Source organism: Acipenser ruthenus, chromosome 2 (assembly GCF_902713425.1).
Source record: "Acipenser ruthenus chromosome 2, fAciRut3.2 maternal haplotype, whole genome shotgun sequence".
NCBI classification, from domain to species: Eukaryota; Metazoa; Chordata; class Actinopteri; order Acipenseriformes; family Acipenseridae; genus Acipenser; species Acipenser ruthenus.
This window is the reverse complement of record NC_081190.1, coordinates 8116660-8188748: the sequence shown is the minus strand read 5'-3', so window position 1 is coordinate 8188748 and position 72089 is coordinate 8116660. Positions and strand designations below refer to the sequence as shown.

The 72089-nt window shown below is 39.0% G+C and overlaps 3 protein-coding genes across 5 annotated transcripts in view; 2 read left to right on the top strand and 1 right to left on the bottom strand.

Annotated features, from left to right (window-relative positions):
* Positions 1 to 73, top strand: part of LOC117403735 (ectoderm-neural cortex protein 1) — a 9172-nt gene extending 9099 nt beyond the window's left edge. The window contains exon 3 of the mRNA XM_034006098.3: positions 1 to 73. This exon is cut by the window's left edge and continues 1841 nt beyond it. The gene's annotated coding sequence lies outside the window, so the exon portion shown is untranslated.
* A 13646-nt stretch (positions 74 to 13719) lies between these two features.
* On the bottom strand, positions 13720 to 17983 carry LOC117421953 (uncharacterized). Of its 3 annotated transcripts, XR_009307421.1 has the most exons (7): positions 17776 to 17913; positions 17208 to 17347; positions 16983 to 17050; positions 16691 to 16859; positions 16104 to 16294; positions 15043 to 15262; positions 13720 to 14403 (listed from the first exon to the last, which is right to left on the bottom strand). XR_009307421.1 is itself a non-coding variant. In XM_034918515.2 (6 exons), exons 1-6 carry the CDS (start codon positions 17981 to 17983, stop codon positions 14267 to 14269), a joined length of 1065 nt encoding a protein of 354 aa, XP_034774406.2. In that variant the 3' UTR covers positions 13720 to 14266. The 3 variants fall into 3 exon arrangements, 1 of the variants encoding a protein (XP_034774406.2); XR_009307420.1 differs by having other exon boundaries at positions 16691 to 17050; XM_034918515.2 differs by lacking the exon at positions 16983 to 17050 and having other exon boundaries at positions 17776 to 17983.
* A 400-nt stretch (positions 17984 to 18383) lies between these two features.
* Positions 18384 to 20785, top strand: LOC117421954 (uncharacterized). Its single transcript, XM_034036487.3, has 5 exons — positions 18384 to 18499; positions 18589 to 18622; positions 18910 to 19080; positions 19610 to 19687; positions 20054 to 20785. The coding sequence occupies exons 1-5, from the start codon at positions 18387 to 18389 to the stop codon at positions 20303 to 20305; spliced, it is 648 nt and encodes a 215-aa protein (XP_033892378.3). The 5' UTR covers positions 18384 to 18386; the 3' UTR covers positions 20306 to 20785.
* Positions 20786 to 72089: the final 51304 nt, after the last annotated feature.

Here is a 72089-nt window from a genome sequence, read left to right as displayed (position 1 = left end):
TCTCAATTGCTGTGAGAATTCTGGCTTGCTGCTCTGCTATTCCAAATGTGCAACACCCCCCCACTTTTAACCCCCAAAACAATTCACAGCACACTGCACTCCAAAACCAGCAGACAAGGAGGTTCTTCCCATTTTCTCTGCAAGTTGCCATAGAAACGTATTACAAAGCCTTCTATTTCTAGTGTATTTGTGTGTGTCCTTTTCACTGAGCCTGACACCTGTCTGAATAAGAGATGCATAGTTTCCCTGCCCTGACTCAATTAGATGTGTGCATTCAGCAATATGCTGGTGTACAAATAATAATGTGCTGATGGTTGGTTGTTTTTTTTTTTTCATTGTTGTTGTTGCATTTATAATTTTACATTTTGGACTACCTGCAATTTAATATTATTTTGTACAAGTGGTTTTTTTTTTCACAATGTGAAATTCCTGATTTAATAAAATTCAAGAGTTGTTCTCTTTTGTTCTAAATATCTGGTTGTGCTTTTGAATTAATTTATTAATGACAGTTTGATTGCTCCTTTTACATTTATGAACTTAGAAAGATGGTATCTGTGGCTACAGTCTGACGTTTAAACAAACAAGTTATTTAGATAACGACTTATTTAACTGTTCTAGGTTGCTGTTAAAAATAATAATACACAATTTAATAAGTGATGAGATAAAGATTTGAATAATGTTCTATTAATTACTATCATTTCCATGTTTTCATAAAAGACAGAGGGGAAGACTTATTTACAGCTGTTTACACAAAGAAAGACCCTGTCTACCAACAGCAGTGATGTTCACATCAATACCATACAGCATTTCTTTAGATTTTAAACCACTGAAAGCAGTGTAACTATGGATCCACAAAATAGCATTAAGAACTGAATGTATTCTTATATATTTCAGTTCAGAAGGGAAGAGTGAATGTCTCTGATAATAAGCATTCCTTGTGAAATTACCTGACAGATGCTTTTTTCCTCTTTATTGCCATGCAGACTGAACATTTCCCATGACTTGTTTTACCTTTCTTTAAAATGCAGCACACAGACAGGGCATTGCTAAGCAATTGGAGATGTCTAAATAATCTTATCTACATACCCTCCAACTGTACCGAAGTGGCCAGTACAATACAGACTGTCTTACTTTGGTACCAGACCCTCACAGCTTGAAAGTGTGCACCGAATTGTGAAATTCACTCTGTCTGGAGTACAGTAACTATGCACTGTTGTGATATAACATACAGAAAAACATACAGATTTTAACACAAACCTCTATGAAATTTCATTAGAATTTAAAACATATAGTACTGCAAAAAAAATAAAAAAAACTTACTAAATCAAGGTAAATATAGCTATTGTCTTGATAAACTAACTGAGTTGAGTGGGATGAGAGACTATGGAATACTTGGATGCCCCTTATTTCGCTGTTGAAAGTTACATAAGCATCCATCAGCATTTTCTTTTTCAGTAGCAGTTTTTGGTCTTTTATTGGTCTGTTTTTATTTATTAAACAAGTATCACAACATTTAACCATTTTTACACTTTATTTATTTATTCATTCATTCACATGTTTCATGAATTTAAAACTTTATTTAATTAAACAGTTCTATATGGGGCTTACTATCCCTGAACTGATAAAAAAAAATAGGATAAAAAGAAAAAGAAAAAATCGAAGCCATTGAAAAAGAATTCAAGTGTTTGTCATTGAATCTAAGGTTATTTTAGTGTTTCTAAATTCACCATTGAACTGAAAAGGGACAACATGAATCCTGAATATACATTTCCTGTTTTTTTTTTTTTTTGGAGAAATTCAAACTTCCAGCTTTCTGCTTGCTGCATGTTGTACCACAGTAAACCTTCTGAAAATCATAAAACATATGACAGGAGATATTCATTTGATAGGGCTAAACCATCAAGCTTGAAATGAAAAGCAAGTAGATCTGACACTTACAATAAAAAGGCAGCTTCTGTCCCATTCACTCGTGAAAATGATACCATTGTCAGCAAAGTGTAATTTACAGCTCACATCTTTCTATTATTAGGTTGGAAGACATGTCTAAGGCTTGTGTAAATTGCTGTACAGTTTCTCCAACCAACCAGCAATGGCTGCACACAATGTCTGCTCATCATCTTTTTACTTGTATTGCCTCTCAATTCTTCAATAGGGACACTGAGATGATGGTTTAATCTAATGCAACAGCACTACTTATTACTACTTATCAGGGATGTGCTGCTACTCATACTCAAACGCGGAATTGCCTTTAAGAAGCATTTATCAGCAGGTATTACATCAATCCATTCATTAATGTGTTGATCTCAAAATGAGAAAAGCTGTCCTTCCCTCACCTTTACGACTGAGTACCAATCAAGGGCAATTCACTTCCGCACGGAGTGTTTTAAAAGCTGCTTGGAAGCGAATTTTCCTCTCAGTCCGGGGCACTGGCATTTTTAGTACCCTACTGCTACACAGGATGTAAACTGACAATTAAAAATGAATTGCCATTGATTGGTACTCAATTGTAAAGGTGAGGGAAGGATAGCGTTTCTTGTTTTGAAATCAACAAATGAATGAATTGATTTATTGAATACCTGCCAATATATACATCTTAAAGGCAATTACGAGTAGAAGTACAAGTACCAGAATCACCACACCCTACTATTTGTATCTCTTTAGACAAAATCAAACGGTTGGTGTTTATCGTTCAGCATAACCAGTCAGCAGCTTTAACCAAAACAAACTGTCAGTGTGACTAAAATGAAAATGGAAGATTATCAAAAAAAATTACAAATTTAAATATGTACACTACCATCCAGCAAGTATTGGGGCACCCTATGTTAATCATTAGTCTACTTGAAGGAAGACACAATTAAAATGAACCGTTTTCATCTGCAATGTAGTTAATATCTGCCTAAGATATTCCTAAAACAGGAATACGTCAGGTTGAAAAAACATTTATTTACTATGGAATGCCCCAGCAGAGTAAACAAGTTCTGGTGTTTAAAATCCAGCTCCCAGTCACCAGGCAAAGAAAAAACAAAACAAAACATTGCAAAAACTGGTGCTGGAAAAACAAGCAAACAAAAAAAGAAACAAAAAGCAATTGACTCTGATTGATGAGATTTGAACGCTACCCCCATCGGTGTCCCAATACTTGTTGAAGGATTGTCTACATAGGAGTCGATGATCACGAACCGTCTGCCAAGTTTGTCTTCTAAAATCAATGACCCTTGTGCTTTATTCCCATTCTCTGCATAGCACTTTGAGATGCTCCATTCACTTGAAAGGAAACCACAACACAAATGTCATTCATTTACTGTTAAAATTGGCCTCGATGTGACGAAATGTTGACTGAAATTTTCACGCACTGCATGACTTTCGTTATGTGTCTGGTGCCTCTACCTGACATTCTCAAACATTTCCAATGGGGTGAATGGGGTGGGCGTGTCTCTGAATGTGTGGATTCCAGGGAACTGACCGAGCGGGTGGGTTAAATGGGCTGCATTCTTGGCCACATGGTTCAAAGTGCTTGGGTTGTGCCTGTATACCCCCCACTACCCCCAATTCTCCATCAGCTACCTGCTGGGAATGCTTTTTAGCCAGTGTGTTCTGACAAGACTGAAAAGAATTTCCCAGGACCACCTGCTGGCTCTGCAGAAGGCACCTGAAAAAGCTTGGTAAACAGTGCCTGATAAGGGAGAAGACCCTGCCAGAGGTTTATAATCCAGCCCTTAACAAGGCTTTCATTCACAGCCTGCTTCCTGAACATGAGGGGGTTCGGTTTCCATTAATTCTTTCTGCTGGAAACAAGGCCTGCTGGCTTTCCAAAAGGTCAAGATATGATTACAGCCGAGCAGAATGTATAGGTGGCCTTGGTCCCTGACTCTAGACCTGTGTTCAAGATTAGACAACTACAAAAGGGAACACGCTTCGAATTCATGCTATTCACAGAGCATCTTCTGAATAGCCTGCCTCTCTCCTTTCACATTCACACGACCATGCAGAGAAACGAGATGACGGAGAAGCTCCCTCACAAAGCTAAAGGACTTGAATGTCAGCCGTCATTCACGGCAGCTGGACTCATTAGGCACCGGCCTCACAGCTTATTGTGTTACTGTGAATGTAGCTAATCAAAGATTTCTTTTTCCATTTACAGGTAAGAGTGTTATCAACATTTGAAAGGATTTAATAATACAAAACACATATTTTATAGATTCTGTGGACCCTATTCACAAAAATGTAAGTACCTTCAGATTTCATTGTCTTAGTTTTTTTAATGTCCCCTTAGCTTTTTTTGATGTTTGCAATCCTATTGCAACACTGTCCATTTCAATTCTACAGTATTGGCAGTATTGTCTCTGGAGGGTCTTTGTACAGTACATTGCTTTTGTATGAAATACAGAGCCCTGTTTACAAGACTTGATAAATCAAAAAGGGTGTTAAAAAACAGTCCTTAAGCAAACATTCCTTAAACTAGTCCTTAAAGTAAACATGGCCCTCAGTCGACTGTGTCCCTCGTATATCACTAGCAGCAATTTACCCAACAGCATCCAACAGGCAGTGCAGTGCAGGTGTGCAGATCATCAGCACTTAATAAATCATAGACATGCACTAGATCAGCACACTACATTAATGATTTAGATTCTGGTATTGTAAGCAAACTTGTTAAATTTGCAGACGACACAAAAATAGGAGAAGTGGCAAACACTGTTGCAGCAGCAAAGATCATTCAAAATGATCTAGACAACATTCAAAACTGGGCAAACACATGGCAAATGACATTTAATAGACAAAAGTGTAAGGTACTGCACGCAGGCAATAAAAATGTGCATTATAAATATCATATGGGAGATACTGAAATTGAAGAAGGAATCTATGAAAAAGACCTAGGAGTTTATGTTGACTCAGAAATGTCTTCATCTAGACAATGTGGGGAAGCTATAAAAAAGGCCAACAAAATGCACGGATATATTGTGAAAAGTGTTGAATTTAAATGAAGGGAAGTAATGTTAAAACTTTACAATGCATTAGTAAGACCTCAGCTAGAATATTGTGTTCAGTTCTGGACACCTCGTTACAAAAAGGATATTGCTGCTCTAGAAAGAGTGCAAAGAAGAACGACCATAATTATCCCGGGTTTAAAAGGCATGTCGTATGCAGACAGGCTAAAACAATTGAATCTATTCAGTCTCGAACAAAAAAGACTATTCGGTGATCTGATTCAAGCATTCAAAATTCTAAAAAGTATTGACAATGTCGACCCAGGGGACTTTTTTCGACCTGAAAAAAGAAACAAGGACCAGGGGTCACAAATGGAGATTAGATTAAGGGATATTCAGAACAGAAAATAGAAGGCACTTTTTTACACAGAGAATTGTGAGGGTCTGGAACCAACTCCCCAGTAATGTTATTGAAACTGACACCCTGGGATCCTTCAAGAAGCTGCTTGATGAGATTCTGGGATCAATAAGCTACTATCAACCAAACAAGCAAGATGGGCTGAATGGCCTCCTCTCGTTTGTAAACTTTCTTATGTTCTTATGCTCTTATGACATGTGGCAGCAAAAATAATTCGCTACATTGCCAAGTTTAAGAAAAAATATAGAGTAATTTATGTCACAAATGACCAAAGTTTTAATTGTGTATTTTTTACACTGTTTTAATTATTTATTATAAACCTGTCAGATGAATGGAACGGGAATGCTGTCTTCTGATTGGTTGCTCTAGAGGGCATTAATGGCCAGGAAATGCCCTCAGAATGTCCATACAACCATCACTGATAAAGTACAGTAAGGTATCAACCTGACAAAAAGAACATCTAGCATAACAGTCAACTGTCAGAACCACAACAAACCCATGAAATAATGGCTATAACAGATCACAAAAACCAATTCTCTATCCAACAAATGAGAATGGTCTTCACATCTTTCCAATGTTTTAACCTGCAATTATTGATGTCCACCAGCCGTCAATAGTTGAAAATCAGACGCGAACCTTCCAACAAACTGCAAACCTGCAAAAGCACATTCAGAAACCGAAGCCCAATGCTTTGCTCCACCCTCAGAAATCTCAGCCACGAACATACCCGCTATGTTTCAAAACTGCACTTTCACAGGAAACCTGCGATTCAACTTGAAATAAATACACTTAAAAAATACAACAAAAAAAACCCAATAAACTTTCCAAAGTAAATAACTAATTTAATTCCTTTATTTTAAAAATAAATTTTAAAAATAAATTAATTAGTTTAATAATACTGTTAGTTATATTCACCTATTTAAAACTGTAACTTTTCGAAAAAGCAGACGAAACTCAACGGTCTTAAATGTTTTCCCTGTCTTAAATAAATTAAAAACAAAACGGTATTTTGATTTTTTAATGTCTGGTTCCCTGTGCTGTTCACAGGACACATAGAAAACAATAAATAAAAGGTTATACATCTTAATGTTATTGCTGTTAAAACCATAAACCTAGTTTATAATAGCAATCAGGACCTCCAGGCAGGGCATTCCTGGCTGTTAATGCCCCGGCTGGGTTAAAGTCCCTCGGCTTAGCAGGGGCATTGACAGCCAGGAAATGCCCTGCCTGGAGGTCATTATTGCTTAATTATACCCAAAGGGAGGCCCCAATAAGGGGTTAAATGATGTGTTTTATGTACCCAAAGGGAGACCTCAATAAGGAGTTTTATATATGTGTTTTTATCCTTTTAATTATTTTATCACGGTCACGGACACAAGTGATTGGGACCTTCATTGTAGTCAGCGGCGGAGCAACGATCACTTGGGCCCTGGTGCAAGTTTTCATTTTGAGCCCCCCACCCCCAACACACACACACAGACACACACCCATACACACTCACATTCATAAACTAGACCCATCTACTTTAAAATGTAATGTAAATGTATCTGGCACTGGAAACATACACAGCACTTCAAAAACGAATATGTAAAATATAATACAAAATAACTCTACTCACTCATTTGAATTGCATTCTGCGTGCCTTTCGTTCAGCAAAGTCGTCGATAATGTGCTGGAGGTTCATTTTTCTGGCGCGCTTGTTTTCAATGGATAGCAGCCCCAATTCACAGAGCCTGTCCTGTCCCATAGAACTCCTCAGGTAGTTCTTTATGAGTTTTAGTTTTGAGAATTACCTTTCCGCAGTTGCCACAGTCACAGGTATGGTAAGAATCATAAAAAGCGCAGTGCACACCTCTGGAAAACTGGCAGTGATGGCATTGTTTTCAACAATCAGCATTTTTGCCAGATCTTTCACTGATGATTGTTTTGATATGTCCCTTTTCAAACACGACTTGAATAACAACAGTTGTCCAGGGAAATTAGGGGAGATGTCTTTGCTGTGCTGCGTAGCAAGTCTTCCGTCTCCCTCATACAGGTCATCATCACCTGCAGAAATAAGCGTGTTCAGCTGGATCACTTTGAACAGCTCCACAACTGCCTGTAAGCTCTGAAATCTATCTGAGAGCTGTGCAATCACTATATCGAGGCACCCGTAAAAAACATTCACTCTAAAATAACTTTCAGAGTCAGCAAGTTGCTCGTCGTCTCGTATTTCGTCAAAATGGGTTTTACTTTTCTCCTTTGTGTTCCCTCAGACTTTGAACCCCCCCCCCCCCCCCCCCACCATTTGTCTGATAATGTTATTGCAGTGTTTTTGGCCTCCTCAAAGTCATTTCGAAATGCAACTAAATCATCAGTGGCACTATTGAGTAAATCTGCTGCTTTGTGGAGGTCTGTGTCTGGATTGTAGCATCTTTGACATGACATTGATCCTTTCCAATATCTTCGTTTGGAGATCAACAAGAAAAACAAAGCTTGACTTCTCCATTAATTTATGTAGTGCTGCAGCTTCACTGTGTTCCTTGGCATTTTTACTTAAAAGCACTATTTTAACGAGACACTCTGTGGCCATTGAAGGTCAAGTAACATTATAATGGTATTGTCGACACATTTAATCTACCTTCTAAACAGTGTGGGACTGAACTATACTGTTTACTGACCTGAATACTTATTGTGTGAATATTCAATTATAGTATCCCTGGGAAAACTATTGTCTTAGGAGGTATAAGTGTTCTTGTTGTTTATTCTATACAACAGTGCAGGAGTGAAAGTGCAAACGTTTCTGTCCATTCAGAGCATCCTCAGGGCTAACAGGTGAAGAAGACCCAGGTATTTAACCCATCCGCTTGATTAGAACAAGACTAAACACGGGCAAAAGCAGCACGATTGTCAGTGTTCAGTTGTATCAAAAGTGTGCTTTATGTAATGTGGTCTCTTATGCCATCAGCTATGAGGTTACAGGAACATGCAAGTATTTCAACACCTTTAACCCTTTCAGGCCTGAATTTTTTTTTTTTGTCGAGCTGAAGAAACTCCTTTTTTGAGTATACATGAAAACAGGACAACACTAAAAAAAAAAAAAAAATGTTACATATATTTATGCACTACCTAGGAGTCCTGTGAGGTTCCAAGGTGGTTTCTGATGGCATTTGTTTATGTACGGCTCTATGATAAGGACTGAAAGGATTAAGAAACAAGATGATCAGAACCCTCATCCATCACAGTGTATGCATTCCCAGCACATACCTTTGCAAACACCACCCTTCCCTTGGTGGTAGGGTTACTGGAGTCCTTTACGTACAGAGTCTGAATTTCCACTCAGTATGATGGTTTATGATGAGGTTAAAATCACACTGTTTGCTACTTACTTCCCAAAAGGATCTTTCTTATCTTTTCTGCTCAGAGCCTCAAGGTTATTTTAGTGGAAGCTGATTTAGACATTTAAAACAAAAACAACCCCCCCCCCCCCCCAAAAAAAAAAAACGACACATGTTTAATACAGTAAACCACATCCAGTCTTGGGAAAAAAGATTTACTGAGTGTGGTGTCCCAGTGATATGCCAAAAATGATTCATAGTTGCTTTAATTGAAAATAAATTGGCCCAATACTTTCATGACTGTAAAATACCATTGTTTTTATCAACAACAGCAACAGTGGAAAAAAACTGGAAACTTTGTAATTATTTCCAAAAGCTGTTTATCTTAATTTCACCAATTCCTGGGATTCAGAATTACAATAGCTGAGCTGGAGACAAACTATTTTCCCCGACCCGCACACACATAGATTTGATCAGCTTAAAAAACTTACTATTTTGACTAGCTTTACAAATCCATTTAGTCAATCTTGCATGAAAAGGTGATTAAGTGAATTATTTTAATTGCAGCGACTGCTGGTTTAGTTGCCTGTGAAATTTCATGTTACATACTTCCTTTAAAAAGGTCTCAATTGAACCGTGGAAGGTGCCGCTTAAAATGCCACGCAGCTGTTTAATTTCCACTCAACACCTCCCTGTCACAACACCTTCCACAGCATTCTATCAGAATTCACTCTGTGGTTGATCCTCTGGGTCACAGTCAGATTAGATTATCTGTAGGTAACAATGGCATGGTTTAGGGCTCCAGCCACTTCTGAAGTTCCAGTAGATGTTAAGTCCCACTTTCGTTTGCATAAATCGATGCTGAAGGTCAGTTCGAATTTTCAGCATGCAGGTTTCATTAACCCCAGCCCCCTCTTGGCTAATGCAAACATGCCTACAGCAAGCACACATACAGTACGTCTCCGATTCAGATTCAGAAACATGTACCACATACTGTGTGTTCCCTATAACTATACTCAGTTGGCTTTTTTCCATTCTGTGCTGATTTAGGAGGGAATTGGTTCCATTGGAATATAAAGCAAAGCTTTAAAAGGAATTGTGTTTAATCTTTGTTTATACAGACTAACCGGATCCAAAGGATATCATTCATGGAAAGGTTTTTGACCCGAGTGAGGCTTTAATAGTTCAGCGAAGAAAAAAAATCTGAAAACCCTGTGTATGTCGAGATTAGGACTCAGTAACGGAAAACAAACTGACGATTGTGGAACTTCTGTTTCCAATGGAAAAGTCCAATTTGTTCAATTCTCCAAAAAATTGTAACAGAATAAACTGTGAATTACTTATTAATTGGAGCTGAACAGTTTGTAAATAACAGGGTTTTTTGTGTTAAACATAAATTACTTAGTTAGTGATGGACAGCCCATCCTTAACACCATTGACCTGTTTATTAACCCTAAACACATGACTTCAGATTACAGGGCATGAACTGGTAATAATAGGCTAATTGGTTAGAAATTATATGCTTAATAATTAATTATGCAATAAACCAACTTCCCTATAGTCATTGATGAGCTATTCATGATTAGTCAACCCTGGTTAGTAATCCATACCTAATACATGTCTAAATGTGGGTCCTTAAAATAAAGTACGGATATTTATCATATGATTCTTTTAAATAAAGTCTAACCAGAAATGTGAACAAGAGCATGGATAGCAAGGCTGTTTTTTTTTTCTCAAGGTGGTTTATAAAAACAAAGCTCTATATAGAACAACTAGATCAACTGTACCTATTACAAGAAAAAGACAGCCTTAGTTTGTATTATCTACCTCATCATGCGGAGAGATCTCAAGGCATTGTACAGACAGGTAGCAGATGACCGTAGTTTTAGAGGGGCATTATATTTACTGTTTCTATCCTGAATAACCAGCTGATCTATAGGTTGAACAACCCCTCGAAATACCAGCTGAACTGCACAAACTGGTTACTCCAGCATCTGGGCATTGGTGCAGTGTTTTCATTCAGGACCCAGCTGGACACACCTTGGTTTCTTGTTTTACCAGATCTCAGGAACAAACAAACACTGAGTGTGGTCAAAAATAGAGCCCAGCAGAAAAGCTAAATGAATGAGGTACTGGCTCCTGGAGAACAAAGGCCAGCCCTGTAGGTATCCGCATGAGCTTACAGGGCGCCTGGCCAGTAGGGGTCACTGTAGCGTGGTGATGTGACTCAGTCGCTAGCGATTTTGCTTCCCTACACAATGGAAGCACCACAAGTTTGGCAACTTCACACCACTGACTGACCCTGCAACTCATGTGACTTACAACTAAAAAGCAGCCAGATATCTGTCTATCTATCAGTAAAGTGTGTATTAAATTATACACCTAGTAATGCTTGGATAATTTAACAGTTATATACGCTAACATTCTCATTTACTTCATTACTTTCTGAACAAATAAGAGTGTATGTCTGCAGGACATCTCAAAATAAACTTCACAACATCGAACAGTAATATTTTATAATAGAGATTGTAATGTAATACAATTTACTGGCCAGAATTTGAATGAAAAGTGAATGGAATATGAACACAAAGCGTTAACAGTAGGAGCTAGGGTTAAGATGTCCGTCACAATTTAACGTATTCATTATAACAGAATATGACACAAACAGTACAATATTCAGATTTGTCTAGAGAATTTTGGTCCTCATTTACTGTCGTTACATTGTAGATAGTTCGACCTAGTCCTGTGGAAGCAGAGTGATGTCTCATTTCAGTTAGCTCATGAATTACACACACGGGGATGAGTCTGTCTTTTTGTCTGTGTTTCTTTGCTCCTCTACCTCTAAAATGGTGTTTTCCCTCCAGGGGTCTGTGATTCTCTCAGGCACTGAAGACGGCTTCCCACTGGGGCCGAGAAGGACCCCTAGGCCTAAATTAAACTCTCTCTAACTCCCTCTAATTACATAAACAGAAGCCTTTGACCTCCCTGCTGTGCAGATAGACTGCTGAGCTTAAGTGAAAGAAATGAATCTCATATAGAGGAGCACACAGGTCAGATGAAGATTGAGTCCAATGGGGAGGTCCATGTCAAGCTGTTTATCAACAATACCGACTGCAAAACATTCTACCAAGCATGTTCTCATTTCCAGGGCTTCATTTCTAATCAAAAATTACCTTAGAATTAAGAAAGGGGGGTAGCGTTTTTGTTTTTAGATCTAATGTACTGTCCTTGATTTACAGTAGCTCCCGTATATACTTCAAATTCTCATCTGCTTGTGGTTCGGGGTTTCGTGCCTTATTGTTTGAACAATACCAGCGGCGGGCAGACTAATCTGAGGAATACAGAAGGCTTGTCATTTCTTGTCTTTACTAAATGTGTGAAGCAAGGTGCTAAAGCGCTGCTTTCCCAATTGAAAGGCTATACCCCTGATCCAACCAGACAGGTGGCAGAAAATATACAGATTGCCATGAAACAGAAGGCCCAAGCAGGCAACACAAGAGACACCACAGCAGGTCCTTACACAGACGACTATCAGGGTCACACAGTAATCTGCCATCACTTGCCCTGTTGTCTACAGACACCTCACCAACTGGAACACATGATATTTTTCCAGGCAGTCTGTGTCATCGGCTTTCCTTCTGAAACATGACTCTTGGTTGCATCTGTCCCTTTCCCCTAAAGACGTGCCAACCCATCTTCATTATGTTAATTGTATTATGTTAGTTTGATTAAGGATCATATGCATGTCCCTAAACTTTAAAATATTTACTCTTCTGTAGTGGGGTTTGGCAGTACTAGTTGCTGTCTATTGTTGCACTAGTTTCCAGTGTAAACGAATTTTGGTTCCCACCAAATATTTATACCCCAGGGGAACGGATATTTGTTCACACCAGTGAACATTAGTTCCCCCCGACATGTTTGTTATTTCTCCTGTGTTTATGTAAATGATGCATGTATAATGCTAGTAAATGTGAGCAATGCTTGCATGCTGTTATAATTGTGTATTGCAGTACGAGTGCTATATTGGGTTGTGCCTCTTGAATCCTTAGGTTTGGCTTGTTATTGAGTTAAACACTAGTGAAGAACACATGGGAATTGAGCACTACAGGGAGCTGGAACTGGGGCATGAATCAAGGGGAAGTGTAGGCTGGGATTTATACCAGATTTATTCAACTCAGGATCCCTTCCCTCACAGACTTCTATACTACTGCAAGACGAACAAGCAGGTCTCGTTCTCCTTCTGTACCTAACACATTTTAGTCCCAATTCACAAACCTGGTGAGTTTTGTTGATTTATTTGTTACACAAGAAAAGCAACTTAAGTGTAACACACATGCATTGCATCTTGTCCTAATGTTCATCTGAAATGCCTAAAGCTTACAAGCAATCAGCTAACAGATCACCAAACCACAGCTGAAAATAACAAACAAATATATGAATTATCTCAGTTCTTTTGCAATGTTTTCCTTTTTCAATTCAATTCAATTCAATTCAAACCTTTATTTAACCAGGTAAAGACATTCCCATACGGAAGAAAAATATATGTTTAATATATTATTTAAAATATATTGAATGACAAAATAATATATTCAAATGTTAAGTGGATAATATATGTAAAAAAATATTAAATACATTTTTAATATATAGAAATTGGCCGGATTTCATATATGTAACAATACAATAACAATATATGAAAAATATGTAGTTTAATTATAGTTTTCATACTTTTATAATATATTAATCACATATGAAACATACATTTAAAATGTATGTATTATATAGTATGAATACATGGTATCATGTCAAAAATATATGTTTAATACATGTTATTATATATATATACACACATTAATAACATATATAGAAATATATATTTCAATAAATGTATGATATCATAATTAAAATGTTGTGTTGGTAATGTATTTACTCATATATGGAAAAATGTGAATTTACATATGTAAACGTGTGATGCAGGAAAAGAGTAATACAAATTGATCACTTCACATGCAATAAAAGTTTTGTGGACTGCTACAGTAGTACGATAAATAAAATGCACCCATTTTATAAATTTATAAAACTTTATTGAACAGTTATCAGTTTGAGCCCTCATCTGAGCGACTGCAAAATCTTGTTTACAATCTTGTTATAAACAGAGTTGGAGTTTCACTGAATTACTTAAAAACAAAAACATTACTTTCATCCCCTAATATTTCTCGGATATACACATGTACATTATCACTATAGATACAATAACGCTACTGTAAATTAACACTATTTCTTACGGCAAGCCGAATCATCATTTAGAGATACCTTCAAATATTTGAAGGTATCTCTAACTGGCAGTTTGGCCCTGTAGCTCGCCAAACAGACATATTGAAATATTTGAAGATATCTTAAAATAATTGAAAACCGTAGGAAACCATGGTAAAAGTAAGGTAAATCAATGGTAAAAGTGCAAAAACATTACAATAAAGTCAACAGGGAAAACTTCAATAAGGGATGTTTCATTTGTTTTCGAAATTAAACATCTAAATAAAATACAGGGGAAACCTAAAACAGAACAAGAACTACCACACAGTTTATGACTTCTAAGCCCAGTACCAGTATCAGTTAGTATCATTAAAGCCTTGTGTATTTTTGTGTGCGTTTTTCTTTATTCCATACCTAAGTTCAGCTATTTTCCCATTAATTACAGAACCAATCTGTGATTTGGTGGCAAGTGGAAATTTCATCAGAGTTGCAGCTGAAAAGGAAAATAAAGTTTTTAAAAAATACATACTTGAGATATAACATTCAAAAGCACTATATGAATCACCATTTTTTGCAAGTTAAAAAAAAAACTAACAATTGTACACTCTTACTACTGACCAGCTCAGTTTGTTTCGATGTTTGAATGCTAAGAAACCCATTTTTATTGAGAACTAAATGCAATTCTTTAGTGTTTACCTATCCATATTCAATTGTCAACCAGTACAGTAGTGAGTGCAGGACAAAGCCTGTTCATAGCACCATACATTTATTTACAGACGGTCGTGGATTCAATCTCAGGTGGGGGACCCTTCTGTTGTACCTTTGAACAAGGTGCTATACCTAGATTGCTACAGTAATTATAGTATATATATATATATATATATATATATATATATATATATATATATATATATATATATGGGTAATTGCATGTAAAAATAATGTGATATAATTGTAACAATTGTAAGTTGCCCTGGGTAAGGATGTCTGCTAAGAAATACATACATAATAACAAACATATTGAATTCAAAACTATTTTTAAGTGAAAATAGGCTCTATGGAAGAAAAATTATGGACATCTACAAAAAGAAGGTTTAAAAGCATTTAATTAATAACTCTTAAAAACACTCACCGTATATGGCATTCACTTTGTTGGGATCCAAGGCCTCTCTTCTTTCCCCATGTTTCTGTCGTTTGCCACTTCCACCACGTAAATTACTTTTTACTAAAGTTTCAATGTCAAACACAGAGAGCATAGCATTTCTCACAAATGAAGTGTAGGAAGTAGCCTTATTTGTTATTGTCCAAGCCAGCTGGTCTATATACACTCCACTTCCTGGATGAATTTCCACCTGTTTAAAGAAGAAATAAGTTTTATTTTTATAACAAATAAACCAAGAAAAAAACATAAATATGTGGCATTTTCTCAAAACCAGGATTCGGGTAATCCTCTAGCTTGTTCTTGATTCTAGGAAATTGTGTCCTTGCAAATATCATGACTTTATAAGCCTTGATTTAAAATTAATGCTATCTATGGCTCCTTTAAAAGTCTGTGCTTGTCAATAAGGTAAAATACACCACTGAGAATTGACCTTGAAGAGTCTGGTTTTGGGTGAGCATGTATGACCTCTATAGCATCAAGAACCCAGTTACAATAAAGCCGCTTTCACACTGTCACTGACACGGTGTCAAGCGGGTCGGCCGAGAGGTTTCAGACTGCAGTTTATCGACCCGGGTCAGGAGCGGCAACAACGCAATGTGCAGACTAAAAAAAAAAACGTCATTTCGCCTCGCTCGACCCGGACCTCCTGAAGTGGGTCGCCTCCTACCCGGGTAAGTGCTTTCACACTAGCAAAAAAATTACCCGGGTCACCAATAAGCGTGTCATGACCCGGGTCGGAGTGCCAGTGTCAAAAGGGCTTAAGCCTATGATGCAGTCCTCACAAACGCAATAATGATCTACTTGTCTGTTGTGGATGACATGTACAAGCCAAAACAAAAAGTCATTAATTGTTAAAGAACTGCAGAAGTGTCATGGTAAAGTATAATAAAACTAATTAAATTACTGCTCTACAAATTCATATTAAGTTTTCAATTAAATTGGGTTAAATTTGCAAGCTATAAAAAGGATAATGATTCACTGACATATATAAAAGACTGGTTACCACTGCCTGTAATACAACACACTGTTACCTTGTCAAGTTGTCTTCCATTTCCTTGTGATTGAGGAATTGAGGATATGGACACAGTTGATCCTGCAGACGACGCAGCATGCCGTGGACTTCCACAAAGACAATTTGCCTCACTGTCAATAGAGTGGTCAGTAGGACCAGCTTTGTCCCTCTTTCCTAGCTCCTCAATTTTGTCCAATATCACAGGGATAGCTGCAATTATACAATATTCGGCTTTATGAAAACCTTTGCAATTCTCTGTTCTACTTCGTCTTTTCTTTTTCAAAATTTGGAAATCGGCAAGCTTTTTTTATACCCCCCCCCACCCAATTAGAAATCACCAATTGTATGGACTAATCAAGTAAAGGCAGGTTCACAACGCAGTTGATGTTGATACCAATACCATTGTCTTAACCCATAGGGGCAGTGCCCTAATCAATCATCAATTAATTAATCTCATAATTTGCCAGTTTTACGTATGGTTCCAGAATAAACAGGAGTTTGGTTTTTTCCACAAATATGTGCATTTCTTAACTTATTTATTAGTCTTTATTAATATAATGCTCCTGACGCTATACTATTTATTCTGCTTGAAACAATAATGCTTACCTCCAACTACCATTTCCTTGAGCTTCTTATTCTCCTGTTCTAGTTCTTGAATTTTACTTTTAAGTTGTTGTACCTCTCCATCCTCTTTATTAGTTTGCGGTTTCTTAGTCAGCTGATTCAGAATTTCAGTAGACCTTTGTTGCTTTGCAGATGCTTTAGTCTTTGAGTTCTAAATAAACAAACCAAAAACATTTTTTTTTACTGCTGTCTAAAATAACTTTGCGGAACTGAATAATACTGTACCATCAACAGCGTCCACTTGTAGCCTTCTGTGACAGATACTGCTTCCTACCTAGGGCCTAATCGCAAATTAAAACCCAGTATTAATGGCAGATTCCCTCAGGCGTAGAAGACTGTAACCTTGTGACAAACAAAAAAAGATACCATCAGCACCAGATTTGTAACTTATGATTAGTGGGTCAAAGTTTTGATTTGGTCCTTGCATCACACCTTAAAATAAATGTAGTATGTTGTTCAGTCTTAAAATTTAACAGAAATGTTAAATAGCAATGTTTACCTGGCACACTTGAGTGTCTTTGGTGTCACTGCTGGATTCATCAGCATATCTGCTATTTTGAAATTTCTTTCTTTTCAAAGCTGGAGTCTCTTCTGCTCTTGTCATTGCATCACGCATTTGAACAAGTTCCAACTGTCTTTCTTAAAAATGAAACAGAAAGGATCATAATTAATCAATACTCAACAAGTTGTTTTCTTGTATTTCAAAAGTATTACATGTTAAAGTAACTAGGAAGATATTGGTTGTTTAAAATTTAACATGACAATGAAAAAATAATAATAACTTTACTACATTTATAATTATGTAGTGTGCTTATTTTTTTCTAATTACTTCCAAATGAGTAATTTATACAGAGAATCAACAGCAGTCACCTAAAATTCGGGATGCAGTACTACTACTAGGCCATAGCTATTGTTGCTGGCCTTTCTTGACTTCATGTGATACAGTAATTAACTTTTTTTTTCAACCTACGATTAAAATATGTATTTCCATTTTTTACTACTTACAAAGATCGTAATTGCTAATGCATCTCTATATCTCAAAGTTGTGGTAAATATGGTATACTAACCTCCCACTTTCTCCACTTCACAATCGAAAGCTTGCCATCCTTCACGTGGTCGTTTACTCCCTCTTCTCCACTCTGCGACATAATGGCGCTCATCTTCGTCGCCTTCTTCTTCAAAATCCTCTATATTAAATCCTTTAATCCACTCAGTAGGAATTACACTCAATTTACCGTCATCGTCGCCATTTACCCACTTTACTAGTGCGAACATGCTTGCTCCGTCTCTCTGTGCACCTTCCCAACTGAAAGTCAGCACGAAACGTGTGATGATTTCACTTCCTGTCGGCCAAAAAATACGACGTCCAGATAAATACAAATAAATCGAATAAAAAAGAAATATGAAAACCACGATCCCTTTTATGTTTCTAATTAATAATTTGGCTAGATAAATATATATTATTTTGTTTCCTTTAGTGTTTTGAAAGCGAATTTGTCAGACAACGGAACTGAAAGTAGGAGGAGCTGTGTGCGACGTCAAACACAGCAGCCATAACGCACATGAGCTGCTGTAGTGTTAACATAATGTCTTTCTCATTGTTGGCTGCTTGTGATTTAAGTAATCCATGCAATGTACTTTTACACAGTTTTTTAGGCTGGCACGTGGGCTGTAAATTATGAGTGATTATAATAAAAACGATATCACCACAGCACAGCGTGGCTACAAACGCTACCTGGCTGACCAAATGGCTGTTCCAGGAAGAACACTTAGACGATGGAAAAGGATAAGGCAAGTAGCTTCACTAGTGTTTAATTTATTAAAGCTGTTCAGTCATAATACGATAGTATATATTCTAAACCTTTATTTTTATTTTATAGGAACAAGGAACAATCAAGTCAAGCAGAAACAACGGTGAGTAAAGTATTTCAACCTAGGCTGTACATAATATAGGCACAGTTAAAACCTGTTAAAATGATAGTAAAACAAGTGAAATAACGAGATCTACTATTTGTTTTGTAGAATAAATAGAAAGCGCTACAAATGATTTAGGATTAATTCTGAAGGAAGTAGTTCATTTTCAAACGGCCGTGTTTGGTAGTTGATTGCACATTACTGTGTGGCTTATTCTGTGTATAATATTTTTTGTACTTTGTTAAATGCAATTGATTTACTGTTTATGTGTGGGTGTGCGTCTGTAGGGTTCTTTAACACATGACGAGATTCGTACTGTAAGCAACACTGAAGATGATGACAGTCTAGAAACTGATGAAGACGTTGATGTACCAGAATCCAGTAATCTATCAGAAGAACGGGAACCTGAAATAACCCCAAGTGAACAGGAGAATGCAGATCTTGAGTCAATTACCACGGTAAAGTGCTAGTAATTTTTGTTATTATGTGCTAATGTAGTATAATGTGTAATGCTATACAAAGTAATATATCTAATAGAAACTTTTTTTTAAAATTTAAATTTTACCTTTTTGCTGTTTCTGTTAAAATAAATGTGACCATTTAAAGCTATAAACGTCTGTATACAGGCACAAATGCAGGAATATGTTAATCTAATAGTTGCTCATGAATTGTAATAATTTATCTGTTCAATAATATCATGTTTATTTTAGAGCTTTTACAAAACACTAAATAGAAACAATATAATTGCAGTACATGTATATTTGTAATACTATAAATGTAGATTTCATTATAGCCTTACCAAACGTTTAATTGTTAAAATACATAAATATGTTAATGAAAAAATAGGAATCAATCATGATAGCTTTGAAAATGAGTGTGATGGTGCTATGATATGAGACGAGTATGATGGCATAGTGTAATTTTCCCATTGCTTGGGGAGAGCCACAAACTGTATAGGATGTAAATGTGCATATTTTTCAATTACAGGAACAGGACATTGAGAATCCTGGCAGTGAACCTTTTCATTCTCTTGATGAATCTACACAAGAAAAGTACCTGCAAGAGGTTTGTGTATATTATTGTGTCTTACCCTATAGTACCCACTGCATAGTGTGTTTTAAATCAGCATTCTTTTTAGTGGCAATGAAGGACACTTTCCTCTTTCTTCAAAAGAAAAGGATCATAGAAAGTTGGCTAAGGGTAAATTTGTTTTGGGTGTAATGTAGATTTAAAGATGTGGACTTGTATAAAAACACTGTACTGTAATCTCATTATAATAATGTAGCCTTACAGAACTGCACACAAATCCAAGATTGTAATGTGACTTTTTGTATTTCAGTACTGTGGATATAATTATAGGATGAATATGTGCATGATATAAAATACATTTCCTAAAATATATAATAAATAATAACACTTTCCCTGTTTCAGGATGACAAAGTGTATTCGTCTCAACAACAGAATGGCCTGCTGCTCATGGCTTTGAAAATGAAGCACAAGCTTACCAAGGAAGCAGTCTCTGACATGCTGGACATTATTAATCTATTGGCTGGTAAAGACACTGTACCACAATCTTGGTACCACTTAGAAAAACCGTTTGAAGGTTTAAAATATTTTGTAGAAATACATCATGTTTGCAATGTCTGTGAATCTTACTTAGGTAAAGAAACGCACTTACTGTGAGAAAGAATGGATAGAGCAAAGGAGTCTGAAAGAAGGAAACTTTTTCTTTCATTTGCCTTTACATGCACAGATCAAAGCATTTTTAGAGGACCCTGAATTGTCACAAAAGGTAGTAAGAAATAGACATGGCTTCCAGTCACAGACATTCTGTGACATAACATTGTTTATGCCAGCTGGTACACAGATAGTGACCAGGCATCCTGCATTCCTTTTGCTATGAAAATGTTCTTTCAGATCTTACACTGTATAGATAGGAACTCCCGTTCTCTCACCACGGCTAACTTGGTTCGAGGAACTACCGTTCCTTTCGATTTATGAAAAACGCCACAGGTACAATTGTAATAATGTTGTATATAAAAGGCAGTTGTTAAAATTCTTGTTAAATTTTAGCCTCTGCTTATACATGTTTCAAACTACCATGTGTTTTTTCTGTGCAATGTATTTGACCAAAAATGTACAATAAACAGTAAGAAAGTCTAATGTTTTTCATGTTGTTTTTTTAAAGCTATTATTTGCTTTTTTATTTTAATTTTTAAGTGATATGCAGTTAAAATTCTAGCTCTGGCCCACATGCAGTATAGTATGTAGTTTTTAACTGGCTACTAAGGTTTTTTAATTATTACTTTGTAATGTATAATGAAAATCCCATATTGCTTGGAAGATGCCATCACTACATAAGTTATTTTGAAGATGTGATTTACATCAGACTTTAATCGCAAAAGAACTTGACCAAACTCTTTGTTTCAGGGTGAGGTACAGTATTCCACTGAGAATTTTTAGAATTGATGTATTACACAGTACAACATGCATGTTGTTTCTCATACCCAGCATAACCAGTCAGCACAAAAGCATGCATACAAATCAATGTATTTGACCATATATTTTGTAAAAGGTATTTTGTCATATATGATGAATGCGTATGACAAATATATGGACATTAAAGCAATATATTTTAAATATATGAACCAGTACTTCAATATACATTTCCATGTATTATAAATATATGGTTCTTCCGTATGGGTTGAGAACAAGTTCTCTTTTAAAATGCCGACCTGGCCAAGAGGCAACATAAAAACAACAAACAACAATACATAGACAGTTAGAAACATTACAGCAATACAGAAAAAAAAGTGACTTTTTAATTAGCTTATAAACAACTACATCACCTTTATTTAGGAATTACCTGCAAAAAGCACTCATTTGAAAGGTTATATAAATGGTATCACATGAATAAAAAACACAGTGCATTTTTTGAAGAGATCTCTAAGCCTTAAGCTCCCTGATATGCATTTTTTCTTTCTCTGATTTGGTCAAAGAAGCTTGCCAGGGCTACTGTTCAGCAGTTGTCAGTTGTTACGAAAGAAATGCTTGAGATGTGGCTTCTTTGCTTCGGAAAGCTGACACAGCTGTCTGACTTTTTTAATGCGATTTGCGTGATGTCTCATGGCATGGTATTACTGATTCACCTACCTTTGTTGGTAACACTTGAAGTGCCTCTAATTACTGTGTATTTACCTAGTAGCTACTTCGTAAATGCATGTGTACTTATACATAATTACAATGTTATTATGCATAGTTACAATGTACTTAATGTATACATCTTTTTCCTACCCCTCACCCTAACCCTTTTCTGATACAATTGTTTACTTACATATATCGTACAAAAAGACTTACTGTACTGCTTTGAATTTAAGACGCACTTTTCTAACAATTTTTTGCTTTTAAAAATAACCTGCATCTTAAATTTGATTGCAATATACTTGTATTAAAATCATCAACAGAAGATGTGACTACCTGAGTACACAAACAGCAATGTGACTGACTGCTGAGAAAAGACAACAAAGACATCACTGCCCAAATACACAAGCAGCAACGTGACTGACTGCTGAGAAAAGACAACAAAGACGTCACTGCCCGAATACACAAGCAGCAACGTGTCTTACTGCTGAGAAAAGATGAACAAAGACGCCACTGCCCGAATACACAAGCAGCAACGTGACTTACTGCTGAGAAAAGACAACAAAGACATCACAGCCCAAATCACAAGCAGCAACGTGACTGACTGCTGAGAAAAGACAACAAAGACATCACAGCCCAAATCACAAGCAGCAACGTGACTGACTGCTGAGAAAAGACAACAAAGACATCACAGCCCAAATCACAAGCAGCAACGTGACTGACTGCTGAGAAAAGACAACAAAGACATCACAGCCCAAATCACAAGCAGCAACGTGACTGACTGCTGAGAAAAGACAACAAAGACATCACAGCCCAAATCACAAGCAGCAACGTGACTGACTGCTGAGAAAAGACAACAAAGACATCACAGCCCAAATCACAAGCAGCAACGTGACTGACTGCTGAGAAAAGACAACAAAGACATCACAGCCCAAATCACAAGCAGCAACGTGACTGACTGCTGAGAAAAGACAACAAAGACATCACAGCCCAAATCACAAGCAGCAACGTGACTGACTGCTGAGAAAAGACAACAAAGACATCACAGCCCAAATCACAAGCAGCAACGTGACTGACTGCTGAGAAAAGACAACAAAGACATCACAGCCCAAATCACAAGCAGCAACGTGACTGACTGCTGAGAAAAGACAACAAAGACATCACAGCCCAAATCACAAGCAGCAACGTGACTGACTGCTGAGAAAAGACAACAAAGACATCACAGCCCAAATCACAAGCAGCAACGTGACTGACTGCTGAGAAAAGACAACAAAGACATCACAGCCCAAATCACAAGCAGCAACGTGACTGACTGCTGAGAAAAGACAACAAAGACATCACAGCCCAAATCACAAGCAGCAACGTGACTGACTGCTGAGAAAAGACAACAAAGACATCACAGCCCAAATCACAAGCAGCAACGTGACTGACTGCTGAGAAAAGACAACAAAGACATCACAGCCCAAATCACAAGCAGCAACGTGACTGACTGCTGAGAAAAGACAACAAAGACATCACAGCCCAAATCACAAGCAGCAACGTGACTGACTGCTGAGAAAAGACGAACAATCGAGCGTCCGTCTGTAAACAATAATTTAGTCACACAAATCAACTCCAAAAAGACACACAATAAACCCACTTCCACATACAAATTATACCAACACTAATTCCCACCTGTGCAGGGCAATCGACCTACCACAGGAGGTCATGCAGGCTGACTTTTTATGTTGTAATTTATTTTTACTAATTTACCTTGATAATAGAATGGTCTTGATTTTCCAGAATCTGATTATATGAAACTCAAATAACCTTGTATACAGTAAATGTATGCAGTATTCAATGCAACCTCCATTATCCAAATTAACTGCATAATTTGAAATGTTCTATAGAATTTGCGCATTAAATATTAATGTACTGCATCACCTGTGCTATTATTAAGCATGCATGATGCCTCTTGAAGAATTGAATAACCAGACGTGTACAGAAACACAGTCACACAGTGATGTACACGCTGCTCAGTCGACACCCTGCAAGCATGCTTTCTCCGTATCAGTGGCAATCACATTTGCATGTTCTGGTATCTGTAAAGTAACCTCAAGAAAAAATAATGAGCAGAGTTTAATAAAAAGTACATTCCCTTTACAAGTATAAGAATCTTGCGCACTGTACCCACACTTACTTAAAATGTAATTCAAATGAATGAAATCTTAGGGGTCCCCGAGTGGCTCATCTGGTAAAAACACAGCTGCATGATGTGCAGGGGGAGTCATACAGTCAAGGAAGCCCAGGTTCACATCCTGGCTGTGCGAAGTCACCGGTCTTCACTGGGGACAAAACCGGCAGGGACTGTTTCATCTCATCGTGCTACAGCAAACCCTACTGGCCAGGCGCCTTGTGAGCTCAGACGCACACCTGCATGGCTGGCCTTTGTCCTCCAGAGGCCAGCAGCTATCTGACATCCGCTCTCGAGTTCCTGGGTGTAAAAGAGGAAACTGGATTGCTCATGGGACTGGAGGACGCCCACTGAACCTTCACTTCTCCTCAGCTGTGTGGGAATTGCTGCGGTGAAGAATCTTGCACACCATACCCACATTTGCTTAAAATGTAATTGAAATGAATGAAGTCCTGTGTGTGTGTGTTTTCCACTCGCTCTGTGGCTCTGAAGTGCCCTGAGGCTGATGACCTGTAGAGCTCTCTGTGATCCATGAGGACTGAGCCGTGGGGTTTAGGCCACCACGTCCTTTCAGCCCCACACCACACTAGAGGTCACTAACCTTTTCTTTCCACCCATTTATCTAGTTCTAGTGGCCCATGAAAACCATAAGAACGTTCTATTCACACTCCTGGGAAGCTGGAGACGACTCGAATCTGATTATCATTGACAAAGAAGTCTTGTTCTTGTATCTTCTTTCAGAAACGAACCCCAACCCTCTTAAATTTGATACAAACTAGATTCTGGATAGGAAATAACGTTACATTCCCATTTTTAACAAATGCTTACCTGGTGTAGTATGGATGCAACTGTGGTCAATTTGTATTCAGTTTACAGTATTTCTGGGTTAAATCCCCTGTCTGGTCATTATCAATACGCTTGACTGTAAAATTCTGTTGACAACACAACTGATTTGTATCTATGATATGCACGGTTCTGCATGTAAACATGTTGCATGTGTCACTAACAAAACTATTGTCTTTATTGTTATCTATTATAAAAATACAAATGTTAAAAACAAGACAGATGCTAAGCAGATGAATCAACTATCATAATGGTGGACTTTGCATTTCTGAATAATAATAATAATAATAATAATAATAATAATAATAATAATAATAATAATAATATCATTACTTCAACCATTTGTTCACTTAATCATTCTTCTCTTCTAATGACAGGGATAAGGTTTTCACCACTTCAATCAAAACGGTTGCTAATTATATGGTGCACATACAGATGGAGCGAGGTTAGCCCACATTTTGTAATTAGCAGTTCAGTAGGACATGGACCAGCTGTTTTGTATTTGAACTTTTTATCCTTTACTACCTTATTGGGTTTGTTAACGATACCACAGAGAATCGTTTTGTTAAGGACAACAAGCGCCCCTTTCCTTTCCTGCTCAGGAAGACATTCCCAGTGTTTTACACAAGGCAATAAACTGACCCGATTGCTCCTCAGAATTATACAGTATCCTCTGACAACATACTCCACTGCATTTCACTATGTAGGAAAACCATTTATTCCTGCAGCTTCTACAAGCTGCTGGGGATTATTACAATAAACATTAAAACAACAGTTTCAAGAAACCTTCAATTTTCATTTCTAAATTACAATGCAATCATTCTAAAATAAATGTATGCACTGCCCGGTCACTGTACCTAATACAGTATACCAATGTGGCACAGACTCCACAAGGTGCTGGAAGGTGTTTTGAGGGTGTTAGTTAGTCCATTCAGTCACTGGGGTGGGCATGGAAGATGCCTGGAGTCTCGGTCAGATCCAAGTAATCGAAAAGGGAATAGTAATAAAGGTATACTGCACCAATATGCAACTGGAATACCACTGCAGTAGTAACTTATCAGAATTGCATTATGATTATGACATCATTTTTTGGAGAAACCCAGCAACAACTGCTAACAAATGGTAGGAAGTAAGGAGCTCCGAGAGCGTTGTTTAGCATGCCATTTCCTCTGCAGTAAAAGCTCATTAGAAGCCGGCTGGCCCACATCAAGAGCTCACTGACCATGATTCCTACACATGTGAGCAGGAAGTCACTTCCTTATCTCAGCAGGAGCCCCAGTAAATTCATCTGGAGCACGCCACAAAAAACAATTACACACAGATGACAGCATTCACAGCACAGTACCCACTGAGGAATGCACAGCAACCCCATGCTTCTGCTGCCAGCTGATGAGAGATGATTCTTTACATCACAGACAATATGCTTAGGAACTGGTATTCTCTATTGCTCTATAGTCGCACTGCTAGTGCTGTGTTTGACCAGTATGCATTCAGCCCAACCCTGAAATACAACATTTGGCTGTCAATTTGGAGCTGGGATTCTTCTTCAAATCTGTTCTCTTTATTATGTTCATTAATGTCATTATTTTCCATGTTTATTCGGTGTGATGTATGATGTGTACGTTTAAAGGCAAACTATGAGCTTCCAGGGTTCTGTTTTTCTATTCTTTGCATCACAAGCTAATGCATACAAATAAAAAGCCTGTTTTCTGATTTGTGGTTTGAGGTTAGGTAGGAATGAAGGGAACTCCGAAATGTTATAACCGGTCAACCTGCAAATAAATGAAAGTAGTATATACTGAAGTGAAGGGCCCCTCTTTGATATATTTAACAGTATACTCACTTATACTTGGGCTTCAAATACAGACGGAACAGAACCAGATGTATCCTATCAAATACTGCTGTTTGCTGATTACAAGCTGACATGTTGCTTTGCAATCTCTGCATCTTTGCAAAGCGCCCTTTTTAACATTGTAGCTAACGCTGTAGAGTGTAGCTGCTGCTGGCTGGATGTGTTGCTTGTATTTTTGTAGTGTAGCTGCTGCTGGCTGGATGTGTTGCTTGTATTTTTGTAGTGTAGCTGCTGCTGACTGGATGTGTTGCTTGTATTTTTGTAGTGCAGCTGCTGCAGGCTGGACGTGTTGCTTGTATTTTTGTAGTGTAGCTGCTCCTGGCTGGATGTGTTGCTTGTATTTTTGTAGTGTTGCTGCTGCAGGCTGGATGTGTTGCTTGTATTTTTGTAGTGTTGCTGCTGCAGGCTGGACGTGTTGCTTGTATTTTTGTAGTGTAGCTGCTCCTGGCTGGATGTGTTGCTTGTATTTTTGTAGTGTTGCTGCTGCAGGCTGGACGTGTTGCTTGTATTTTTGTAGTGTAGCTGCTCCTGGCTTGATGTTTTGCTTGTATTTTTGTAGTGTTGCTGCTGCAGGCTGGACGTGTTGCTTGTATTTTTGTAGTGTAGCTGCTCCTGGCTGGATGTGTTGCTTGTATTTTTGTAGTGTTGCTGCTGCAGGCTGGATGTGTTGCTTGTATTTTTGTAGTGTTGCTGCTGCAGGCTGGACGTGTTGCTTGTATTTTTGTAGTGTAGCTGCTCCTGGCTTGATGTTTTGCTTGTATTTTTGTAGTGTTGCTGCTGCAGGCTGGACGTGTTGCTTGTATTTTTGTAGCGTAGCTGCTCCTGGCTGGATGTGTTGCTTGTATTTTTGTAGTGTTGCTGCTGCAGGCTGGATGTGTTGCTTGTATTTTTGTAGTGTTGCTGCTGCAGGCTGGACGTGTTGCTTGTATTTTTGTAGTGTAGCTGCTCCTGGCTTGATGTTTTGCTTGTATTTTTGTAGTGTTGCTGCTGCAGGCTGGACGTGTTGCTTGTATTTTTGTAGCGTAGCTGCTCCTGGCTGGATGTGTTGCTTGTATTTTTGTAGTGTTGCTGCTGCAGGCTGGACGTGTTGCTTGTATTTTTGTAGTGTAGCTGCTCCTGGCTTGATGTTTTGCTTGTATTTTTGTAGTGTTGCTGCTGCAGGCTGGACGTGTTGCTTGTATTTTTGTAGTGTAGCTGCTCCTGGCTGGATGTGTTGCTTGTATTTTTGTAGTGTTGCTGCTGCAGGCTGGACGTGTTGCTTGTATTTTTGTAGTGTAGCTGCTCCTGGCTTGATGTTTTGCTTGTATTTTTGTAGTGTTGCTGCTGCAGGCTGGACGTGTTGCTTGTATTTTTGTAGCGTAGCTGCTCCTGGCTGGACGTGTTGTTTGTATTTTTGTAGTGTAGCTGCTCCTGGCTTGATGTTTTGCTTGTATTTTTGTAGTGTAGCTGCTCCTGGCTTGATGTTTTGCTTGTATTTTTGTAGTGTAGCTGCTCCTGGCTGGATGTGTTGCTTGTATTTTTGTAGTGTTGCTGCTGCAGGCTGGACGTGTTGCTTGTATTTTTGTAGTGTTGCTGCTCCTGGCTGGACGTGTTGCTTGTATTTTTGTAGTGTTGCTGCTGCAGGCTGGACGTGTTGCTTGTATTTTTGTAGTGTTGCTGCTGCAGGCTGGACGTGTTGCTTGTATTTTTGTAGTGTAGCTGCTCCTGGCTGGATGTGTTGCTTGTATTTTTGTAGTGTAGCTGCTCCTGGCTGGATGTGTTGCTTGTATTTTTGTAGTGTAGCTGCTCCTGGCTGGATGTGTTGCTTGTATTTTTGTAGTGTTGCTGCTGCAGGCTGGACGTGTTGCTTGTATTTTTGTAGCGTAGCTGCTCCTGGCTGGACGTGTTGCTTGTATTTTTGTAGTGTTGCTGCTGCAGGCTGGACGTGTTGCTTGTATTTTTGTAGCGTAGCTGCTCCTGGCTGGACGTGTTGCTTGTATTTTTGTAGTGTTGCTGCTGCAGGCTGGACGTGTTGCTTGTATTTTTGTAGCGTAGCTGCTCCTGGCTGGACGTGTTGCTTGTATTTTTGTAGTGTTGCTGCTGCAGGCTGGACGTGTTGCTTGTATTTTTGTAGTGTAGCTGCTCCTGGCTGGACGTGTTGCTTGTATTTTTGTAGTGTTGCTGCTGCAGGCTGGACGTGTTGCTTGTATTTTTGTAGTGTTGCTGCTGCAGGCTGGACGTGTTGCTTGTATTTTTGTAGCGTAGCTGCTCCTGGCTGGACGTGTTGCTTGTATTTTTGTAGCGTAGCTGCTCCTGGCTGGACGTGTTGCTTGTATTTTTGTAGTGTTGCTGCTGCAGGCTGGACGTGTTGCTTGTATTTTTGTAGTGTAGCTGCTCCTGGCTGGACGTGTTGCTTGTATTTTTGTAGTGTTGCTGCTGCAGGCTGGACGTGTTGCTTGTATTTTTGTAGTGTTGCTGCTGCAGGCTGGACGTGTTGCTTGTATTTTTGTAGTGTAGCTGCTCCTGGCTGGATGTGTTGCTTGTATTTTTGTAGTGTAGCTGCTGCAGGCTGGACGTGTTGCTTGTATTTTTGTAGCGTAGCTGCTCCTGGCTGGACGTGTTGCTTGTATTTTTGTAGTGTAGCTGCTGCAGGCTGGACGTGTTGCTTGTATTTTTGTAGTGTAGCTGCTCCTGGCTGGATGTGTTGCTTGTATTTTTGTAGTGTAGCTGCTGCAGGCTGGACGTGTTGCTTGTATTTTTGTAGCGTAGCTGCTCCTGGCTGGACGTGTTGCTTGTATTTTTGTAGTGTTGCTGCTGCAGGCTGGACGTGTTGGTTGTATTTTTGTAGTGTTGCTGCTGCTGGCTGGACGTGTTGCTTGTATTTTTGTAGCGTAGCTGCTCCTGGCTGGATGTGTTGCTTGTATTTTTGTAGTGTTGCTGCTGCAGGCTGGACGTGTTGGTTGTATTTTTGTAGTGTTGCTGCTGCTGGCTGGACGTGTTGTTTGTATTTTTGTAGCGTAGCTGCTCCTGGCTGGACGTGTTGTTTGTATTTTTGTAGCGTAGCTGCTCCTGGCTGGATGTGTTGCTTGTATTTTTGTAGCGTAGCTGCTCCTGGCTGGATGTGTTGCTTGTATTTTTGTAGTGTTGCTGCTGCAGGCTGGACGTGTTGCTTGTATTTTTGTAGCGTAGCTGCTCCTGGCTGGACGTGTTGGTTGTATTTTTGTAGCGTAGCTGCTCCTGGCTGGACGTGTTGCTTGTATTTTTGTAGCGTAGCTGCTCCTGGCTGGACGTGTTGGTTGTATTTTTGTAGCGTAGCTGCTCCTGGCTGGACGTGTTGTTTGTATTTTTGTAGCGTAGCTGCTCCTGGCTGGATGTGTTGCTTGTATTTTTGTAGCGTAGCTGCTCCTGGCTGGATGTGTTGCTTGTATTTTTGTAGTGTTGCTGCTGCAGGCTGGACGTGTTGCTTGTATTTTTGTAGCGTAGCTGCTCCTGGCTGGACGTGTTGGTTGTATTTTTGTAGCGTAGCTGCTCCTGGCTGGACGTGTTGCTTGTATTTTTGTAGCGTAGCTGCTCCTGGCTGGACGTGTTGGTTGTATTTTTGTAGCGTAGCTGCTCCTGGCTGGACGTGTTGGTTGTATTTTTGTAGTGTTGCTGCTGCTGGCTGGATGTGTTGCTTGTATTTTTGTAGTGTAGCTGCTCCTGGCTGGATGTGTTGCTTGTATTTTTGTAGTGTTGCTGCTGCAGGCTGGATGTGTTGCTTGTATTTTTGTAGCGTAGCTGCTCCTGGCTGGATGTGTTGCTTGTATTTTTGTAGTGTAGCTGCTCCTGGCTGGACGTGTTGCTTGTATTTTTGTAGTGTTGCTGCTGCAGGCTGGACGTGTTGCTTGTATTTTTGTAGCGTAGCTGCTCCTGGCTGGACGTGTTGCTTGTATTTTTGTAGCGTAGCTGCTCCTGGCTGGACGTGTTGCTTGTATTTTTGTAGCGTAGCTGCTCCTGGCTGGACGTGTTGTTTGTATTTTTGTAGTGTTGCTGCTGCTGGCTGGATGTGTTGCTTGTATTTTTGTAGTGTTGCTGCTGCAGGCTGGACGTGTTGCTTGTATTTTTGTAGCGTAGCTGCTCCTGGCTGGACGTGTTGTTTGTATTTTTGTAGTGTAGCTGCTGCTGGCTGGACGTGTTGCTTGTATTTTTGTAGTGTAGCTGCTCCTGGCTTGATGTTTTGCTTGTATTTTTGTAGTGTAGCTGCTCCTGGCTGGATGTGTTGCTTGTATTTTTGTAGTGTAGCTGCTCCTGGCTGGATGTGTTGCTTGTATTTTTGTAGTGTTGCTGCTGCAGGCTGGATGTGTTGCTTGTATTTTTGTAGTGTTGCTGCTGCAGGCTGGACGTGTTGCTTGTATTTTTGTAGTGTAGCTGCTCCTGGCTGGATGTGTTGCTTGTATTTTTGTAGTGTTGCTGCTGCTGGCTGGATGTGTTGCTTGTATTTTTGTAGTGTTGCTGCTGCAGGCTGGACGTGTTGCTTGTATTTTTGTAGTGTAGCTGCTCCTGGCTGGATGTGTTGCTTGTATTTTTGTAGTGTAGCTGCTGCAGGCTGGACGTGTTGCTTGTATTTTTGTAGCGTAGCTGCTCCTGGCTGGACGTGTTGCTTGTATTTTTGTAGTGTTGCTGCTCCTGGCTGGATGTGTTGCTTGTATTTTTGTAGCGTAGCTGCTCCTGGCTGGATGTGTTGCTTGTATTTTTGTAGTGTTGCTGCTCCTGGCTGGACGTGTTGTTTGTATTTTTGTAGTGTTGCTGCTGCAGGCTGGATGTGTTGCTTGTATTTTTGTAGTGTAGCTGCTCCTGGCTGGATGTGTTGCTTGTATTTTTGTAGCGTAGCTGCTCCTGGCTGGACGTGTTGCTTGTATTTTTGTAGCGTAGCTGCTCCTGGCTGGACGTGTTGCTTGTATTTTTGTAGCGTAGCTGCTCCTGGCTGGACGTGTTGCTTGTATTTTTGTAGTGTAGCTGCTCCTGGCTGGACGTGTTGCTTGTATTTTTGTAGTGTTGCTGCTCCTGGCTGGATGTGTTGCTTGTATTTTTGTAGTGTAGCTGCTCCTGGCTGGACGTGTTGCTTGTATTTTTGTAGTGTTGCTGCTCCTGGCTGGATGTGTTGCTTGTATTTTTGTAGTGTTGCTGCTGCAGGCTGGACGTGTTGCTTGTATTTTTGTAGCGTAGCTGCTCCTGGCTGGACGTGTTGCTTGTATTTTTGTAGCGTAGCTGCTCCTGGCTGGACGTGTTGCTTGTATTTTTGTAGCGTAGCTGCTCCTGGCTGGACGTGTTGCTTGTATTTTTGTAGTGTTGCTGCTGCAGGCTGGACGTGTTGCTTGTATTTTTGTAGTGTTGCTGCTCCTGGCTGGATGTGTTGCTTGTATTTTTGTAGTGTTGCTGCTGCAGGCTGGACGTGTTGCTTGTATTTTTGTAGCGTAGCTGCTCCTGGCTGGACGTGTTGCTTGTATTTTTGTAGCGTAGCTGCTCCTGGCTGGACGTGTTGCTTGTATTTTTGTAGCGTAGCTGCTCCTGGCTGGACGTGTTGTTTGTATTTTTGTAGCGTAGCTGCTCCTGGCTGGACGTGTTGTTTGTATTTTTGTAGTGTTGCTGCTCCTGGCTGGACGTGTTGCTTGTATTTTTGTAGTGTTGCTGCTCCTGGCTGGACGTGTTGCTTGTATTTTTGTAGTGTTGCTGCTCCTGGCTGGACGTGTTGTTTGTATTTTTGTAGCGTAGCTGCTCCTGGCTGGACGTGTTGTTTGTATTTTTGTAGTGTAGCTGCTCCTGGCTGGATGTGTTGCTTGTATTTTTGTAGTGTTGCTGCTCCTGGCTGGACGTGTTGCTTGTATTTTTGTATCTGTAGTAATAAACTCTACTTTGTTTGCAGTGGAACGTGTGTTGGGTGTTAGAAAATAAAAATTAAGCAAAATGTTTCAAAGGGAAGGGAATAAACATTACTGTCATGCATGGGCAGCTTCCATGCAATAACCAGAAAAGGAAGCAGCATTGTATTAAATTATTTATGAATGGTTAGACGCTCATGAGCAGAGTAAACTACTTTCTTTTTGTTAACCGTTAACCAATTATGAAAGAGCTTGAAGAGTAAATAGCAGGGTTCCAAAAAATACAGCGTTACACGTCCCCACGTATTGCTACAACTGTTTATCATAACGTACCTATAATTTTTCTTTTCATTGTTAACATCCTGACAACTTTTTACACTTTTAACTTTAAAATCTGCTTCAAAGCTCTTTTCAAAGTGGCAGCTCTAATGCACTGATAGTGTCAGGATTATTGCCCACGTTGTCAGACAGGTAACACAGCGATAATGATCTATGATGTGGTACGGAACAGAAAAGTAAGAGCACCTGTTGTTATGTTTTTTCTTTATTTTTAATAGCTCTTCCTGCAGTGATTTAGAGGACAGATCTCAAACCCCCAGGGCACTAGAGTGGCCATTTTGAAAAAAACAGACTTATAAGTGTAAAAAGTTGTCAGGATGTTAACAGTGAAAAGCGGAATTGCAGGTACATTATTTACACAGTGGTAGTAACACATGGGGATGTATAACGCTATATTTTTCTGAACACAATATAAATAGATTTATGGCACACAGAGATAAAGCCTGTGCTGCATTTATGACCAATGACTTCCACTTTACACCTTATAAAGCCACTTCTCTGAGTAATAATAGCTGTTGGCATCAGTCTACTTGCTGCTCTGCTCTTAACTCATGTCAGGCATGCTAGAAAATAGGGGTTTTAATCTCCACATTTTCTATTGATCAATTAATCATCTGATCTATGCGACTGATTAATCAATTAATCACACCTGTTTGCTAGTGATTCAATTGTATTGAAAGACAATTATAAGTAATCACTTTTAGTGACATAATCTGATATTTTCTTTCCAAGGCTAAAAGAAAAAGACTAAAAATACATCCTAAGCGTGTATATTATTGTAAGTTACCAGCTGCACTACAGCCTAGAATAGTGTGTTTAACAGATCCGTTTTTGGTATACTGTAAGCTTTCAAGTTTTAGACTAAGAAAGGTAACTTACTGAGAGTTATTTTATTGAGGTTAGCTGAACAGAAAGTACGATACAGCTGTTAATTTTCTGATACAGTTTGTAAGAAATACGTTGAATAAAAAGAAAAATCAATGCACTTGCGACTCAGTTGGTACGATAAACTTGTAGTACTGCCGTGATAGGAAAGCACCGATGAGCGAATGTTGTAAATATTCATCATTCTGCGATATTGTGAACTATTGGGTATACCTTCCAGTCAGCGTCGTAACCAGAGCTGACATTCTACCGAGGTCAAACTGAGGTTTCAAGCTCTAGCTGGCAGTATTTATATGACCTCCAAGAACCTCCAAATCAATGTTACATGGCAAACCAACAGAGAACATGAAGTAGGATTTTGTACTTTACCAGAATTTATACATGAGCATCAGCATTGATGATGCAAAAAAACAACCAATGACACAGTGTCCTCATAGTTAGTTATGTCCATGCTTCCAGTTGCCTTCTGACAGCATCTTTAGATGTACCCTCCACCATTTATCAAGATTTCTTTTTTGCGTATTGTTTTTGATACCACATTCAGGTACAAGATTACTTGATCAATTATTTTTGAATCTATCAAAGCCCACAGGTGTGATAAATCAATTAATCAGTAATCAATTAAAACAGCTACTAGAAACACATCCCAGATTGGTCTTGGGTGGGTGAGGGTTAGAGATAAGGCTGTAAAGTTTTCAAACACCTAGCCCCTTATTGGTGGACTGAGCCACATATGAACTGGTTCCTTTGTTCCGAACCACCCCCACTATAGACATTACTGCAGTAAACACATTTTTAAAAGTTACATATTAAAGGCACGTATAAGGCAGAAACTTTCAAATGTCCATGACAAACTTGGACTTCCCTAAAACTTCACAATGAGATTGTCTCCAGATGTGTCCATTGGAATTCCATTGGAACATCTGGAGGGAGTGTGCTTTTCTTCCTAGTCGTTCTTTGAGATCAGAAAATGCAGAACCTTTACTTGTTCCAAAAAAGTCGTCGTAAAACAGCTGGAGCCGGAGCTTTTTTGCTGTTGTGCTCCTCGGTTGTGGAACTCTATTTCAATTACTATTAGGCAGGCTGAAACACTGGATTCTTTTAAATCTAAATTGAAAACATCCTTTTTTCTAATGTGCTTTTATACAGTTGGTTGTAGCTGGAGTGTGTTGTACACATGAGGACTCTTGTTTTGTTTTTAACTTTGTACAGCGCTCTGGGATGCCGTGGCATGAAGGGAGGGCGCTATATGAACATACATTTGTATTTTATTGTATTGCATTGTATTGCTTTTAATTGGGTTAGCTGTTCCTGTACTGAGCAACACAAATTAGAAGACACTGTTGAGTGTACCAGAGCAATGGTCAAGGTTGATTGCAGTTTTAGTTCAGCAAAGCAACTAAAGGATTGTCACCATAGCTTTTTTTTCCCAAGCAACTAATGTCAAGAAATACATGTTCTGAAATGGGACAAATTCCCAGCACACATCCCTTAACTAACTGGCCAGAAAGGAATATAAATATTCCTTTCTCTACATCTATTTTGCCTTCCACTTCTCACAGGGATTTCTAATAGTCTAATCCACATGCACGAGTTCCCCAGTCAAATAAATAAAAAAAGATAATAACTGTAGAGTAAAATATGTTATTTCTTCTATATTAAATTTGGTCACTGCATGCGTAATTGTACCACATTAAGTTTCCTATCTATGTATCTATTTTGTATTGCATATACTTTTTTTTTCAAGGTTTTGCCAGGGCAACTTTTTGATTCCCATAAAGTTAAAACAAACTGTTTTAAAAATGTCTACAAATTAAATTAAATTAAATATAATATCCATTCTATCCTTTTATGTTGTGGAGTGTTTTCATAATCTCACAAACTGTTGATATTCACAAGGGACAGTCTATGGCTGATAACATTCAAGTACAACTGAAATACCATTTGGATTGTATGTGATTGAAACAATCAAATGGTTTTGATTGTACAGGAAAATATGTCTCCAGTCTGAGATTTTATGCTTTCTGTGGGTGAAATATCTGACTGAATCTTGATAAGACATTTTTTGCCAAATGTTCATTCAAAAGCATTTTTTTCAAGGAATTCTTCCCACAGCTGAGCTTTAATGAATATTTGAAGGCCATTTTTTATACAGTACAGTTGCAATTAATAAACAATATAAGACATTACTAGGGCAAAGTTTACAATTTGTCAGACTTGTCTACATAATAACAGTGAACACATGTATGATTGCCTTTATCTTCCCATTATAAAGTTGCTATGCTGCTCTTATCTGTTAGAATACATACCCAGAGGTAATTAAATATGTATTTATTTGATGTTACACAAACCCTTAGATAGGACCGGTTTATATCTACAGTACTGAAACATTTTTGTAAATTACCCCCCCCCCCTGCCGTGTCTTTGGAAATGTATAAATTTATATACTACCCCCCCTCCCCCAGAGTAACATCTGAAACAGACACTGTTCTTAGGGCCTGTAAAATACTGATCAAGAGAAGATGGGGATGTTTCTCGAAAAAAACAGACCCCACCCCCCCTGTAACTGCACACAAGAAATACATATAAAAACAGACAGCATTGCCTCAAGCCATTCACCCCCCCCCAAGTTGATAAATATTGCCAGATCTTTACTGGTGCACCAGGGAATCTCATGCCAGATCACAGCCACTTGGGCCACTGAATGCAATTCAAAAAGGGAATTGTTCCTATTGAACATGTATAATGAAACCTGTTTGGTGAAGGGCTAGGCTGGCTGGCTCAAACTGGAAAAAAAACATTGGCCATAGAATTTGTAAAGTCTAAATCCCAGCTGCTTTAGTATCAGCGAGTTCAAGAAACTGTTGTCTGCTTCATATCCTGTTTGGAACCAGCTGCAGTCTGTGTTGTGCCCTTCCACGTTTTAACAGGGTTTTTGCAGTTTTAGCATGATGTACTGTATGTACGTGCAAGCACAAGATGTGTTTGCGGTGTCTGCTCTTTAGTCTTTTCCCAAACAAATGACGATGTTATTCCCATGAAACTTCAGTACTGTTTTTTAGGCAGTTGTATATAAAGATTGTATATTGATGTGTTTTGTTAGAATTGTGAGGCACGCTACTGAAAATGACAGAACACCCTTGGAACAGTGCATGGAATTTCCACAATTCCAGCAACACAACATGTGTCTCAAGTTTATCAGCTGGTTTGTTTGGGTTCCAAAAAAAAGAACAATAAAATTCCATCTTTCCGAGCACGAGGGGTCCCAGAAGAACGGTTAGAACACAGACTTATTTCGTTCAGCAAAACTGGGTTTCTTGAATACATTAAAGAAAACTTAGGACATTTTGGGAAGATAACTCTTCTTTTTCCTGATTACAGCCTGAGCTTGAGTCTTATTTGAACCCCCGAGTTTGTGAAGACGTACTGGAACCTGAAACATGCGATTATTTAAAAAAACATGGTTAACTGCTTAAAATTAAAACCTTATTCATTTTAACAAAAGTTGTTCCATGTGTTATAGAAAACATAATACATTAGGCTGCTGTGATTTCTCTAGGTTATAATTTGCATCTTGGGGTTCTGCTTACTTAATCATAAATCACTCAAGCGTCCCTCTCATGAATTATAATTAGAGCTTATGTTTTCAGTGTTTATTTATTCCCATTTTCTGTTATTATTTTTAGGGTTTTTTTTTGGAGATGGACGTTTACACAGGATTTAATTTTTCAGAGAGTCTGATAAGTCAAATGACCTGAGCTTTCCGGTACAGCTCAGAAGAACTTTTGGAGTTTTGATGCATTGAGGCATTCTGAGAATGAGTGTCAATCAAATAACAGCACAGGGAATCACAGTAAATACTGCACCTCTATTGCAACACAATATACCGGCAATCCCAAAAACACTGCTGAGGTGAAACGACCTAGGAAGTGAAACAGTAACAGACTTCCAGAGAGTGAGAGCTTTCATTAACCCAGTGTACTGTAGTGCCAGAATGAAAACCCATGAAATGTGCTTCTGACTGCGTTTGTGAGACCTATATAGTGTCTGTCAATTCTGGAGAAGAAAAAAAAATCTCTAAAACTAACACATCTTAAACAGTTTTTATGTTGGTTATTTTGCATGTGATGCCAATGTCTGAGCAGAAATATAAAAAGAATGGATTCTATTGGAATCGTCATGGCAATACCTTTTTTCTGAGAAGCTTGGTCCTGTACAGTATAATAATTATAGTTTTTTTTCTACCTCATCATGTTTGTTTGCTGTGCTCTAACTTGGTCCTACAGTCATGAATCCTAGGTGTGGTCTCGTCAGTTTGAACCCTGAGTCCAGCACAATTTCCAAATCTTGCTTTTTTTTTCCAACCAAGTTCTATTGCTTGTGGTTGCCAGCTGCAATTATCAATGTTTTAATTAAAGAGTAGTGATTGCACTCCGAAGCCATGATGACAAGGCTACTGTTGCACTGCTCTGCCAAAACAAATTCATTAAAACTCAGTCAGTGTGTTCAGTGAAGGCTTGAGTAGACAGGTGAAATGAATGGGGTGCTGTTATAGGAAATCATTGCCACTGAGTAACTACCTTCCTGGAGACAATTCAGAAACAGGAGCTTACTCCATGAAGCGAAAGATCAGCGCGAACACTGTCGCAATTACTTATGTCTTTCTTAATATGCTATTTAAAAAGCTGGCAGTAAAGCACAGTACTGCGGAATGCGGTTTATACTATGTCTTCTATATAAGGTCATAATCACAAATCATAAGTACACAGATAAGAGTTAGACAGTCGTCTGCGTGTACAGCTTTTAAAAATCAGGCTCACATTACACTAGCAATGAAGAATACTGTAAGTAACTGAAACGTCCTTTTAATTGTATTTCTAACGCTTCTCTTACTATTTCCGAGTGTTTCCAATGTGGCTTTAGGTTCTATTTCTCCAATACTGAGTTAGTACCATTGTCACTAAATATGCCTTTCCATGGCTTAGAGCTTGTCTGGAGTCTCCTAAATGCTGGGACTCACTCCCTTCCTCACCCTGCTCTAATCATGTGACTGTGGGGCCTTTCACTCTGACAGCTCCACCTACTCTGGTTAGTTCCAGCCCTTATGATTCTGCACACAACCTCAAAGTCAGCCCTTATAAAGGTTACCATGGTAATTTGCATGCTCATTTTGTAGTTTTGCACTGCTTTTCCCATGGTTATCCTGTGCAGCTACCATCGTTTAACAGGGTTTCCCATGTTTCTTAATATTGTAGCGACCTTGGTTCCCGCAGGCAGGCGCATCACACAGGGCGAGGCAATCCACACACAGGCTGAGGGCGGGTGTGAAACCGGGACCTCTCGCACTAAAGCATAGCGCCGATACCGCTGTACAAAGGAGTTGGCTCTTTTACTATGGTAACCTTTTATAAGGGAGGTAAAGGCAGATTTTGAGAATTACAATTACTCAGTATGGAAGCGACAGATCCCAAACCCTCTCAGAATGATTGCAAATGGCATAAAAAAGCAAGGGAGTGTAAAAATGCAATTAAAATAGCATTTGAGCCTAATCTTGTGCAAATGCTTATTTGGATGTATATGTCATTTTAAACACATTTCAGTATTTTTACCAGGGAAGGCTTAATTTGATGCATGTGTCATAATCCTGTTTGAATGCTCCAGCTCTAGTTGTTTATAAGCTTGTGTTGTCAAGGAACTTATATCCTCCAAACCCTGCTACAGTAATCTCTTCTGTCAAGGTCCCTCTGAAATACACTGGCAGGCAAAGGCCCATCTTTCTTATGGTTTGTTGCCATGGTAGGATCATCATAGTATTTATTGACTAAGAAGATAAACGTCGACCTTTCCAGCTTATTATTAACTCTGATGCTGTTAGGTTTTGACTCGTAACGCTGTGTTCTGAATATATATGAAGAAGCTGGTAATTGCCTATTCTGAGGGTCTCTGTACTGAAGTGACGGGTTCTGACAGCGCCTTTACAAACCTGCACAGCTGGTGCAGCTCATTCATAGCTTGTGAGGTTCAGTTGTTAGCTATGGACTGAAAATCATTTGCAAAAGTACTTCAAATATAACCATGTATGAACTAACATATTTAATATCAAATGAATATAGCAAGGTGCATTCAGGGTTCATTCAACACTATGATTAGTCGATGACAAATTATTTTAGCGTTAGGGTTAAGTTTGGTTTATTGACTTTATTTAAATGTTTAGAGTAATATGTGCCATACTTAAAATGTCTTGTCTAGTTTTTGTTTTATTTTCTGTTTCTACATATATTTCATCAAAAGGGCTGTAAAAGTTTCACACACCCATCAAAGAAAGTTAGGGTTAGGGTTAGGGAGGAGAGGGTTAGAGTTAGGGTTAGGTTTAGAGTTAGTTAGTGTTAGGGTTAGGGTTGTCACTTACTGAAGAGGAGCCCATTTGCTACAGTTTGTTGTTATTGTTGAAGGAAACATCACAAATCTTTCAAGTGGAAATCGTTTTGCATGTTTGAATTTTCGGTTACTCTTTTATCACAGCCCATGCTGAGATCCCATTTCCTGTGTCATTCGCCTGCCTGAAGTCTTTTGTCTGCAACATGAAAAAAAAAAACACTTCAACAATCAACGGAGCGAAAAGGGTTAAGAATTTTGCCTGAGGCATGAAGATTTATATCAGTGGAATAAAACAAATAGACCAACCCCTGGTTAGAAAACTGCTGATAGAAACTTCCAGTTACTTACCAAGCGACTGGTTAGCAACAAAGTGAAGCTAACAGGAACAATATCACCTTCTAATAGGATTATCATGCATACCCCCAAGATTACAGTGTCCATAATTAGCATTCAGGGGAAGGGTTTAACCTTCAAACGGACTGGAACAATGGAGCTGTTAAAATAGGATTTTCAAGTGATTACTCAAGCAAAGAAAATGAATGAATTCCCTCCTTGGAAAGTAATTGGATTTTATATAAATAAATAAATATATTAAATAAATAAATAAATAAATAAATAAATAAATAAATAAACAAACAAATAAATAAATAAATAAATAAATAGCATTTGGGTAAGGATATGCTTATTATTGTCTTTGTGATATTGCAATAATTGTAACTGAGTAATATTTGCAAATGTGAAAATATAGCACCACTATTAAACACGTTTTTTCTCAGAATGTTCTGTAATTATATTCGAAAGCGGTCTTGTTTATTCTCAAGATTTAGGCCGTTTCAAGTAAAAAGTTTAAATTCCTCATTTTTTTCCATAAAGAATTTTTTTACGTTATATATTCCATGAATCAAACACATTTTTCTCAGTATGCTCTATTCATTTAAGTGAAAAGGTTACCTACAGCTTCTTTAGCGATGGATGATCAATGGGAAGCAGGATGTTCTGCCCATGTTCTTGAGGAGCATCTGGTTTTGTCAACTGATCTAAAAACCCTGCAGTGCCGTCTTCTCTCCTTTCCTCAGGAGACACAGGCCAGCTGATAAAAGTTTAATGGGAGCAGATGATTTCACAGCACTTGCTTTGCATCTTTATTATGCAAGAAACAGCTTGCAGGGAGACAGGAAAGGTGATGGTGAAAAATTGACAAAATTATCTCATTAACTGGAACAGGAATAAGTGGGCCTGCACCTGTGCTGTCTGTAATATAATATATTCCTGTAGGAGTGGAGGTCAGTGGGACTGAGTGAAGATGTACCATATGTTTGCGTTAACGTTTTTTTTTTTTTTTTCCAAAATTGCAACGCATAATTTACAACTTGAAAAAGGAAAATTACCAATAAATGTTACAAAGGTATAAAAGGTTACTTTGAACCCATGAATCCTAAATTGCTACCCTTAAAACAGCATTTATCGGTGTGTCTACAGTACATATAATTGGCCCTGTTTGTTGTTTTCTAACTAAAGACACTCAATATTAAATCAGGGTTTGATCTTCGTAATGGTACATTTTGCTTAGGGTGGGAGCATTCATATTAGTCTCTGCCTCTCATCCCTTTTATTAACCCAACATTGGACACGTTACTCTGTGTTAATATGTTGTCTGCGATTTTGTGTGGGAATGAAATTAACCAGACTAGACTTTTCCCAGTGTGGGAATCTGTGGAGCCCCCCTTCTGTTTACTGTACTACAGCATTTTCCCACTGTAATGGACCCATGATTTATTAGTCCCTGGTGGTGGACCTGTGGATTTGGCCTTTTAATTGGTCTCTGTAGGGGGTAGAGGGATAGAGCAAGGCTCCTCCACTGCTCTTACACTGCAGGAGGACTTCAGATAGTGACCATGGCAACCGCTTAATGAGGACACCACTGTCAATACCATTCACCTTTTCCTGTGATGTTGAAGGTCTGGGAGCAAGCTGAGTCATCGTGAGCAAAAGTAATATTGTGTGTTAAGCATTGCTGAGAGCCATGCAATTACAGCACCAACAAGTACTTCATTCTGAGAGAGTATGGATGTAAAGTAAGTCTAAAGTCTTTCCTGAGTCTACATGCTGTTGTTACATGAACCGTAAACTTGGTTTGGTGGCCTCTGTGCAAACAGGGTTGACAAGACAGTGCTATTCGCAATACTTTTGATCAGGTGTAGATTGGAAATTTTTGGTCTTTGGTCTAGTGTATTAACTGACTACCATGTTAACAAACATGCATTTTTTTGTTAATGGTTATTTATTTACAAACTAAAAAAGGGCAGCAAAAACTGTTCACCTAATATCAGTTACCCACTTTGGGATTATTAACTCCCAAGACAACCATGTAATTCAGGAGTTAAATACCTTTTACATTAGTTAACAATTGAACTAAAAAAAGTACAACTTACTGCGATCCACAGTGACAACACAGCATGAGGGTAACAAGATATATTGTAAGAAACGTCCTTCGCAGTTAGCCTCAGTGAATGAATGATCTAAAGGAAGAACACAGGGATTGAACTGTGACCCTGTGTGTTCCAAGACCTTGCACGGAGTGATCGGTTTAAACCCTAATCCCCTAGCCATGCCTGAAGGACTGTATCAAATAGGGGTCTGTCACAATAGGGGCCTGAATTATAAACTGCACAAGGAATAAATCAATTCATCAGATTTGAAAAATGTGAGCCCCATGTTTGGATTTTGAAGAAATATTGTAGATTTGTTCCCCCTGTGTAAACCTTAAGCTCTGGATTGACCTTCCTCAGCTGGTGTACAGTGTGCATTGCAAGGGTGGCTTTGTGTGACAGACTCCCTCTACAGCTAAATGGGTGTGGTTTACAAAGTATAATAGGTGTGGCCAAAAGGTTTTGCATCACCCTATAGAATTAACTCATTTTGCTTCATAAAGTCGAATGAAACTTGCTGAATAATGTTACGTTAACATATTAAATTACATACCTCTTTGCAGTTTTCCATATACTTAACAAAAAACTGACAAAAATTGAAAAATGTGACATTTTGAACTCTAACATGAAATACTGTAGTACTATTATGGCTTTTGAGATATCATTTTGTAGTTTCTTTGATTACATGATGCTAAATTACGTTCATATAGTTTTATTTATTTTAATAATGTCTCAATCCTAACATTCTAGATGATGCAAAACTTTTAGCCATTGCTGCATTTCCCCAAAACTCAAAATAAGACTTGTTTACAAATCTACTGTATGTGTCGACAGTCAATGCCATCTTTGTTGGCTGCACTGAGCAACCCACACAGGCTTCCCTCCAGATCCTTCTCTGTCAGAGTGAGGAGCACAGCTGTCAGCACTGAGGGGTGAAGAGTTCCTTTCTTGCTGGGCCATTTAAAGCTCCTGTGAACACAAGGTAGACATGCTGTGGCTCCATTAGAACTAACCTAAGCTGTGCCTCTAAGGAAGCCGATTCTGCAAGGAAAGTTTACAACAACAACAGCAAATATAGACTTTAAACACGCTTTTGTGCCAAGTCACCTCAAAGCGCTGTTCATATTGAACACAAAACTGCTGTTAAAAAACACAGGCCTAAACATCTACTAAGGCAAAAATAAACAAATAAATAATATTTATACCACAAGCATATGCATATCTAGTGTGGGATACATTTTGTTATCCCACTTCAGTGTGACCTTTTGACCGCTTAAGTGTAACAACATATGTGGAATACCATGCATTATATTTATTCTACACAAGCCTCAATAGAGTGCAATCCAGAGTTAAGGAGCTTCAAGAGGAATACAGACAGGAGCCAAGACAGTGAGGCAATAATCAATCTGGTCTTCTTGTTTAAACAGCACACGTTTAACACAAGCTCATTTAACACATATAAGAACTGTGGTTTGCATAAGTTCACCCCCAAGACCACATATTTCTTCATTAGGAATTAGTCTGGTGCAGGAGTGATGCAGTGATTAAATGAAAGGCAGACAACGGTATTCCAAGTGCAAGTGGTTTTATTTATAATCCTGGTCTGGTGACCAAACAATATTTCCCAGGCAATACCCAGCAATGGCACTCTTCTAAATAAAGGAATTGCAGTTCCAAATAATAAACACAGTCAGTTTTCAATAACACAATATACAAACACGGTCACCAGTCCTGGGTGCATGCTGTAGTGCTCTTTGTGCAAATACAATTTATTGTGCCAACAAGTGAAGTGAAGTCCAGGTTTGTGCTGGACGTGTTTAACTGCCTACTAAATAACAATCGACAGTTAGTGACAAGACAAAACAAACAAAACATTCACGCACGATACAACACAGATCCTTTCGTTCATTTCCTTAACCATTAATGAAGGACCAGATTACGTCGTTTCTTCCCCTTCTTGTACCGTCACACATGACCCCTTGCTAAACGATTGCAGCCGCTCCTCCAATCTGTAGCTGCCACATTGTTTCTCTTCCGGGTCGATGAGTTAGTGCACCGAAGCTCCGCCCCCTTTCTAGATGACTGACTTCCTTTTAACCCTGAGAACGAATTATCCAAACAGTCCATGGTACTCTGTTCCCGTTACTTAGCACCCTCACAGTTCGGGAGGGAGATTTACCACCAAAGATCATTTCTGTCACAGTGACACATACACAATTTTAACAGAATGAAATGCATGCAATAAGACATGTGTGTATGAGTTCATTAAAGCCCAAACGTTTGTATAAAATGTGCATTGTATACATAAGTTGTGTCCCACGTGGGCTGCAAGCATGATGCTTGGCCTCAGTTTATCTCCTCCCCAGGCTCTCACTTCTTTGACCAGCTGATCCTAATGCATGTTGATGCACCACTCTGTAAGCCTTTTCCCCTGAATACATTAATATTGATTTCACATGACACAATGTTGCACTGGTAGAGTGTGAACCTTATGAACTTTAAAATATACACAGGATAATGGATGGCTGGATACCAAATACAAGACAGTAACTCAATTAAGAGGGTGATGTCATACACCATGAGACTGGGCGGCCAGCAGTTTGTGGGCTTCGTTTACACCCTGAGATTGAATTACAGCCTTGTAAGGTTTATGTTACATTAGCAATTTTATTCTATCTGAAGCTTTGGTATTCTTGTTACAGCCTAGTGGTATGTTTAGTGTGTCTTTACAATACAGCCAATCTCTGTGACCCCAGAGTAAATTGCCCTAAATCAAACCCCATGCATTTTATAATGGCACACATTTGTGGGGTGTTTAAAAGCTTTCAACATGAGAAATTGGTACACCCATCCAAGATGGCTACCAACTATGCTACATTGTCCAAGGGTACATGAATTGCACAGAGCTTCCTCCTATATTTATCAGGGACTCATTAATGGCAGGTGATTGAAACTGAATTTGAAATACAATTAAGTACAATGATATTTTTTACTTCTGGGTCATACAAACAGTATAAACATATGTTGTTTGAGATCATCGGCTTCCTGTTGTGTGGCTGCGCATTACAGATTATCCACTGTCATCTCTCTCAACACAGCACCTTATTACTTAGTTATAAAAAATAAAACAATTCCCATAGGAAATGTGTGCTTTGGTGGAGTAATCTAAGTGTCAGTCTAGCAACTGATTCTTTAGTTGTCCCTTATCACTGTGAACAGTTGTTTTGCCAAATTATTATCCTGGGTTTATGTGTGGTTTACGATAAAGCACAGTCAGCTTTTGTTGTTGTCTATTAAATGCTTGAGTATTGAGAAGTCAAGTGTGTGTTTTTGCTGCTGAAAGTAAACACAGCTTCTTACAGCAGTTGTGTGCTTAAAAGATATTTGGATTCATTTGTTTTTTAATGTTCTACCTTTTTATCTTAGTTTTTGTTTGCCACACTATGATATTGCATTTCATTCTATTCAGAAGTGCTTGCTGTTCGGGTCCTGGTTTGTCATTAAAATAGGCAGATTTGTCTTAAACCACATAAGGTTCTGAATTTCTTTTTGCTTTGTGTTTCTGATTAGTAGGCTGACACATTTTTTTGTTCATGTGTAAACTACTTCCAGTAAACTATATGGTGACATTTAAACTATGGCCTGGGTTTTCTCAAGACCAAACACTACATGTTGTATATTTAATAACTAATGGTAATAAAACAAAACATAAACTGACAATAAGGAATTAAATATCACTTCACGTTTATTATTAAGAAGAACATAATCCAGTCTTCCAGTAAGATTCAAAAATCAATCTGCTACAGTACTTGGAAGAGGAATTTGCATACAGGTGCTTCTGTGGTGAAATACAGAGCATTCAGAGAAACACATTTGCATAGAACCCAATACATCATACATCAGGCAGCAGTGTGGAGTAATGGTTAGGGCTCTGGACTCTTGACTGGAGGGTTGTGGGTTCAATCCCCAGTGGGGGACACTGCTGCTGTACCCTTGAGCAAGGTACTTTACCTAGATTGCTCCAGTAAAAACCCAACTGTATAAATGGGTAATTGTATGTAAAAATTATGTGATATGTGAAATAATGTATAATGTGAGATCTTGTAACAATTGTAAGTCGCCCTGGATAAGGGTGTCTGCTAATAAATTAATAATAATAATCAACTGCCACTTTCTCTTTTATCTGATATTCTGCAGGTATCTCAGGTAATGCAATTAAACACGTGTGTATTTAGATAGCACGATAGATAGATAGACAGATAGATAGATAGATAATATTACAGTATGTAATTTATCATGGCGGATCTTAATTAAACTTTGATCCTGTAGAAACAATAATGTTGTTTAAAAATGGACTGAGAAGTCACTGAGTGTGATTGTGACTGCAATGCAATATAAAAGCAGAGATGAATGATGCAATCTATATGCTGGTCAGTTTATAGTTTTATAGAAGACACTTATTACTTGAAAACTAAACATTTAACTATTTCATTCCTGAGAGCTTCAGCTTGTAGCTGATGGAACACTTGGTAAATCTGCATCCCTAGGAAATATTTTTGATGGATACATAACATGTAAACATAGCAGCTCAGCTCTGAAGTAAAGGCATTTTAAGGAGGCTGTGTGGTCTAGTGGTTAAAGAAAAAGGCTTGTAACCAGGAGGTCCCCGGTTCAAATCCCACCTCAGCCACTGACTCATTGCGTGACCCTGAGCAAGTCACTTAACCTCCTTGTGCTCCGTCTTTCGGGTGAGATGTAATTGTAAGTGACTCTGCAGTTGATGCATAGTTCACACACCCTAGTCTCTGTAAGTCCTCCTTGGATAAAGGCATCTGCTAAATAAACAAATAATAATAATAATTTTCTTAATCCTTGGAATAGAATAGCAATCCTGCTTCCTGTACATATACGTGTCATATTACAGCTTTAACTAGAGGCAGATTCTGTCTCGTCTCCCCACTACGCTTGAGCCCCTGTAGTTTGCTACTACTGTATTCTTCCTGCTTGAAAGCACTTTGTATTGTGTAGCATTCACAGGGTCAGGGATCACATTCCTGTGACTGTTTAAAACTCACACGTGTAAGCACCCCTGTGCTCTCAAAGGGATCTCAAACATATCTGAGATTCATTCAGGAATACATTCAATACACATACCCATGATATATGCTTCGTGTTCAGAACACATTTCAAATATATCTAAATATTTAAAAGCATACATGTGTTACATTTATTCCATAGATATATATTTTAATATCCAATTGATGTATCCTAGATTGACAGTATTTGTGTTTCTAATTTGATGGCTGTCGAAAAAGGCTGATCGATTTGCATTTCATTTGGAAACGGAGATGTGTATGTAAATACAAGAAAATGCCTGTGGAGAGCTGTCTGTGTCTGTGCATAGTTTAAGTGATTAAAAATAACATTATATATATATATATATATATATATATATATATATATATATATATATATATATATATATATATATATATATATAATGAGGACTTCATAGAATCACACTACAAAAAAAACCTGTGTTTTTAGATAGGATTTCTTGTTTGTTGCCATTTGTTTCAGTAAGCTGTTAGTTTTCTTGTCTCAATTATGCTCCTGTATTGGGGTTACATTAATAAATAAAAAGATGTTCCCAGGTTTTTTTGGTTTCTTGTAAGAGCTTAGAAATAGTAATAAAAAAAATTGGCAGCTGAAGAACTATGACCCATTTCTCTATCATTACATAACATCTGCCTGAGCACAGATGTGCTCAACAAGTGAGTAGTGATGGTGAAACATTCTGTCTCTCCACACTTGAACTCTGATTCGCATGTATGCTTGGAGAGAAATAAAATGACGTTGTATTGAAAGGTCTGCCCTCTATACTGTAACAATGATTGCAATACCAACACTGTAACATTTTTTAAAGTAATTGTAGCTAACAAAATAGTTTAATTATTTTTCTCTTAATGTGCAGTTTTTAAAGTTTTAGCAAAAATGGTATTTTCATTTTAAAACATGTATCTGGTACTACACACACACACAAAAAAACAAAAAACAAATCTGTTTGCAAGCCATGCTTTGTTTAGACTGTCTTGCTCGGTCACTTCACCTGTGAAATTGTCCCCACCCCTTCAGGGCTTTCTTTCCTGTCAGTAACCAGCTGCTTCCCCTAATAACTGACATGCTGTACAGCCAGTAAGATGCTTTAACCCTGAAGACAGTGCTGGGGTGAAATAACCAAGGAAGTAAAACAGAAACAGACTTCCGGGTAAGCAAGGCAAGCAAACTGCGAACTTTCTTTAACCGAGTGCCGTACCTGATGTCCTGTTCGTCTGCGCCCCCCTAGAGTCTCACCTGCCTTCACAGTGCTTTCAGGAAGAGTCCTCTGTCCAAAGCACTGCTTTACTGAACATGTGGGACTGCTGAGTGTGAGACATCCAGTATTCAAAACCTGCGTACCACCACGAGAGGGCTGTGGTGCTGTCAGAGATTATAGTCATGACATATTATTAGTATGATTATTATTATATTGCTATTCATTCTAAAACACACACTTTCCAGACATAGTCCAGACAGTAGCCTTTAATGTCCAGGCCCACACATGCCAGGGATCTGTTGTTACAAGTTGAAACAAGTCAGGACAAGTTAGGACAACAAAGCATTGGTCATCCACTCAGTAGGACATAACGGATACACTTATTCTTATGGGTCTTGTGTCTATTATTCTTCACTAGACAGTGTGAAACACATTCCAAAACATCCCAATAGGAAATGCTTAGTTGAAACTGTACAAATCACATCATTCTTTTCAAATAAAAAAAATAAAAAAACATGAACACAATTGTAATATTAGACTGTATATTTTGGCACAATTTCTACATTTATTTATATGCTCAGTGTTTATTTATTTATTTATTTATTTTATTATTTGTGACATACTAAAATTAAATCCAATTTCCTTTTAAATGTTAATTGCACCAAAAATATAGGCTTTCTGATAACCTGTCAACTGTCCCTAAACAATGTACAAGAGCTCGTGATTGTCATGTACTTTACTTAAATGCAAACTTGAAAAACATTATAGGGATTATACGTGAAATACTTAAAATGAATGCTTTTTAGCAGCAGTAACAAGCCACAAATGCAAGAAACAAACTTTAAAAAGAATCTTCAAAGGATAAGACGATATCTTTTGTCAATTAAAATAAAATGGTGCTGACTGTGATATAGCTATTGGCTCTGGGCCTTACGAGAGATAAACCCCTTGAGAGCGGGTTTGACCAGGGAGGCCTGACATCTTTCTCTATTGTGAGATAATTTGGCAAGGCAGGGGTGCTGACACAGGCCATGACACTGCCTCTAGCCATTCTGCCCTGGGGCCTAGCGATAGGCTTGTTAGCCTCATGCTGGTAAGCAGCGGCACTCTGTTTGTCAAGGGTTTAACCCCCCCACCCCTCCTCCTCCGTCTTTCTCCTCTGGAAGAGTTTCCAGGTACTGTAATCGAAATGTTTTTTTTTCTCGTTCAAACAATGGTCAGAGAAACAAAGGGGTGAGTGACAGGCCTCATCTGTCATTCTGCCCTCCTAGCAGCTGGAGGGGGAGCCTTTTCACATACAAGAGAATAGGAGCCATTGTTTGGGGTGTTGGTGGAGTTGATTATTCATTAGGTCTGCTTTCATTGGGTTAACAAACTGATTAAGTAGCTTTCAGATACGTGCAGTCACATACGCTTATGGAACGCAAATATCAAAAGTAAACTTTTGCAGGGCAGGTGCCAGAGTTACACTCATTTATGTTAAGCTTTGCTGTACACAGACATGTCCAATTTTATAATTCCTTGGTGTTTCTTTATCCTTATTACTAGTATACCTTATACTAAAGAAAGAGCCAGTCCAATTTGATTATATTAACAAAAGCAGCTTTACATATTGGGGCACAGAATTCCTCCTTTTTTGAAACCTTGCCACAATAGCACTCTGTGAGACAAATAAGCATATCCCTGCTACAACCTGCAGCCTTAGGAGGTTCATCAGTTATAACGTCAAGCTCTGTAACAGTTTGGGAAGCAAAACAGACATTTAAATAAAGGGATACCACTACTGATGAAATCGTACAGGTAATGCCTATGAATATTGACTTCTAAGATATATTTTCAGCCTTATTATAATAAAGTACAGGGCACAACACTCCCGCTGCTTCCTTTTGAAAATAACTCTATGTTTAAGGATAAATATCACACAGAGAGTTTGCTCAGTTATTTCTACAGAGTTCCACTTATTCAGTCCACTGTGCATTCAAAGCACAATGTATTATCATTATCAATATTTTATTAACAGTATTTTTCATTAGTTTATGATAAAAAAAAAACTAGGCTATGTGAAGTGTAATGATGTAGCAATTTACAAGCTTGATTAGAGAATTATGATTTCATTCACAAGGATCCTTGGAAGTGCACTGTACAGTAAGAGCAGCTCCTGAGCTCATACTGGTCAGTGTTCTGGCTCTAAAAATATTTAAAACAGAAGATAGGGGTCATTTTTATTTATTTAAATGATGTCTGTTATAAACATTCTGTGACAGAGATAAACAGGCTTCCCGCCTGCCTGTACCATCCCAGCACATGACAGGGACCCCCCACCCTGCTACAGATACATCACCGTTACAATCAACAGACCCCCTGCTTCCAGTTATTTCTTTTAGGTTTATTTTGCAGTTTGTTTACATAGAGCATTGATACCCAGGTGGTGAAATATGCTGATGTATTTAGATGTGTGAGCGACGGGTTAATAGTAAACTTGCAGATGTACAGTGTCATCAGACAAACACATGCAAATACATTGTAGTTTCTTATAAATAATGCAATTAGATTATTACTACCCCATATTCTCTCTCACCATATGTTAACTTTAGTGAAGTTCAGGGGGTGTGAGCCAGGGCTTATTTAAACCCAGTCACATCTCAGCTCTTTCTCTTGTGTTTTGCTTTTTGCATACGCTGCGACACGTTCTCCCTTCCTGCCGGATCTCCTCAAAATATTGCATTCATTTCTCTATCTCATCATTTCTTCAACAGATACCATCCTTCAGCTTCATAACAACATTTTCGAGGACGTGACGTGAAGTCCCTCATTCACCCCATTGCCGTCTAATTGCTTCAGTTAATACATGTCTCAACGATATGGACAAATGGGTTGCTTCCAACACTGCAACAAGCCCAGTATTCACCACTTCAATTATGGCTGCCGTCTTCGGGTTCAGCACTTCCCACAGCTGACGTTCCCACATACAACTGGACATCAGCAGCCCTCAATGGTCCACAGCAAGCGCCTGTAGTCAGAAATCATGTCCACCGAACACATATGGTTTCTTCTTTTGATATTTGTGCAACATTAAGGGTTATTTTCCAAGCTCATTTTAATTTTCTAAAAGGGAACATTTTCAAGTACAATTCTGATTTAGACTGCTTGCAAGTACTAAGAAATGGTTGAGTTGTTGTTTCTGTCAAGTTTAATTTTTGGAAACAGGCTTCACACTGCTATTTTACTGGACTTTCCCATCCTGTACACTTCCAGTTTTCACTGCTACTGAACTAAAGATATTATCATAATTTTGATTTTACCCTGGCAAAGCTGAATTTCACTCTTCCGCCCCTGCTCGCTCAGCAGCACCTGCAACGCCTTGTCAGCAATAAACACTTGTTTAGATGACATAGACAATCGCTCCAGCACCATTGCAGTTCCTCCTTCAGCCTCTCGTGCCAATCTCCGGCTCCTCCTTCATTACATCTTCTGTTTCAGCAGCTCCATTGCTCACCCCAGCCCAGGCAGCTCGGGCCCCGCCCCCATCTATCAGCATTCCAGAGTACAACCTGGTTACAGCATCTGCTTCAGGCTCCCAATCAGCAGCCACCATCCAATGTCACGCCCTCTACCCATTGATCCGAAGGCAAGTAACAGAAGACAGCCAAGTTCCATACACGCTCTGCGGTCATAGACACAAATACGCTCTGCACTGCCCCGCGATCAGAGACACACATACGCTCTGCACCGCCCCGCGATCAGAGACACACATACGCTCTGCACCGCCCCGCAGTCACAGATACACATACCCACTGCACGGCCCCGCAGTCTCAGACCCGCCCCACTTTAAAAGCCTTGGTTGGCCCTGTTCGTAATCTCCCTCTGTCCCATTCATATGCAAAAATATTTGTTCTGCGTCGTCCAAACCCAGAATCACTGAATCTCTAATTCAAGTCGAGATGGACAAAGAATTCATGGCCTCCCCCTTCCCAGCTCTGTTCCCCATCTTCAGGATTAGCCCCATCAGAATAGTGACCCGTAATATATCGATCTTTCTGCCCCGAGAAGCAGTTCCACTCCAGTCTCAACGTCCTAATTCCCCACGATCAATTCTCCCTTTGTTACATAACAGCTTCCGACGCTATTAAATCCATCAAAGCAACAGGCCACGGCGCCTAGCTCGCAAAAGTGGATATAAGACGTTTTTAAATCATGCCCATTTATCCCTCCCTCCACCACGTATTCGGGATCCGCGGGGAAGTGTACTTTCTCCTTGTATCCCCACCTTCGGACCCCCCCCCCCACCCCCTGCTCAAGCAATCTTCAATCTGCAATCCCTGTTTTCTTCAGTAGGCGTCCCACTCTCAAGATAAACCATCGGTCTGACTAGAATTCCTCGGAATCACCCGGGACACTGTCAAATCCGAATCCAGCCTCCCACTCGACAATCCTGGAATGCATTCGTTAGCTCATTAACAACTTCCAAGTATCAAAATCAATCTCTAAACGCAACCCGTTATCTCCCCTCGGACACTTCAATTTTGCAATTTGCATTATTCCCAAGGCAGAACATTCATATCGTGCCTTCTCGCTCTCACCTCAACTGCAAAAAACCTGGATTCTCACATAAAAATATCTTTCAGAGCTTTCAACGCTCCAACTTTCCTCCTATTCCTATTCCAAACAGACACGACAGTAGCAAACTGCTGATCAATCCTGTATTAACTAACACATAGGATGATTGGCATCTCATCTCTCTATACATCAGAATGTGGTACACCTTGCTGCAACACTGGAACAATCAACAAATGAAGTTCCAGCAGCTCATCTTTAATTGTTTGGATATCAGTTTACCACAATTTCATCTACAATAATGCAGTCATCCCAGCAGTGCTTCTGACACTCTGAGGAATCACCAAAAATATCATTACCAGACACTGGGTCTCTTCCCACCTCTCCGCTCTCATCACCAGAGCAGGTCTTTCTCACCTATTCAACACCACACACTCCTTCAGGATTGGCGCAGCCTCTTCAGCAGCCAGAGCCTGCATCAGCCATCACCTGATCAAGACAATGGGGAGTTGGTCCTCTTCAGCAGTCAACTCCTACATCTGATCGCTGCTATCCGATATCTCTGCAGCTCACCAGTCTATAGCTAGTATGCCTGGAGTGGGGGCATCCTCTCTGCCAGGATCACCAGAGGTTTTCCCCTAATAGAAGTTTTTTTTCCTCTCTGATGAGCAGATGGCTGACACATAGCTTATTTTTAGTTCTTTTGTTTGTCATTGTTTGTCTCTTCTTGCTTTTATGTTATACATTGGCACGCAGCCTTTGTTTGTCTTCACAGGTGTGAGTTCAGTGGGGACCAGGGGTCCATCTTTTGGGGGGATAGCAAGTCTCACTTCCCCGACCTGGAGTTCCAGTAACTCTGCAGGTTCTTCGTGTGGTCAGAGGGGACCACCGGCCACACTATTCTTTCGCAGCTCATGCGCTATATATCTTGCCTCATGAAAGAAGGCTCTGTCTTGCTTCCTTCTTTACCCTCCTGGGATGTGGCCCTCTTGCTCTTAGTGCTCGAGTCCCATAACTAACAATTATTTGTGTTCTTTCAGATTCTCTTTTCTTCCTTACATCAAGGCTTCGTATGAGCCGTTCCGTCCTCTGAGGGACCCAGTCGCGAGGCCGAGCCTATAACGACTCTCTGAGAAGTCAGAGGACTGAGAGTCAGAGGTCTTTTCAGCAGCCCGGAGGCCATTAGGGCTAGACTCGACTCCATAGGGAAGGCTCTCTCGGTTGGAGTCCGACCCGTCTATTTCTCTCTTCCTTGTCTAGAGGCAGAGCCTCCAATCCTAAGTTGGAAAAAACACTTCCTTCCTCTCGCAGCCCTGGCTCCTGCCCTGTGAAATAAATATAAAAAATACAACTGTCAGGTCATTTGTCTATAAACCAGACGACTATAAATTTTGAATTTCCAACAGCATTGTATAATGAAATGCATCATATTAAAACCCCCAGCGTAATCCTGGCTTTTTGCAACCTCGCCCAATACAGTATGATGTCATTCAGACCTGCCTAAATCCAGGCACCAGAAGAATTCACATTACAAGTGCTAGACAATGCTGTGGGAGCAGCATAATAGCTTTGTGATGTCATCGAGGAGGGGGTGTAATGTGGGCCAGATGTTCTGCTGTGATGGTGATAGACTTTCACTTCCTAGGCAGAGCCCATTAATTACAATGCCGCGTTATAGTTACTGTACCTCAACTGAGCAGGGCTGAGGATTTCATCTGCTGCTGAGCAGTGGTTTCAATTGGGATCAATGTGTCTGCTCATGTAAATCCTTGTTAATGATGCTATTGAGCTTGTTTTATCATCGTGCTCCCAAAGTACCTTGACATACGCCCAGGATGAATGGCAGTTTTCAGTTCGGAGTCTCCCAAAGTGCATAGCCTGCTCTGGAGACTGCTATATAATGCATGGATAGAAACTTGATTATTTGTAAGGCTATATGAGTTTTCTTGACAAGTAATTGGACTCAACCAAGGGTCATATTCAATACAGGCTGATTGTTTGTTATGAGTCACCATACTGAGCACCATTTGCATCAGATATGTCAGGATATCTAACATCTGTTGTGTTCGCATTGCAAGTATTTAATTTTCAGTGTGAAATACATTTACATTTAAGTATGCAGAAAGGGGTCATGTCCACACTCATTTACAATGGTAGCTACACAAAATATTATTCTGAGACAGTTAACATGATGCATGTTATAATGAGATTGCAAGTAAAAGGCATTCACTGCATTGCATCGTAGAAATAGATGGTATTTGGGGCCCATGCTTTGTCGTGTTGGTGTGGCTCGTCATTTTGGGTTAGGGTTAGGAGCAGTTGCAGCAGCTCTAACTGCAGCGGCCTGAGGCAAAACAAACTTAATTTAACAGTCACCGTTCCAAGCATGTTATCGGTCAGTCACGTTTTACTACTACGACTACTACAATTACTACTACTAATATGAACTTACGATTGTAAAGTGACCCCAGAGATTGGATGTGCCTCCATGATATATCAACAGTCGCTTGCACAGTTTGCATTCAACTTTTTTTTTTTGGGGTCGTCTGGACATTTAACAAAAAAAATCCCAAACAGCATGTGCTGTCTTGATGTGGATACGTTTAAAAATGACAACATTTTGGTGAAAAATAAATGTTTCTAAAAATACCCTGTTACATTTGTACAAAAATGCTCCAAGCATAGTACACAGTAAACAGTGCATTTGTCAAATTTATCAATGCTAATTTTAATCCCAGTGCACCACTAAAATCTTATTCTGCTAGGCAAATATTATTACTAATGTGATTAAGTACAGTCATATGTTTTGGCCAGAACTGTATTTAATTTCTTTTTTAAGAATTGCTATGTTTTATGTATATTTTTAAAAATGGCATCCAATAGTCATTGCTGTAACAGTTTTAAAAAAAGTCACCTCTCATTGCTTTATTGTGTTTTTTTTCTTCTTTTGTTTCCATAAAATATGGCAAACATGTTCTGATGTTTTTCCGATTGTAGTAAGGTAATTATTCGGATGAGTGCTTTGTTCGTCTATTTATTTTGGCCAATGCACTGTTTTGTTTGTTCAGTGTTTGTTCTGTTTTGTTTAAACCTTTTATTTTATTTAATAAATACGCGCATCAGTGCGTTTCTTACCCCAGACTCCACTGTCTTCCTATTCTGATGTCACAGGTGCACGTCGTATTTTCTTTATAATAGCACTTATCTAAAGAATGGGATTTTCAAAACATGGCACATTCAACAAGAGATGATAAGATATATCTGAAGTGAATTGGTAGTAAATCCTCCCCATGGCTTGTCACATCAAATGTAATTAGGGTCAATCCCTGTCACGCTAGCTTGGCTATTTTTCCAAATATGATCCAATCTGTTTTTTTTTTCTTTTACTTGCAGCGATTGTGTTGTTTTATGATAAGAATGAAATTGGATTTTAGTGCTTTAGATCAAAAACAATTTGGCTGGCTATATGAAGAAATAAATTCCATTATATCTGAAATAGAAAAACAGATATAGATTAGGTTGTATAAACAAAATGTATTTCTTCATAAAATGCATTGATATTTTATGAAAGTGTAGCAGTGAAGAATATATTTTATTAGACATTAAATCATCTAAAGTTATATACAGAGGTTAGGAAAAAAATAGAAAACACCTGCCATAACACTGTCAGATAGGGTGTAGGGCGACCATGGACAGCTAAGGAGTTATTGTTAAACATGTCAGCAGAATATTGGCCTCCCAACAGACTTCTATGCACCTGGTTTTCCAGGCCTGGCCCCATCAACTTGGAGGTCTTATTCTGGTTCCTCCAGCTTCCACCACAGAGTGCTTCTTTGTAGCTGCTGCTTATTTAATTATCCCATCCAAAGGCTTTGTTGCCCAACCCGGTCTCGTACAGTCAGCTACTGGGGCCCTTGCCTAGTTCAGCAACAAACACGTTTCTCCCGAGTCACAAACCAAGTACAAAACAAACCTGTAAGGATTCATCTTAAAGAGTACGTAGCGGGGTTCTGAAAAATACAGCGTTAGAATTTGTCTTTTCATTGTTAATATCCTGACAACATTTTACACTGATAATTTTAAACTCTGTTTCAAAGCTTTTTTCAAAATGTCCTCTCTAGTGCACTGGGGTTTGAGATCTGTCCTCTAAATCACTGCAGGAAGAGCGATTTAAAAAAAAAAAAAAACTAACAAAAAAAAAACATAACAACAAGTGCTCTGGCTTTTCTGTTCCGTAACACATCATGGATCGTTATTGCTGTGTTACCTTTTTGACAATGTGGGCAATAATCCTCACAACAAGCCTCATTTTGTGCCCTATGGCCTGAATAAATTAAAATGATGCCGTGCAATAGCGTCAATGAATTATGTGTCAATAGAGATACTATAAATTGGATTTCTTCAAAGTTTAAGTAATTGAATGCATTCAAATGTCTTACAGCAGTAAAATTGGTTCTTTCTGTAATTGTTGCCTGTACATTAAATACACTTCAGAATGTAGCGTGACAACCCACATCACTAAATTCTTATCAAGGCATTTGGACTACAAGATTGGAGCTTCCATACACAGCTTGGAATGGAAAAGATATTTAAAAAAATCGGAGACTAGACTAATCCCCTGTCAGGAGACAAAATAAAAAATCCTGAGACTGGACTAGTCCCCTGTCAGGAGACAAAATAAATCCCAACTTGTTTATTTATTTAAAGTCCAGCCGTTTCTGAAGGCACTTGTATTGGGATGTAGGTCCTTCACAGTGACACTCTGTCATCAGCAGCAGGCATGTTATTTCAGTGAATGCTGGATGTTCAACCAGATGAGTTCAAAGGGAGTTCAATATAATAACTAAGCTTGAAAAATGTAAAACAGCTTTCATCTTTGAGGATGAAAAAACGAATACCGGTTTGATTTACTTAACCATAGAAAAGGGATGTCTTACTGCACATCCTTAATTACAGCACATTTCTATTTTTCTATCTGAAAACAGTCTCTTAGAGTACATTTACTGATTTAACAAATAACAACAGCTAGCTTATCTGACAGGTGTGAAGGGACAAACTCTTTAACAAACTCAGTTCGGAAGAGTAAGCCATCATGCCTAATGGTGCCACCTATGGAGAGCCGAGGGAGATTACTGTGACACAAGTGTACAAAAGGTAAATTGTGTTGTATGGAGGGGATCATTGATTGAAAAGCTGTATATAGCAGGCATGGCAAGTTATGATAAACAAATAAGAGAATTTCCTTTATATTGCCACACTCGTATAGGCTTGATGATTAGCTAGTCTGGCTCCTGCACAGACCTCTAGCTGGCTTCAAGTTCCAGCTGCATTTAAATGAGTGGCATGTGGGGGGAAAAAAAAAAAAAAAAAGCCATGCCTCTTAAAAATCACTGTGATTTGATGGCATGCTACGTGTTAAGAATCTAATACAACGACTGCTGCTTTGAAAAAAAAAAAAACAGGTCAGAAAATTCTAGAAAAACAAGAGCAAGCGAGAAATCCTAATAACGGTATTAGACAGACTTGAGTGACTCTGGTTTAAGCTGATGGAATTAACTGCTCTGTTTATTGTACTGTCTACTGGCACTTAAAGCTACAAAGGGCAGACAATCTAAATATTCTTTGAGCTTCTTGGTAATGTGAGAGAGGGCAGTAACCTTTTACAGTGGCTGTAGTGCAAAAACAGAAAGCAGGACAAACCTTTCAAATACATTTATTAAGAACATAGACTTGCTGGAAATGTTGCCTCCATTTGTCCCTGCAAAACCCAATAAAACACACCCTCATTTGATTTTGGGAGGGTGGTGCACAGTAATCCAATAAATAAAAAAGGATACAGCATATTATTTTAGTTAGCATAGTTTGAATGTCGCAATACCAGCCTCGCCATCACATCATTATTGCTGCTACTGTGCCTTAGAAGTAGAGCAAAAACGCATTGCCCGGCAATGATCTCCTTATAAAGAGGTTACAGGTTCTTATATGCTTTATGTTTTTAATTACACAATACATTGCTATATTGCTATTGCTGTGAGCAGCAGTGTGGAGTAGCGGTTAGGGCTCTGGACTCCTGACCGGAGGGTCGTGAGTTCAATCCCAGGTGGGGGGGACACTGCTGCTGTACCCTTGAGCAAGGTACTTTACCTCTTGATTGCTCCAGTAAAAACCCAACTGTATAAATGTGTAATTGTATTTGTAAATAATGTGATTGTATGTAAAAATAATGTGATATCTTGTAACAGTCACCCTGGATAAGGACGTCTACTAAGAAATAAATAATAATATACAGAAAAAAAGCAAAAAACAAATTATTCTAGCTACAAATGAGCATTTTAAGGAATTATGCTGATATTGTTGAACTAATACAGTAGTTCCCCTTCTCCATTTACTGTATTTCTGTTGAGTAGTCTGGAAAATACATGTTAATGGAGTCATTGCAGGGTCCTACTACCGGTGCATTTAAATGTAATATTAAGCATTAGGCATGACTTCCTGCAGCAGTGTATCCTCGCCTGCAAGAGTCCCTAAATCCACAGGGGTGTAATCCAGAAAAACATTACATTAGGAAAGTCTGACATCATATTGACTTGCTGTTTTATGTCACTCATTCCCATCCTCTTTGGAAACTTAATGGACTTGTTCACTCTTTGAATCGATTCCCACTCCGGCACCCAGAGAGTGAAGTGATCCTGTGGCTTAGAAAGCGTCCTCCTTCAAGTGATCTATTAGTCCTAGTCTGGACATCATTCTTGGCAAGATTGCTGAATTCCATTACACAATAGCTTCTCTATTTAATCTTTATCTAGTAGGAGTTTACCATGGAATATTGTAGGGCACTATATCTGTCTCTATTCCTTTATGCATTCTTCATTCACAGTCCTTTGTCCTTTTTTCTAATTGCTGATGTAATACTGACTAAGATAAACTGCCGTTCTAACCAGCAGATGAAAGCACATCATTTAGAAATGGGAATTTCCAGTGCAAGACCATCAATGGTTCTGCAGAGCGCACCACAACATCCAGATTAGCAACACATGCCACAAAATATCTAGGTCTACGTTCACACAAGTGTCTTGCAGCTCTAATAGATTCCCCTCATAACCTCTTGTAATTACTCCCCATCATCAATACAGACATTGAAATGTCAGGATGGTAAATCTGTTATAAGCTTCAGAAAAACGCATGGTAAATCCCAACATTTTACTCCTTCTGCATCAGCTGTAATGCTCTTATCAGCTGTACCATATTGTACTGAAAGCAGTAATAGGAATTCCAAATGTAAAGGTTGTATACTGAAGTAATGGCACATACTGTATTGTAGCAATACCAACAACGACTTCTGAACACTTAAACATGCCTGAACACTTAAAACTGCTCTTAATATATTCTTTCTGTATTTATTTAGCTGGATGCGTGTGGGGACCAGTGACCGAGTGGTTGCCGTGAACAGGTGTGGTGACGTCACGGACCAGGAACTCAAAACCAAAACAATGAATGGTGGGGCAAAACTGAAGCACAACGGCGCTCAGCGCTTTATTAAATAATAAAAGATTTAAACCAACACAAAACACCAAACAAAAAGGCACGTTGGCCAGCCAAACAAGTATCGTGCTGGTTTTTAGCCAGCACGTATAACAATTGTTTACTCTCGTTCTCCCACAGACTTACGTCTCTCCTCTGACACTCTCCACCTGAACGCAGACAGCTGCAGGCTTTTATATTCTGGCCGAGGGGTTAACTAGCTATTAATTAATTATCTTATTACCCCTCGGCCACAGTCTGCACGAGTTTAATAAGGATGCGTAACTGTCAGCCAGTTAAACAATCAGTAGCCGACAGTCACGCATCCTCACAAGGTTTTATAGTCAAAACACAAAACAATAACAAATAATATTGGATTTCGCCATCATATTAAGACATAAATCATAATATAAATAAATAATAAACAAAGGGGTGGGACACTCCGCCACAGGGCCCTGGAGAACTATTCGATATTCCTTGTTATCACTGAAGATTTTTTATTTTTTTTTAGGATAAGGATCCTAAAAACACCAAAATGGTAACTCTGGAATCCCCTAACTGACGAGCATGACCAGAGGACTTACAGAATCACTTGAAAACCAAAGTTAACTAATTGCCTTTTCAATCTGTATCAGATGTTATCTTAGTCTAACTTTCCTGTTTATGAAGTAAATTCCAGCTCCTGGTGTCAGCTGATACAGACATATCATAAAAAGCAATTGTAAGAAGGACCCCTCAGAATGAATGCAACTATCATAAAAGGCCAGGGAGCAGTTGAGAAAAACAAAGAAAATGTAATTTGAAGCGAATGACTCAAACAGAAGACAATCTCAAATTCCTTGACAAGGGGCATTTTGGTATTTGTTGTCAGTTTCCTTCATACGCGAATGGTTTTTATATTCTGGTTTGCGTTGACTGATGCATCAATTCAATATCTTTGTTGGGGGTAGAACTACATATGGGCCACAGGAATAAGCAGACAGGCAGAGATTACCTTGTGTTTACTGTTGCATATGATTTTATTCAGGAATATTTTCTGAAGACAAGTACGTGAAACAAAGCATGTTCTTACAGAGTTTTAATATTTATCAGCACTGAGATGTAAATGTGTCAGGGGTGATCGTTAATACTGGGAAGAATTAAAGTACATTTTAACAATTTATTAACAAAGGTAAATACCAGACAAATTTCAAAAGATAGACAAGGAAGCACTAAAAGGCCTAAAAACCAAAACCCTAAAAACCAAATCCTCGCTGTATGCTCGGTCCTGTTTATATTGCTGGTATGGAGATGGTAATTAACATAATGACCACGGCCTGCTTGATCTCCTCCAGGGCCTGGTGGAAACACAGTCACAAACACAACAATATCTTCTGCCGCCTTCGCACCCTCACTGTGCTGTAGTTCCTTAGAAGAGGACATGAACAGCACTTATTCCCACTCCAAGCAGCACTTCATCTGGTTCCAAACACACCCTGCTTTCAGCCCCCCTGTTCTACGAATTGCCTTCTGACACGATCACTGGTACTTAATGTAGAGTATGGGGCCCGCAGTTTGGGTGTGTGTTGTGCTGCTGGTATTCGATCTCCTGGGTCGTGCCGTTCACTCCTCAATAGCAGCGATGTCAACAGTGTGGGTGCCTTTGAAACAGAGCCAAAACATATGTCCACATCCCTCACAAGTGGCAGTGCGTGAGTACCTACGTCTTTTGGACACCCGTGTACTCAGCTGATACTTGGAAGTCATGCAATCACACTTTTAGATGCAGTCCAACAATAATCAACATTCAATATTTTCTACATGAAGCATTACTTTATTGACTTATATTGTACTTAAATATTCATAATACTTCCCTTTGTATTATACTTAAGCAGTCCACCCTCAACTCTGAACCTTTCTACAGACTAACTCTCTACAGCTCAGTCTCTCTGTGTATGTTGTTGTCTTACTCCCCAAAATGGCCAACTTCCTGTCCATTCAGTCTCCAGGCACCACCAGCAACCCACACTCCTTCTCTGGTGAGTTTTGATTCCCCTTTTATAGGGCTGTCAATGATGGTACTGGGTGTCTCTATTGAATGTTAATTATGTGACAAAAAGAACAAGTATCAATAAAGTGCAAAAGAAGAACAAAACACCCCACACACTACAGTGATAGTCACCTGTGACATTTGTATATATTTCAAATGTACTAAATTATTTCAAAGAGGCTACAAGGAATGGCTCGGCTGTCCCTGTACTCCAAAGATCAAGATCTCACCAGTTGCCTAAAGGGATACTGTCTGGTCTCAAACCATCGAGTTGGATAGTTTACATTATCGTATGCCTGCAAGTTCTTACTAAGCAGTAAACACCTGTTTTGGTTCATACTTTTTTTTACTGTGTGCTCCCTTGCATATTCCAGAATGTAACATATTTAAATTAGTTTTGCAGTCAAACAAACATCTGGACAGACTTTAAAGTATTATTTTATCTCTATATCTTTACTAAACTGCCCAGCTGTGCTTCAGTGGTTTAAGCAGTGTAACATGAAACCAGGGATGAATTGAAGTTATTGTCAAGCCCCCCAACCTGTACTTTCTCTATACTGTGGTTAAATTCCTCCAAGTCAGCTGAATAATGGCCCTTTCAATTAAGATCAGTTTCAGCCAAACACAAATCTTTCCAGTAAACTCGATGCATTCAAAGAGGTTAACCAGTCCAAAATTTCAATAGCAATCTTGCAATCAATGTTTGTCCCAAACCTTTCAACAACTTCGTGGAAAATAAACTCTGAAACCACAGTGGCTGGCAATACCATGTGCTTATGTGATGTTAATTCAAGTACCAGTAATAATATATCTAGGTTCAGATTGTGGTGGACCCAACATAGCGAGGGTTTCAACATGAATTTGCGATAGCTTAGTTACCACAGCATGTATTAATCCATGTGCTAATGAAAGTTCCCATAAATCTTAAAACTAATGTTCTGCTTCCTCTAGTTAGGCTCATGTTAGACAGGGTCATGTGAAATCCCAGCACAGAACAAAGGCTGTGTAAAAACCTCCCTGGATTAGAAAGCAGCGGTTTATAAGAACGCCACTCTACTTCATGGTGGATTGCAGTGATCGCATTACACCTCCCACTCCCAGAGCCCTTTCATGAAGCCCTGGGATTGCTGTGCCCTGCAGGGTACTAAAGGAATGAATCAGGTTTACATTATCAAGGCTAAAAGGCTAACTACATCTGTGTTGCCCATTAACTTGTATTTCAGGTCAACCACTTTAATTTACATTGTAAAACAAAAGCCATCTTGCTCTAAAATAACCTGCTATTTCTGTGAAAAGTGTATGTATGGAAATGATTAAATGGGATGGGGGGTGGCTTGATTCAATAATAAATTGTGCTTCTCTTGAGGAATGATGAAAGGATCCACATCGAGGTACTTTACATTCATAGAAACATGTAAAGTAAAAGGAGGAGGTAATCGAGCCAGTTCATTTATTCTGAGATTGCAGTCTTTGCACTCTTACTCTTTTTTAATTCCTTTTCTACCGGTATGGTGTAACTTTATAATTGTTTTAGCTCCCTTTTCATGCCGAGACGTTCTAGAATGTTCCATTTTGTTCCCTCTCCACTGCAATCCCACAAGGCAGTTCAGATAGCAGCTGTGCTCTGATCCCACGACCAAACCGATTGCCTTTTCAAACCCAGGTACACTGTAGTGTGGGGAGGAAAACAGACCCTGACCATTCTGCATGTCTAACCTGCTGCACCAGAGCTGAAAATCAGAGTCTAGTCCTTCATGTTGCACACTCTGCTAAACACAAATTGATAAACTAAGGTTAATACCAGTTGTAATGATGCCATATATACAGTATATAATATATAAATAAACTGAAGTCTCAAAACCACATGTTTTGACTACTTATTGAGTGAAATAGTATTCTGCACAATATTACTCCGTTAAAGAACCTTACACAGTATTTATTACAACAAGCAATGTTGCCTATGAGCCACACCTTGAATTAAATACAGCATCTTCTCTTGTCATTTCCCCCTGGAGCCTTGAATTGGATCTTGGTCGACATTAGGGAATAACTTATGAAAAAAAATAATGCTAATACTACTGTAATAAATATGTCTCTGTGGCGGAGTGTCCCGCCCCTATTTATTATTATTTGTATTTTTGTTAGCGGCGCGGATAAAAGCGCCGCGTCTTTTATTATTTTATTTAAAAACCCCGTGAGGATGCATGGCTGATCAGCTACTGATTATTTAACTAGCTGACAGTCATGCATCCTTACCAAACGCGTGCAGACTCTGGCCGAGGGATAATAAGATAATTAACAACTAGTTAATCCCTCGGCCAGAGTATATAAACCTGCAGCTCTCTGCACTCGAGGTTGGGTGTACAGAGGAGAGTACGGGGAGCGGAGAGAGCGAGTCACATTTAAAAAAAAACAATTGCTAAAACGTGCTGGATTCTCCAGCACGACACTTACTTGTTTGTTTGTTGATTCGTTTGGCCCTCGTGCCCTTTTGTTTTGTGTTTTGTTGTTTTGTTTAAATCTTTTGTTTGTTTATTAATAAATACGCTGAGTGCCGTTGCACTCAGCTTCAACCGCCCATCCATTGTTTTGGTTTCTACTTCCTGGTCCGTGACGTCACCACTGCGAGCCAGTCTGTCACAGTCTCCAATGACTTAGACTAACAATGAAGCAACAGCAATAAAGGAACATTGACAAGATCTTAGCGGTGGCTTCTTAAAACATGGAATGCTAATACTAGTGAATTGTCACAGATTTCTTAATCATGCAGATATTAGCCGTCATCAAATACAGTGCATAAATAAATGTACAATTCGTCTTTCTTCTGCAGGTATTTTTGTTAAAACCAGAAAGTAGATAGAGTACTGAACAGAACAGCACCGAAAGACAAATCTAATTTAGGAGGGAAAAAAGCAAACCCTGAAGAAGAATTGCTTTTCTCTGTCTCCTGTCTCCTATTATGACAGAATCAATTTCATCCACCTAATCTAAGCAAAGGCATCTAAAAGACCCACTCGGATTCGCTGGAGTAACCTGCATTTAATAAGCAGCCAGAGAGAGCGGAGACAATCTGCACACAGAAGCGTGAGCAGCATTGCACCTCTGTGTGTCATTCCTCATTACTCTCACACCACACGCTCAGGCCCTGGAAGCGGGGTTCAAAATCATCACAGGAATCTGCTTGCTTTTTGGATCCTATCATGGTAGATAAAGGAGGGGGGAGGTCTGTCTTTGTGATGGGGCGAGCACTGAAACCAGGTGTGGAGTGGGAGCCAAACATTATTTAATTATTTCAATGCAATACTTTATAACTTTCTAATATTATGTTGGTAGTTTAAATGGCATCACTAATTTTTTTAAACAATAAAATGACACATCAGTAAATTCAGCTAGTTAATGTCAATTAAACAATCTCTCAAGGGATTTCTAAGGCAAGTTTCTGGGGTTAATTGGTGAAAATCTATTGCTTTCTGCAGGGAGGAAGAGGAAACGCTGTGGAAACAATGCAGAAGGATACAGCTTCAACAATATTTTGTCTGAATCATTTGGCCTCACTGTATTTCTGACAGCCCACTAACCTTGCAATGTCATGCTGGGGTGTTACTTCTCATGAGTGTGCTTGTTTTCTGTGTGGAAAGTGGTAAACAGAAGGCATGGGGGTGTAAAGCAATACACATGGCAATTCTGTTAATAACAAACACATCAGTGACATTCACCCCCCACCACAGCTGCAAATACAAAATGAGATCTATCAGTAACATCTATCACCATCTACATATACATCCACTGTACACACTGCATGCACATTGGATAACCACTTCTCTCTATATATGTAAAAAAATCAAAGTGACATTCAGACAGGTACAGACTGGCACCCGCTAGGGACCCTCAATAACTTGTGATAATGGATGTCATCAGGATGCTAAATCTCAATTGGACAAGCGGTTCTCTACAAATATGTAAAAATGAAAATGTGACATTTGAGAGAATGTGGCTGCAATAGAAGAAACTAGGAGTCTGATTGATTGGCCAATCAATACTAAATCAGTTTATCATTTTGCTTAAAAGGCTGCAGTCAGTGTGTCACCGGGACCCTGTATCTTAAGACAAATCATTGTTTGAGTTCTGTCCTGTTTCCTGTCTCTTGTTTCAGAATCAATTTCATCCATCTAGAGGTTTAAGAAACAGAAGCCAACACGAATCAGAGAAATCTTTACCGGGGACATGCAATGATACTGAGGACCTCAGAGGACTGTCGTGAGCACACAGTAGGCATCCTTTTGTCTAGTTGGCTAAACTTCTTGTAACCAGAGATGGGAAACGCTTGCCAGTCTCAGAACACCTGTATGCCAGAACAGGTGTTTTGAACCGCAAAAAACAGGGGTCCATTTCAAAGCATAAGTGTCTGGTAGTCGACCACAACAGGACTCCTGAGTCGCAGGTAGAGATGCACATTCTGAGCTTATAGTTGTGCAGCTTTCAGACCACGTTTTTGGCAGTACCGGTAACATAGAATAGTATTTGTTATGGTCCATTTAGTTTAGGAGCAGTTTCCAATGTTCTGCATGCAACCAAATACACACTGTTGAAGAAGGCACTGCAATGCAATCACTAACAAGAACACGCAAGTTCAAACTTCAATAATGTATTCACAAGTTTTACTGTCAGGGCATGCCATATATGCAGTCCGTATATGCTGCAGCAAATTGTGGAAATAAGTTGGATTATTCCAAAACAATAGCTTTACTTTTTTACTTCTCCATGACCCATAAATCCTTTGTTATCTTTTGAAGGCTACAGCTTAATGGATGGCTTACACTATTTGAATTTTCAGTTTTTGCATGTTCAGTGCAGTACACATTGGCAATAAAAACACATGAGACAGACATGAGCGAGAAACATGAGAGTTAGTGAGATCATCTGACCCTTGCTCACCTGGAAGTCTGTAGCTAAATAAAGTCCTTGCAGTTCAGAACACCTGTTATGGCACGAGGCCCAGCTATGATAACATCATGCAAATCACTTCATCAGAACCAAATTTCTATTGCTTTCAGAACTAGTATAGATTTGTCTCCTTACACAATCTTTTACTGGATAAACAAATCCGTGTTATCACTTGTCAGCCATCAGATTGCATGAGGAAGCCTTTTCAAAGCTTTAAGGTGTGAGTCTGGAAATGGTCTAGTATTCACACATTGCATGTGCAGCAGGCTCTATTTTTAGATACTTTATTGTTTTATATATGTACCGGGGGGGTGAGGGATCGAATGCTGTTCTAGAACCATATCTTGAATTATAATCTTTTTTTTCCTTTTAATCTGAAGCTATGATGAGAATGTTACACAATCAACCAGCCAGACCTAAATGAGGTCAGATCAGAGATTTGTTGGATTGAATGAGAAGCCATTGATGGGAATCCTTACCAGATGATCCTTAATGGCTGCAGACAACAGAAACAGTGGTAGCACGTTATGATTGTAGCGCTAGTGTTCCTGTCCTTTTATCTTATGGCACGGGTTTACATCAGACTCCTAAGAGCCGTGTCAGTGGGTGTTATTTTATGGTAATTAAGGGGGGGGGGGGGGGGGGGGCTATGCTAATATGTTCTGCATCAAAAGAACCATACTGTGAATTAAACGAGCATTTACATTAAAAATGGTGTTAACTACAACATTGTCAGATGTTAGAGTGATATTACAGATATTACTGGATCATTTGACTTGTCACCTTGCTTTTTTTCTGTCTCTGAGGATGGTTAAATGTAATTATTTGTTAAATGTTTCAGCTACTGATAATTCTATTAAAGTTTATTTTTGGAACTACATGCTGTTAATATGTGCTTCATGCGGTTACCGATCCTCAGCAATGCGATCATCAATATCAATAGCTTCACTGGGATACGAATTTTAAAACAAACTATTTCTGGTCAAAGATATACATTTCTGAACCCCAAATCAATTCAATGTTCAAAGCAAGGTTATAACTACTATAATTATAATAAGAGAAGTGCTATTGAACAATAATAATAAGAAGAGAAGTACCTTTTTATTCAAATACTTTTCAACAGCAGGATTCAATGCGATCATCTGAAGCAGTGTAAACTCAGGCTTTATTGACTGAGCTGCATGAAGATTTTGGTTTGCTGCTGAGATTTCAGTGCTTTATCAGTGACTATCTGGAGGTGTGTGTATCTTGACTTGTGTTTATAAAGAATGTGCAGTACAAACAGATGAACCTGTTTTGAGATTATTCAGAGAATATGTTGTGAAGTTCCTGAGAATGCTCTTTTGCCGGTCCCGGGGAAGCACCAATGTAACTCTGTGCTTTTTTCCTGATTGGCATACTTTCGTTTTTGTTTTTTGTTTTTTTGATACCGAGTTTCAGTGGCCTTTGCGTTATTTGTTCTGAAGTTGTGTAATTAGCATTACTGAACACGAGACTTGCAACAGGGTTACAGGAGATAAGGAACTGGATTTCTGTCTCAGTAAAATGAAGATTCTTCCATTTGTCCCTAGAATTTGATGCACTTTGATCATACTAAACTGACACTGGCCCACCCCCTTTAGGTGTTCCATGCTTGGAACGCGTATTTCCAAAATTTAGAACAGCATAGTACAATGACAGTATGATAATCAAATTCTAGAACAGTATAGTACAATGACAGTAAGATAATCAAATTCTAGAACAGTATAGTACAATGACAGTAAGATAATCAAATTCTAGAACAGTACAGTACAATGACAGTATGATGATCAAATTCTAGAACAGTATAGTACAATGACAGTAAGATAATCAAATTCTAGAACAGTATAGTACAATGACAGTATGATGATCAAATTCTAGAACAGTATAGTACAATGACAGTAAGATAATCAAATTCTAGAACAGTATAGTACAATGACAGTATGATGATCAAATTATAAAACATAAGAAGAACATAAGAAAGTTTAAAAACGAGAGGAGGCCATTCGACCCATCTTGCTCGTTTGGATGTTAATAGCTTATTGATCCCAGAATCTCATCAAGCAGCTTCTTGAAGGATCCCAGGGTGTCAGTTTCAACAGCATTACTGAGGAGTTGGTTCCAGATTCCCATGATTCTCTGTGTATAAAAGTGCCTCCTATTTTCTGTTCTGAATGCCCCTTTATCTAATCTCCACTTATGGTACCATATCAGCACCAAGGTCCATCCTATCAGGTCCACTGCTGTATTTGCCTTATCTGCTGCTCATGGTTCTATGTGGGTTTCTTCAGAGAAATACAGTGAAATTATACAGTAGAATAGATGGCAGAAAGTGTATTGCAGTAGAAATTTTAGCATGGCGATCGATGGAGAAATAAAAACTGTTGAAAAGCTTCAGAATCTCCATCAAACCCCCGATATGGAATTGCCTTTTACACTTTTAATTCTGCATATTTCAGAGACTCTTAGTCACGTAGTAGCAATATCGGTTTCATACATAGTAGACAGAGCTACATATTAGAAAGCATTTCTGTAAAATGTATACTGTGATACGACTATTAGAATGGTATCTTATATTGCGTGAGGGTAGTTCCTACAGAATGTTTTTTCACATGGTTAAGGCATGCTTGAAGATGACTATCAGATTAATTTCCTGACACTCTACCACAAGTCTAAACCTTTTTGTAAATTCCTTAAAAAAATCCCAGACCGCCAAGATAACATTCTTTTCTGTTAGGTCATACTCCTAGTTCACTCCAACTCTGTGTTCCCTTTGTTCTATAAGAAACGTGTCTCCTTTAGAAGTTTTGCCCGCTACCTAATAGGGTACATGATTGTGAAGTTGTTTCCCTAATTTCCAATGGTTAGATTGAGACCAAGGTACTTGACACAAGTGGTTCAATCATATCCTTCACACAAGTAATTTGAGCACAAGAGACTGGAAAGCAAGGTTTAATCAGGAATTCAAAGAGGCACAGTACTGACAGATGTAATATAAGATGTGTTATGGAATGATTACACTGTTTGACCCAGGATCTCGCCTTCTGGTCCAGCAGGAGCTTCCACCAATTGAGGATCGTACTCCGACATCGGTCAGAGGTCAACCAAGGCTGGGGGATTGAGGACCACCGATCCCCAGAAGGGGGAAACAGTTTCAAAAGAGGTAGCGGTATGGAGGTGGAGAAAGACTTTCAGAACATTTAGTGAAAGGTGTGCTTGGTATATATAGGACTGGTAAGCCAATACGGTTAGAGTAGTGGGCTGATCCTCACCCCTGGAAATGTAATAAATCTTATCTGAGCAGCTGGTGAGTTAATAATACTAACATCAGCACATGACATGTAACGTACCTCTCAACTGCAGAGCTAGCACTTTATTGAATGGCAAGATGTTCGTCTTTGAACCGTATGGCTTGCTGTTCATGTGCAGCCCTTGCCTTTCTGTTCAATTCAATGGGTTGAGAATACAATTCATTACTCAGTGTATTCATGTGCAACTACCTACTGGTCATGATTGTCAATGCTGTGGAAATTTAAGCAAGGAAGATCTGGCAATATGTTGGCAATACTGGATATGACAATGAATCTGGATATGATGAGTCCACTTTTAATATGCAGCTCTAAGTAAAATGGATTGTGACAAGGTGTAGTTCCCTGCCATTTCCCACTTCCTAACCCTGACCAGTAGGCTCAATTACAACATTTTCAACATGTTTTGGAAAAGATTCGGGTATTTAATGTGTAAATCTTGCAGTGCATGAAGCAATTTATTTACATAAAATCTCTTCCTGAAGTTTCCCCAAAGGACATCTGGCTAATGTTGGGCTGGATTTCATGTAAATAAATGGCTTCATCCAATGCATGCTTCGACTGAAGACTGGAGAGTGGTCATTTTTGAAAGAATACTTCCAAATGAGATAATTCTGTGCAGCTGTCCGATATGTAAGGTAATATTTTCCAAATTGTAAATTTGCTTCTTTTGGGTGCATAGCGTCATCATCCCTTTGTCGAAGAGTATAAACTACAAATTACCCTGCTTTCTCCACATCTTGCTGTTGTAGACAGGGCTTCTTAGCTTTAACTTGTAAATTCCTTTTCACTTGGATTTTCCTTCGTAGTTCAAATGTATTTCATTTAATGTTTGCTTTTGTTTTGCTCAGATCTGTGCAACACTTTGCAGATCTCTTTCCCCATAGCTGATCAGCTGAA

What these genes read in the sequence shown, in the direction of transcription:
- LOC117421954 (XM_034036487.3), top strand. Translation starts at nt 18,387, where the DNA reads ATGAGTGATTATAATAAAAACGATATCACCACAGCACAGCGTGGCTAC. An exon ending in AGACGATGGAAAAGGATAAG is followed by an intron (nt 18,500 to 18,588) that starts GCAAGTAGCTTC and finishes TTTATTTTATAG; the next exon opens with GAACAAGGAACAATCAAGTC. An exon ending in ATCTTGAGTCAATTACCACG is followed by an intron (nt 19,081 to 19,609) that starts GTAAAGTGCTAG and finishes TTTCAATTACAG; the next exon opens with GAACAGGACATTGAGAATCC.
- LOC117421953 (XM_034918515.2), bottom strand. Translation starts at nt 17,983, where the DNA reads ATGTTCGCACTAGTAAAGTGGGTAAATGGCGACGATGACGGTAAATTG. An exon ending in AAGACACTCAAGTGTGCCAG is followed by an intron (nt 16,860 to 17,207) that starts GTAAACATTGCT and finishes TTGTTTATTTAG; the next exon opens with AACTCAAAGACTAAAGCATC. An exon ending in ATGGAAGACAACTTGACAAG is followed by an intron (nt 15,263 to 16,103) that starts GTAACAGTGTGT and finishes TTCTTTAAACAG; the next exon opens with GTGGAAATTCATCCAGGAAG.